We start from the raw sequence: 70,981 nt of genomic DNA, 5'->3' as shown, positions 1-70,981 counted from the left end.
TCTAGTTTGAAGCTTTATGAAGATGTTATGAGGCTATTCAAAGTTTTCTTGCTTACTGGGCGCCGTGAAAGACACAGAATTGTTACAGTCGAGAAGTTGATGAATGCTGGGTTTCAGGATTGGGACAAGCTCATACTGAGGTGAGTTATGGTAGTTTCGGATTTTATTTCAATGAAAGTGTATCAATTCATTACTGGAAATTGAAAATGGAAAATGAGCTAGAATCGATTATATGAATTATTTGTATCTATTCTGCACTATTCAGATCCAATTTATTCTTATACTAAATAGGAGTAATTTGTTTTGTAGGACAAATTAGAGATACCATTGACCTAACTTAGGAAGAATCAACTTGCTCCTCCTTAAGAATGAATTAGTTAGAGGGACGTCTGATGAGTACTTCACCATTAATTGTTTTTACATCATTGTCATGCTTAGTTGGTTGCTTAAGGTTATGGCTGCATATATTATACATTCTGATCTCAACCAGGGGATCGGAATTGAAGTTTATTCATCATTTTACAGATGGAAATTAAAATCTATCAAAGGATTCGACATGCTACCATTTTCCAGGAACTTGTTTAGCCCTGCTTGGTCTGTAGACAGTAGCTTTAAAGACATGTTCAGGATTCAGGAACCAAAACTTTCGAAAGTAACAACTGTAGGTCTAATAATTCCTAGTTAAGCAAAATATTCACATGGCAAAAGAAACCAACACATGAAGCAATACCTAATAGATAACTAGTTAATCACGTTCAAATTGCTTAAATAGTTCATTTCCATCTTAAATGTCGGTATTCTCCCTACTAGTGTAAATGACGTTGTTTAGACTCATCTAAGTTTAGACTTTTTATGACGTCGTTTCATTGAAAAAAGGCATCAAGCAGATGCATCATTACATGGGTTAATTGCAAATAGACAAAAGCAAAAGAGAATTATAAGCCCCTATACATTGGCTCCCCTCTAAAACTAGGGTGCTAATAAAATCCAAAAACTGATCAGTACTAGTCAATGGGGACAACATTGTCCAGCAATAAAGGTTTACTAGACAATTGGCTTTAAGTGCATGAATGGAAGTGAGAGTTGAGGAACCATCAAAACATCTTCTATTCCTCTCGATCCAAATAGACCAAAAAATTGCAGCAGGAATCATATTCCAGATCTTTCTGATGGTCTTATCAACTAACTGAAGACTCCAAGAAATTTGAGCTTCCCTTAATCTTTGCGGCATCACCCAACTTAAACTGAAAAAACACAAGAACATGTTCCAGAGGTCATATGCTACTGGGCATTGAAGAAAAAGGTGGTCGACTGTCTCTGGAGTTGTGTTGCAAAAAAAGCATCTGGTGTTGTCCAACTCTAATCCGCTCCTATTTCGATTGTCCAAAGTAAGACAAACATTGTTTAGTGTAATCCAACTAAACAGCTCCTCGTTAGACTTCCCAATACCCAACTCCTCTTCTGTATATAAAGTAAACCCATCTGCAGTTTTCTTCCTCGAATGATGTGGCGGCTCAAATAAAACATTATCTTTTGGGATTCTAACACTTTTTTCCTTGTTTTTCTTCACCTTTTACATCTACATTCGGGTGTATACAGTTTTTCGTCAATTTTTAGTGTATTCTGAGTAATTCCACAAATATACCCATGATGCAGTTGTTCGACATGCTAATTCAAAAATTTATACTTTTCAGCTTCAAATAACAAGACTATCGATAATGCATCAGCAGAACATGCACTTCACATCTATAAAACAAAATTCTCTTCATACATTCAAATAAAACTGTTACACCAGTCAGTATAAAGAACAAAACTCCATCCTCAAAATGGAGTTATACTACTACAAACTTCACTACAAACTGAAAGTTCCTTTTTATCAAATGATTCTATCAAAATACACTAAAAACAACAGTCACAATCAAAAGGACAAAGCTTGGTACCTCCCAAAACTCAAAGCAATATCCCCCTAATCTATGTTAGATAGGCCCTTTTACAGGTACATTCCGGCGTATACAGTTTTTTGTCAACTTTTAGTGTATTTTGAACAATTCCACAAACACACATACCGTGAACACACTTGTTCGACACAAAGTCTAAAGGGCATGTGTAACAAAGCCCCTAATTCAGAAGTTAATACTTTCAGCTTCAAATAACCAGACTATTGAAAATGCATTAGCAGAAACGTCTATAAACAAAATTCTTCATACATTCAAATAAAATTGTTACACCATCCTCAAAATGGACTTATACGACTACTAACTTCACAACAAAACTGATAGTTCATCAAATAATTCTGCCAAAATTCACTAAAAACAACAGTCACAATCAAAAGGACAAAGCTTGGTACCTCCAGCATTAGACCTCCCAATACCCAACTCCTCTTCCGTGTATAAAGTAAACCCATCTGCCGTTTTCTTCCTCGGTCAACGTGATTCCTCAGATAAAACGTTATCTATGTTATATGGGACCTTTTACAGGTACAGTCAGGCATGTACAATTTTTCATCAATTTTTATATTTTCAACAATTCCACAACTACACGTACCATGATGCACTCATTCAACACACTAATTCAGACGTTTATACGGTTCAGCTCCAAATAACCAGACTATCGATAATGCATCAGCATAATGAACACTTTTACGTCTATAAACAAAATTCTTCACACATTAAAATAAAACTGTTACACCAATCAGTAAAAAGAACAAAACCCCATCCTCAAAATGGTGACTACAACTTCATTACAAACTGATCTAGTTCATCTAATCAAAATGATCCTCTCAAAATATACTAAAAACAAGAGTCACAATCAATTTAAGTCTAAAAAACAAAATTATGTTCATACATTCAAATAAAATTGTTACACCAGTCAGTAAAAAGAACAAAACTTTATCCTCAAAATGGACATATACTACTACAAAACTGATAATTCAATCAAGATTCACTAAAAACAACAGTCACAATCAAAAGGACAAAGCTTGGTACCTCCAGCATTAGATTTCCCAATACCCAACTCCTCTTCAGTATATAAAGTAAACCCATCTGCTGTTTTCTTCCTCGAATGACGTGGCACCTCAGAAAAAACATTATCTTTACGTATTCTAACACTTTTTTCCTTGTTTTTCTTCACTTTTTTTGGCTCTATAACAACATCTCCACTTGATTTTTCTACTTTTTCAGGTTTCTTCCTCTTTCTTCCAGCAAATATTTCGTCAATTTCACTAATTGGTTTTTTAGGTTTCGTTGAAGAAGAATTTGGTTTCTCCTTTTCTATCTCTATTGGTTTAGGTTTCTTGGAATTGCTATTTTTAGGCATTGTTAATAGCAAAAATGATGAATTATTACTACTTGTTTAGCAAAATTGTGAAGAAAGTGTTGAAGATTGAAGGTAATTTGGAGTGTTAGTATACCAGTAGGCCATAATAGATGAACGGGTGAGTTAATTATATGAAAAGTGGCGAAAAATACCTCTGAACTTTTGAAATAGAACAAAAAGGCCCTTCCTTTGATTTTGTAATCCAGAAATGCACCTTAACTATTAGAAATAAGACAAAAATCCTCTTGCCGGTAGCGAATACGGTCCTATCTCGTTAACGGACCTCCGGATCTCATGTATTCCCTTTTAATATGTATTGCATTATTGTGATGGACACCGAGAAAAAGTTACCCCACTTATTTTTTATATATTGTATTTTCTACTTTGTTCTTGTGATTTTGTACTTCATGAAAAGTCAGAACATATATGTATGACCTAATTGTTACTCCTAATAAAGTTGGATAAAAATTTATAAAAAAGTCAGAATTCAATCTCAACAAAGACAAAAAAAATAAAGATTTCTCTTTATCTATTTGTCTAGTTTTTAGATTCGAGGTTTGAATTATTCAACAACCCAAAAAATATAAAGGATCACGTTCAACTATCTAAATCTTTATTATGTTTCATCCTACTTTACCCAAATTTTAAGATTTTCAAAAGTTTCTGCAGAGGAGTACTAATCAAATTGCCATAACTACATTAAATCCCATCAAAATGCCATAACATTTACGAAGCATTTCACATTTTTACAGTTCATATCCTTTTATTTGGCAACACCTTCCATGTTTTCAAAATCTTGGATAGCTTTTTCCCATTTTAAATCTCGAGAGCGCGCGGGGGGGTGGGGGTTTGGATAACACTTCGATGAACACTATATTTTCCAGGACAATTTATTATCTGAAGGCAAACTATTATACATAACAGTTCATGCGATCATCCTACATTATCAAATGGCAAAAATCTGCCTGTTATACAATTCATAGAACCAGTTTGCTATTACAAGCAATTGAATCTCCACCAATGTTTCATCACAAGCCGGGCAATGGATATTGGGTTGTCAAAGCTTCAACTCTGCTTTGCAAATTTAACACCTTATCGATCAAAGGGAACTCCGGAGAAGTGACAAACTTCAAGAAATCTTGGAGTTTAGAACTAGAGACTAAGTTCTTGGCCTCGAGAGTTATCTGCACACCCTCGTTAATGAGGTCTGCAACGGTTACAAATTCTTTCTCTGAGAAACCTCCAGTGGTCATTGCAGGTGAGCCTATGCGTATACCACCTGGCACTAGTGCACTTTTATCACCTACAGTTTCATTGACGGTATAAGGACAAGATAATAAATGTCAACAATAAATCATAATGGTTAAGCTTCTATACTTACCGGCTACTGAATTCTTATTGAGCGTGATTGATGCCATGTCAAGTATTTTCTCCACTCTAGCACCATCAAGACCCTAATTGAAAAATGCATACTGGTTAATCTAAGTTTAGAAGACCAGCTTGGTTGCATCTTGGTGCTTATAGCTGGCAATATACAAATACAAACAAGGCAACGGCAGAAGGATGTCCTTCACAGAATTTGCCTACATGTTTTCGACTAATTTTAAATGGATCCACCAGAATCATTATTCATACTTATTCAATGTTTACCAAATTCGCATTCTTGCATTTCTTTTCTTTTTTTGACAATGAATTCTTGCATTTCAATTCCCCAGTAACTGCCAAAATTTTTAAAAAATTCTTCAACAGAATTCAACAAAACTATAGGTGATGCAATAGTTTAGGAGTCCATTATCTACTACTATTGAGATATCAGTACATTTGCATGTCCTAGTTGATTTTTCCTGTTGAAAAGAGAACTGGACAAGAAGTAGTGCAAATGCAAAACTCACTAAGGGCCTGAGATCCAGTAGAACCAAATGATTGTCAGTTCCTCCAGAGACCAGCTTGTACCCCAACTCCATTAACCGGCTTGCAAGAGCTCTACAGTTAGAGACCACCTGCAAAAATAAACACAAATGACATTTACATTTCCCGCTCAAATGGCCACAGTCTAGTGAAAAGACGGGAAAATGTTTACCTTGTTCTGATAAGCCTTGAAATCAGGTGATTTGGCATGCTTCAAGCAAACAGCTAGTCCTCCAATTGTGTGATTATGCGGACCACCCTGTAAAGACAAGCGAAGCTATTGCTAGTCAAACTCATCCACATTATACAACATATAGCCAAAACTCAAAAGGCCAGTATTGTTGAGGCATTGATAGGTTTTAACAATTAAGGGAGAAAAAGAGAATAACGCAAAGTAAAAATAATGTTGAAAGAAAACGGAACTGACCTGCAAGCCAGGAAAAACTGCATTGTTGATGGCAGTTTCCAGATCAACACCTAGGACGGGATCTTTCTTGAAGAAGATCATTCCTCCACTAGGACCTCTTAGAGACTGGACATAAGCATTGTCATTAATGTTAATCAGGCCAATGGAAAGAAAATTAGCAAAATTATTTCTGCATTTCTTTCTCCCTTTGTCTTTTCTGTGATTTTCTTTTTAATTATTTTTGGGTGGGTGGAAGGGGCTGAAATGGCTATGCACAGAGAATTCCAAGAATTTAAATCATACCTTGTGAGTTGTGGTGGTGACAATATCACAGTATTCAAATGGATTAGCAACTACGGAGGCTGCAACAAGGCCACTAATGTGAGCCATATCCATCATGAGAAAGGCTCCAACAGCATCTGCTATCTTCAGGACGTATCGCAAAAGAATTATTTAGATGGCAGAAATGAAGATATCAACAGGGAGATATTATCAGTATAGAGCAGTAACTCGGACTAGCAAACTCCAGATATTTGTACCTTTCTCATACGAGGATAATCAAAATCTCGTGGATATGCACTAGCACCAGCAATAATAAGTTTTGGCCGAAAAAGGGTTGCAGTTTTCTCAAGCATGTCATAATCAACAAGGCCTGTTAAGTCAAAACAAATCGGATGACAATTCCGGTTAAAGGTTAAATGTATCTACAAATATAGGTGTGCGGTACCTGAAGATTCATCAAGTCGGTAAGGCATGGACTCAAAGTAAATAGATGTGCCTGAAACTCGCCTTTTAGGAGTCATAAATCCATGGGACAAATGACCCCCATGAGGTAAGTCCAATCCCTGAGTGAATTACCATGAAAAAAGATAAATATCAATCCACAAAAATCTAGAAAACCAATAGGAAGAGGCTGCTCATTACTAACCATAATCCGGTCATGTGGACTGAGAACTGCTGTGTAAACTTCAAAATTTGCTGGAGAACCAGATAGGGGTTGAACATTGACGCCCCACTGTTTTCCATCTAAGTTAAAGGCTGCCAAAGCCCTCTCTTGACAGAGAAGTTCTAACTCATCAATGTACTCATTTCCACCATAATATCTGATATAAGGAATTTATTTACAAAAACAAAGGAAGGATGTTGTTAAATAAGCTACACAAAAGGAAAAAAGAAAAAGAGCAAGTTCGCGACCAGGAAGAGTTTCACGTTTCGTTTCAAATAAGGTATCAAAATAATACTAATAAAGAAAAATTAATATGAAAATGTTTCTTTTTATTTATTTTTTATTTTTTCTCATCAGGGTAAAATTTACCTTTTGCCTGGTAGTCCTTCGGAGTATTTGTTTGTAAGGCAAGAACCCACTGCCTCCATCACTGCTCGATATGTGAAATTCTCAGAGGCAATAAGCTCTAAGCTTCGAAATTGACGTTCCTTCTCTTTGTCAATAATACCACAAACTTCAGGATCGGCTTCACCCAATCCATAGTCTACAAAGTTGATCCCAACACCTGGAAAGTGCAATGGGCAGTTTTAAGTAACAGAGTAAACGAAAAAGCTAGGACCCATGATTCCAATTCATCATCTTCCACAATCACATACCACTAGAATGTAAGCGCCAAGAATTGGCTTGACTCTCACAAGCCTTACACAGGAAAGAGAAGGAAAACTATGCAAGTACGAGAACCATGATTTCAATTCATCAACTTCAACTATCACGTACCACTAGAATGAGGAAATGAAAAGCGCCAAGAAGTGGTTTGACTACCACAAACCTTACATAGGAAACAGAAGGAAGGGAAAACTATAGCAAGTAAGAGAACCATGGAGGGTTTCCAAATTAAAAAAAAATAAAAAATTGCATTCATTTTCGTCACAAAAAAATGCATGACAAACATGCAATAAAATGTTCCAGAACTTCTGAGTTCTGACAATAATGTCATTGCCTGGTTGATCTCAAAGATATTATAAGATCACAAGCTGATGGCTTCGCATGTAGCAACAGTAGACAGGAAATAAAAAGACAGTCACAGACCATGCAGTAAATTGGCAAGCTATCTAGGAATTGATTCAGAACCCCACTGAATCTGTGAATGTTCACGTGTTCCACATTTCTTGAGTTATGTGATTTAAGAAGTTACACCGGAAGGCTGTAGGTGCACTAAGTTGTCAAGACTCCACTATCATGAAAGCATTAAAACAGGGGATGGGGAAGAAGAGAAAGGCACAAAGTATCTGCATCGGATCAACACCCCCCCCCCCCCCCCCCCCCTCCCAAAAAAAAAAAAAACACCCCGCAAATATAAAATAAAGAAAAACAACAACATACCCAGTATAATCCCAAAAAGTGGGATAAAATAAATAAAAAGAGTATTCACATTCCCTACAACAAGAAGGTAAGACAACACATGAACAGAAGTCAGAACAACTCCTTGATACAAGTGATGTTCAGACCCCCATTTGATTACACATCGGTCAAAATGATTAAGAGTTTTTAGCATAAACTTCATCTGATGTTTTAACGTGTCCGTTAACTAATATGGTTTATAATTTAAGTCAACTGTGTAGACAGAATATATCCCAGAAAAAAGATAACTTTCACATCCCCCAAAAATATAGGAGCATAAAATATAGGCAACTAGACAAAAAATAAATCAAGGATAGTATCAAATCTGAACTAACTATCTGAAATATACATAACTAAATATATGATCAAAAGAAAAAAAAAAAGATAGAGCCTCGGTTTATTCATATAATAGTGAGATGTAACCCTTACAAATGAACAAACACATCAAAGACTAGCAGTAGTACCCAAACTAGAGCACATAGAAGCTGTTTAAGAAGCTGAAAAAAGTAGTTTTTCTCCAGAAGCACTTTTGGAACCTTGGACAAACACAAATGACAGATATTGGCAAAAGTAATTCTCAAATTGATTAGCCAAACATAAACTGCTACTCTCCAAAAGTACTTTTTGGACTAGCACTTCTTATCAAAAGCACTTCTCAAAATAAGACAGATTTTGAAAGCTTGGCCAAACAGGTAATAAAACGGAAAAAAATTGTCAACTAGAACGTGCAGCATAGTCTTCACATGTATGTAAATGTAGAATAAAATGAAAGTTTGAAAAACTCACCTGCCATTTCTGGGATAGGAACAGAAACTGAAGAAGGAGGCCTTCCTGTGACCAAACTCCCATCAATTTGAGAGGCTTTGCAAGGCCTAAGAGACTGTAATTTGACCTCATTTAGTTTCATTTGACCCTTTAAAGGGAAAGCTGATCCCCTAACCCAAATAGGTTGCTGAAGAGAAGAACCCATCACTGCAGCTCCGCCGCAAACCTCATATTAACTTATACAACTGTATAGTCTCTATGTAACCACTCACTCCTTCAAATAGCAAAGATGAAAAATTCATTATGCACTATGCAACTTAATTAAGAAAAAATATTATTAAAGTGCTTAAAAAAAGTTGAATGATAAATTGAAAAACTGCACTTCTAATACTAACATTCTTCATCTGATTTGTTTTAAAAAAGAAGGAATAATCCACAAATAACACAACATTTCCTCTGTTAATTCCCTATTTTTTTCAATAACTAATAAACTGAAAATGATCATCAAAGATGACTAGAAAGCATCCAAAATAAATGCAGAATTCACTCTAATTTCTCATATTAGAACCCAAATTCAAATATCGCAAAAACAATTTGAAGGGAGCAATTCCGTAATGTTTGGGTAACATGAGTGACTACCTCGAGATTTTGGATATGCAACACAAAAGTCTTTCTGGGAATCTCCAAACTACTTTCAGATTTGGAAGTGGACTGAAAAGCTTTGGCAATAAGGTAGAGGGAAAAATTCCAAGATCCTTGGCAAATTGCAAAGAGTTGGAAGTTCATGATTTAGGAAATAATCACCTCAATGACACATTCCCTTTGTGGTTGGGAACTCTTCCAAAGCTACAAGTTTTAAGCTTGAGATCCAATAAATTGCATGGTGCCATTAGAACTTCAAGGATTAAAAACTTGTTTCCTCAGTTGCGGATAATGGATCTCTCTTGTAATGCTTTTACAGCAGAGTTACCAACAAGTCTTTTTCAAAATTTGAAAGCCATGAGGAGAATTGATCCAACAATAAAGGCACCAAGTGCCGAAATAAATAATTATTACCAAGACTCAGTAAGTGTTGTAACGAAGGGGCTGGAGCTTGAACTGTGAGAATCTTGTCTTTGCACACCACTATCGATCTCTCAAACAACAAATTTGAAGGACACATCCTAGTGTTCTGGGAGATCTCATTTCGCTTCGGGTGTTGAATCTGTCTCATAATGGATTGCAAGGTCATATACCACCATCACTTGGAAACTATCTGTAGTCAAATCATTGGATCTTTCATTTAACAATATTTCGGGAGAGATACCACAACAACTTGCTTCTCTTACATCTTTTGCAGTTTTAAATCTCTCCCGCAGTCATCTTGAAGGATGCATCCCGAGAGGACCTCAATTTGATACATTTGAGAACAATTCATGTGCAGGCAATAATGGATTATGTGCAGTGTTTTGGACGGCGCGCGGCGACAAAAGGCGACAAGGGCCTGCCTCGCCTTAAGGCGCGGCGAGGCGGTCGCCTTTTTGAAGTGCGGCTCCAATAAATACCAAAAAATTAAAATATTTAATTGCATATGTAAATAATCAAAATCTCACTAGCAATAACATATTAGCAAATATTTCAATTCAAAAATTAAAAGTAGATAGTAGATACTAAAAGTCTAGAACTTGAATGAGTCAATGACTCAATAATTCATAAGTGACAAGACAAGTAACACTAAAATACATGTGACTGAATCTTTTGTTGGGCCTTTGGTACCATAATTCCAACCTATGTCTTTTTTGCTGGCGTCCGATGATTCCATTGAATTTGAACCTACTGTTTATAACTGTATAACAAAATTTAAATAATTATTGAACAGAAAAAATAGGAGCAAAACAACCACTGCCTCACTGGTCCAAACAGAGAAAAAAAAAAACAGAGGAGAAAAAAACAGAGCAAAAAACAAGCTCTTTAGCCTAAGTTACTCTCTTTTGTTCCCTTTTCTAAAGCATGGGTTTTGCAATGGTGGGGAAAACAAATCTATGTTCACCTCTCAACACAGTTTAAGGTAAGCGTGTAAACAACCACGGGAATGCATCAGCAGAACATACACTTCACATCTATAAAACAAAATTCTCTTCATACATTCAAATAAAACTGTTACACCAGTCAGTATAAAGAACAAAACTCCATCCTCAAAATGGACATATACTACTACAAGCTGTCAAGCTTGGGTAATATATGAATTCATCACATATAAGTGTTTCAAGGAATAGTGTTTTGTGTTATATCTACTGGTGATGGCGGAATTCAACCAGAGGACAACTTTATTGTGCCTTTGGAGTTTCTAGTGCTTTATTTGGTTATCTTTTGAAGAAATTTCATCACTGCCGCTAGTATCTGAATTTTTTACTTTATCCATAGGCCTTTTAGTGTTATGGCTATAAAGATCAAAGTTCCCATGAGAAAATCAGTTGTGTGTTCACCTCTTGATTGCTAGCGGTACTGTTATTAAAATGCAATGGGTATATTAATTTATATACATATAAAAATTTGATTACTCTGCTTATGACAAAATGAACCAACTGCTATGTCATCTTTACTATTGGCAAGTCGCCTGGGCTAGTAGTGCTTCCTTGGTCCATCTGATTGTGCCATCTTAAGAGTTATTTTGCCTACATATAGAATGTGTATATTTTTGCTCTTTGCTTTGGCATCCTTCACTTCACATAGGGTGAGCACGGGCATCTGCCAGGAGTTTGTACCTACCAACCAGTAAGTCTTACATCTATCTTGACGCGTACCTGATATCAGTTGTTATATGTTGCTGGTTTTTGCTACTGTTTTATCTGCTATGTTTATGCTACCCGGTGTGGCTCACTCTGCCTTTGTAATGTGAATTATTTTATTGTACTTGGATTAATCATATTCTTGGTTAATTTAGATATCAATTCTTGTGCAGAATCGCAGAAATCAAGGGATGACCGGAGGATACCAGCAACAAGGTTATCAGGCCCGACCTCCTACAAGCTGGGCTCCTCCTGGTGCCCCAATGCAACAACCAGGTTATGGATATGTTCAGCCTGGCGCATACCCAGGTTCAGCCCCCCAATATAATGCGTCGCAACCACCTTACTCTGGATATCCTCCTCAAGCTGCGTCTGCTGGATATGCCTCTGGCTGGGATCAGGGTACTGCCAGGGGCGGACCCACGTGGTTTCAAGTGGATTCAATTGAACCCACTTCGTCCGGAAATTTACTGTTCATAGAAGGAAAAATATTACTAAATTTTGTATATAAAAGCAATTGAATCCACTTAGTACAAGCTTTGGGTCTGGAGCAATGGTCAAGTGGGTTCATTCCACAGTGACAATGGGGGATCGATTCTCTTTTATAACATTGCACAGGCTGTTTTTTGTTGTTTTTGGGTCAGTACTCCTAGGCATGCCAATTGGCCAACCATTTTACGGAAAGAAAACAAAACAATTGACCATTAGACCAACTATATTCAATTAATGCTAGTCAATTGCTAGCTAGTGAAATTTATTACTTTTATGTTGTCTTTCTTTATTCTATTTCATCTTTTATATTTTGATTTCTTACTCAAATTCAATAATAATATTCTAAAATCTATTTTAGTTCAAACAAAAATTAAACTTTTTATAAATGGAATTTTGGTACTCTGTTTCATAGTTTTTTGCTACAACATGCAACTATATTTGTTGAAACTATATATAGTTTGTAGTTTATTTTAATTTAGTTAATTTTTATATTATTTTTGTTTTGTTTAAAACATTTTAATATTGTTTTTCGTTCATAAATAACACTGATAATTATAAATGATTTTGTTAATTACATAGAGCTATTAATGTTTAAATTCTTGGTGAAGTAAATTTTTTAAATTAGATAGATCTGTTTAATAATAAATGTAAATATTTTTTGTGATTATTTTCAAAAAATATTTCTCAACTTTGTTAAATAAAAAAGAGTGGAGTTTAAAATAACTTTATTTTTATGTTACATTACTAACAAAAAAGAACAAATAAAAGACCAGCTGGCAAATCTAGCGTGTTATGCTTGATGTTGCTTACTTTATTAGTTATCACCATCGATCCTTATTCAGTAATTGAACCCGCTTGTATAAAATTCTGGGTCCGCCACTGGGTACTGCTCAAAATCAACAATCTCAGGCAGGTGGCTATGATTACTACAGCCAACAGGCCACACAACAGCAGCAGCAAACTGCTGGAGGTCCAGCCGCTTCGACTGATACTAGTGCCTATGGTTACAACCAGCAATCTGCCACGGGTTACAGCCAAGGACAAGCTTATTCCCAGGAAGGCTATGGGGGATATCATGCACCTGCCGCTCAATCTGGTGGTTACCAGGGTTCTGGTTATGAGCAGCAACAAGGTTATAGCTCAGCCGCTGGCTATGGGAGTGCTGCAAACCCAACATCAGAGGGCCAGAATTCGTCCTATGGTACACAAAGTGATGGCAGTCAAGCACCTCCACCAGTTCAGTCATCAGTCACGGGCCAACAAGGATATCATTCTGGCCAGCAGCCCAGTCCTAATCCTAGTTACCCATCTCAAGGCTCTGCTGCAGGATATGGGGTGCTCCCTACTCAAGGTGGGTATGGTACGCCGCCAGCTGGCGGTTATGCTGCTGGTTATGGGGCCCCTCAGGCTCAAAAGCCTCCTAGTAAGCCAGGTTATGGTCAACCACAGCAGTCTCCTAGGGCACAAGCTGGTTACGCCCAGCCTCCCCCAGATCAGCCTGGGTATCCACAGCCAGCTGCTCAATCAGGTTATGCTCAGGCTGATCCTAGCACTCAGCGACCTCCCGCTTCTGCATATGGTGCTCCACCAGCTCAGCCAGGTTATGGTGCCCAAGGTTATTGTTTTCTTTGTTATATTTGCAATTGGTTGAACATATAAAGGCAGTGTATTAAACTTAGTTTGTTTTGGACCGTAATGTTTTCCTCCTTGTATTTTCAATTGGTTGGACATATTATCAAAGTTAACATGTGCGCATGTTATTCGAGTTTCTTTTAAAGTACTTAAAAAAACCTTTTGACGAGTACCAGGACACTCCAAAAGCATTGGATGCAATACAATGCAATGTTTCACGTTTTAAATATTGTTTATACAGGTTCGATTTTCCCAGCCTATGTGTTCAACAGAGCGACTAATTATAGATGAAATGTTTCTTCTTCTTTTAGCCATTTTCTAAATTATCGAGAATTGGAGGTGTCTGCTTCAATGGGTTTTAGTTTTTTAACGAAAGATAGGCTGAATATTCTAATTTTGAGCATTTTAGATATAATGCAAGATTACGAGAAAAAGCAAGTGATGCTGAAATCGCATAGGTATTTTCAAGTGGAAATAGAGATAATCCGAACCATGGAGTTGTGATATGAAGCAGATTTTACAAATCAACATGAATTTCACTTGGCAAAATGATAAAATTTCGTGAGTAAAAGTGTTGCTCCCAAACGCACACGCAAGTGTATGCGGTCATACAAGTAATATAGACTGTTAAGTCCAGATATTGATCCCACAGAGACTTAGATTCTACTGTTAAACTAATTCAAATTCGAATGAAACTATTCAAGAAAGTGAAAATCAAGGTGTTTGTTGTACTAAACTAAAACTGAAAAGTAAACAATTTGTGATGGGTATTTTTGTGACTGAGAATATTTCGACAAAGATTGTAAGGTTTATTAGATGAGAGAGAGTTCTAGGGTTATGGCTTTCGACAATCCAGTTGATCTTCAGACAATTCCACCTATCTTATTTCTTGGGTTACTAGTTGACGGGTTAATTATAACTTTATGAGTATCTTTCGAGTTGCTCACAAGCCTGTAGATGCTACTATAATGCCTATATCCCTATGGTCGTTAAAGGTAACAAGAACGCATTTACTCCTTCGTATTCAACTAAGCAAGGCTACAGGGTATATTTCTATCCTCATTAGCGAAACGATTATATTGAACAAGCCCTATTTATTCTTATTACGCATGCAAATTCCCTATCCCTAGTTCAATTCACACGCCACAGATAGTGTCTAACTATTGGTCAGATAATCAAACAATTCAGATCAAGAATAAATAAGCAACCCAAAATATGAAAAATCAATAGAGAATAATTGTCATCCAACCAACTTTCAAGTCTTATGCCACAACCCTAGAATTAAGAGATTAGCTACTCATGATTCAATCACAGCCAAAAGAATTCATGATTAGCTTAGGGTTTATGAAGATAAAAGTAAAAACGGGGAAGGAAGGGTTAATGACGGCTTACAATTGTCTCAAAGTATCTCCGCATACCGTTCTCAACCCTTAAAATACGTATTTATAGTCTAGGAATTTAAGGAGGCACCTTGACTTTGAAAACTCAAAGGGCAAGCAAGGGAAGTGCAAGCAACTAATGGCAAGGGCCGGAGATAGAGAACTCAAGAATAGACAAAATCCTAATTAAATTCGGACAGGTTGAGTCCATCCGCGCTGGCCCCGCGTCGCGGGCTCAGCACGGACCCTTCAGTGATTTTCAGATTGTAAATGTGCCCAGTCCGCGACGCGCGTGCAGCACAGGCCTTCACTTTCCCGCAGCTTGAACTTCACGTGCTGGACCCGTGCTACGGGTCTGGCACATATGCATCCTTCAATTCAGTTTTTCACGTGCTGGACCCATGCTACTGGTCTGGCACGTATGCCTCCTTCAGTCCAGTTTTTCTTCTCTTTTAGTTTGTCACTTGTGGTCTTCGCCTAGTCACCTCGTATAATCATCATATGCTCCAAAATCAACCACTTTTATCCCGGTTTTCCATCGCTTGTCTTCATCGTGCCTATACACATGAAATATAACAGCATTAGCCCAAATGCGACGATTTCATCATAGATTAAGCGATAAAAGTCATAAGAATAGGATGTAAAAATGACACGAAATATGATATTTGTGCCAAATATCAAAAAGCTGTAATTTATTGAGAAAAAAAAGTTTCATGAGTAACAACTATAATTTGTTAAGAGAAAAATAAAAGTTTCGTGAGTAATAACTAGTAGTATCATTTATTTCCGTACTTCGCTAGTAGTAAACCAAGCGTCCTTTAATAAAAGGTTCATGCAAAGCTGTATGAAAGGATAATAAAAAACTTTTGAATCCATCTGTTTTTTACCTCTCTTAAAAAAAAAATTATGTCTTTCTCGCTTGGCATATTCCAAAATTGTCACATTTTAAAACATAGATCGTTTCATTCCATCTGGAGTTTGGGTAAATGAGTATACATATTCAATTATCTTCTTATGATGTAAGAATAATTGTTGAATAAATATACTTAAAATAGTGTGAAAAGTAAAGGTGAGGCTATTATTAAGTGGCCGAAATATTTCATTTATTTCTTTTCAGTTTCAAACCATACATGGAAGAAAATCCCTTTCCTCAAACATTTCCTGAGGTCCTAACTTTGTAAGTGCATTTCTTATGATTTTTAATATTGCGTGAACCTCATTTCTTTCATGTTTCATGTCACAAAGCTGTTAGTTAACCTTCAAGTGACAAACCTAACCCCTATGTTTTAACTTTTCATCCTTTTGTGTAGCAACCGGCATTTGTGTATTACAATAAATAGTACAATTAATTTTCCACAGATCAAACAAGTATATCAACCTCTCATTAGGCAAATTTTGTTCACAAGAACTGGAGTGCAAGCTAAAATTCTCTGTAACCTCTGTTGTTTTCTATATTTCGGGCATTTGTAAGACCAAGTAAATTAGTCGGATTGAACTAATGTTGAGTTCAACTCGAAAAATAATGTAACTAGTTTCACACAATTGGGCAATTTGATTGCACAGAGCTGATAGCCAAATATAAGGTACAACAAGCAAGTCAAAAAATAGAAAATAACAGTGCGCTATTTAAGCTATTCATTCTTATAACTATTGAGAGATCGATTTGGTTTGGACAAAAAATTAGTTGAGCTAAAAATATAAGTTTGAGGTGTTGTGTCAAGAAACACTTTACAAAGGCCTCCAGGATGAGCTAGGTGGTAAAACAAACACTTAGTAGAATAGTCTGACTAACTTTTCAGCTATAAAAACAACCGAAGGGATAAAATTATGTATTTTCCCATCATGTTTGGACCTTTTCTTCACATCAAGGACAGTGTTCCAATTTCCAAAAATGCTACTCTCTCCGGCCCATAATAAGTGTCACCTTAGTCAAAAACACGCTTATTAAGAAATCAATAATGCAATGTGAAGTTTATCAAATTACCCCTATATAATAAAAATAAATTACTTTTACCTTTTGATTAGAGCATGCACAAGAAGTAAACTTTTTGACATTAGGAATCCTTCTTAACAATACCAAGTTACTATGTGGCTTTTCCAATCGTCATTTAGATGTTACTTTATTGTCTAAGGGTAGAATTGGAAAAACTAGCCAATTTATTTCTTGATTTCCTAAGATGACAATTATTACGAGACAAAATTTTTTGCTAATGTGACACTTATTATGGGACGGAAAGAATAGTACATTAAAAGGAACTACTCAAAGTGGTTTCATCTTTTCTAACTGGTCCTGGAAATGTAGGCCATATCTCATTGGTTTAGAATTGTCAGTTTCTTCTCTTTCTCCTGTAAAGATGCTAATAATTAGATGTAGAATATAGGAAGGAACAAGTAGCCCTGGTCCAGACTTGTGCATTGACTTTGAGCCTTTCCCTGTTAAGCAATTAATGACTAAAATCAAAGTGAAACAACAACTTGAATGATTCAGTTAAAGGAATCAGGTATCGTATTTGGTTCTAAACATGTGCTTTTAGTATAGATTAACTTACTGCATTCATTTCAATAAAAAGGATATATAACACTGCAAACAAAATTACATAATGACTACCACCTCGATAACAAGGTGATTAAGACTTTCTTTTGATTAACATTTGTATAATATTTAAGATGCTTACTCATAAAAATTATTAAACTTATTGTGTCAAATATTCATAGCATCTTTGAAGGCCGACAAGACTTGAATCGTTTTAACATCCACGTGTGCTATATATATGTATCTCATGAATTTTGAGTTGGGAATCACACAAAGCACAATTTTCTCGGTTTATACTCTACAACTTTCTATATTATCTTCCTGGCAAAAAATGCGTTACAGGCACCTCTCGTAGTAAGAAAGGAAGAATTTTGAAAATTGTGGTCTAAAGCAAATCTTAGACATTATTTGTGTCGCTATAAATAATTTCATATAGAAGGAAAATTTCAAAGTTAAGTTGTTTCTAATTATAGAAAGGTGACATTCTTTTTTAGACGGATTAAAAAGAAAAGCGTGCCACATAAATTAAGATGGAGGGAGTAATATCTTTCTCCACTAAAAATAATAAATAAGACATCGAAATAGGAAGTAATGAATCGCTTCAGACCCACCGATCAAAGTAGAGAACACTTACTCGCAATAGAAAAGAAAAACACTGACATAAACAAACTTACTCATCTTTAATCAAATCACATGAATTTACAATAGTCGAAGTGACAAATTAGTTTGAAACACATATTAATTAATTAAATTTGCCTAAGTGGTAATAGTGTAAAACAAGACATGCTACATGAATTCATTAATTTGCTGTAAATATCGAGTGCTGACACGTTTTCCCTATCAAAGTAAAAGTATTACCTTGTTGTCGCTTTCATAAGTTCATTTGACATTTCCACGAAAAGACTTGTATAACAACTACAACATATCAGTATATTCCCAAAAAGTGGTGCTTGGGGAGGGCAGAGTGTACGCAGAACTTAACCAAGGTAGGTAGGGAGACTGTTTCCGATAGACCTTTGGCTCAAGACTTGTGCATTGACTTGAAATATCTCATTCATTTGCGAACTGTCCCTTTATTTCTTCTCTTTCTCCAGTAACTATTGTTGAAAATTGCTTTCAGTCACAGTAGTAATTTTCTTTTCGGAATAATAAGTTGGTTAGTTGTAGGATGAGTATACTTTATTTGAATTTTAATTTAAGCAAAGATTAGATTATTGAGCTTTTTGAAATTATTCTGCATATTTTATATTTTATGCACATTTTGTGTTGTTAATTGGCTATTTAAACCCCGTCTATGCTTCATAAAATTATTTAGAGACATTTTCAATCAACACTTTCAATCTTTTTGCTGGCCCATCTTTTAAAAAATCAACAGTGGTATCAGAGCCCCATTGATCTTACTGCATATGTAAGTTTTTCTTATTAGAGCCTCCATTGATCTTAATAGATCGGTGAGTTCGTTGAAGAAGAACAACTTTCAACCATTTTTAACCCACACCTATTGTCACCCATTTTTACCCTTGCTTATTTATAATGCTTGGGCCCCAATATATTTTAACAACTAATATTCATTTTTAACTTGTGCTTATTTTCAACTCACATCCTATTTTCGACCAATGCCGATTTTTAACCAATATCAAATTTTTAACCTATTTTCAAACATGGCAAGTAGCAGTTTTTCTTTCAATGCCCAATATAAAAAACTATCAAATTTGGTCAGTGAAGCTCAAGTGTTACTTTGAACCTATGATTTATGTGATGCTGTGACGGAAGAAAAATCCTCACAACTTTTTGAAAATCCTACAATTGTCCAAATTAAAACACTTTCAAATGAGCTTTTGAACAAAACAAGGTTATTGAGGGCTCTTTTTCATGCCCAAACACAAAAGAAAAAGAAAAACAAGAAGAAATATTCATGTCACAAAAGTGTGCACATCTAGAGATGCTCAAAACAATCCTAAAGCACAAACAACAGAAGCGAAAATTGAGGAGGAAGAACTTTTTTAAAATTGCAGCAACGAAAGCAAATGAGAGTGTTGAAAAATTGCTTTCAGTTACTGCAGTAATTTTCGTTTTAGAATAATAAGTAGATTAGTTGTAGGATGAGTCTATTTTAATTTAAATTTTAAAGAGGCTTTTGAAATCATTGTGTTAAATTGGCTATTTAAAGCCCCTATATGTTTAATAAAATTATATAGATACATTTTCAATCAAACACTTACCCAAGGTAGGCAGGGAGGTTGTTTCCGATAGACCTTTGGCTGAAGACTTGTGCATTGACTTGAAATATCTCATTCATTTGGGAACTGTCCCTTTATTCCTTCTCTTTCTCCAGTAACTATTGTTGAAAATTGCTTTCAGTCACAGCAGTAATTTTCTTTTCGGAATAATAAGTTGGTTAGTTGTAGGATGAGTATATTTTATTTGAATTTTAATTTAAGCAAAGATTAGATTATTGGGCTTTTTGAAATTATTCTGCATATTTTATATTTTATGCACATTTTGCGTTGTTAATTGGCTATTTAAACCCCGTCTATGCTTCATAAAATTATTTAGAGACATTTTCAATTAACAGTTTCAATCTTTTTGCAGGCCCATCTTTTAAAAAATCAACAATGGTATCAGAGCCCCATTGATCTTACTGGATATGTGAGTTTTTCTTATTAGAGCCTCCATTGATCTTAATAGATCGGTGAGTTCATTGAAGAAGAACAACTTTCAACCATTTTTAACCCACACTTATTGTCACCCATTTTTACACTTGCTTATTTATAATGCTTGGGCCCCAATATATTTTAACAACCAATATTCATTTTTAACTTGTGCTTATTTTCAACTCACATGCTATTTTCGACCAATGCCGATTTTTAACCAATATCAATTTTTTAACCTATTTTCAAACATGGCAAGTAGCAGTTTTTCTTTCAATGCCCAATATAAAAAACTATCAAATTTGGTCAGTGAAGCTCAAGTGTTACTTTGAAACCTATGATTTATGGGATGCTGTGACGGAAGAAAAATCCTCACAACTTTTTGAAAATCCTACAATTGTCCAAATTAAAACACTTTCAAATGAGCTTTTAAACAAAACAAGGTTATTGAGGGCTCTTTTTCATGCACAAACCCAAAAGAAAAAAGAAAAACAAGAAGAAATATTCATGTCACAAAAGTGTACACATCTAGAGATGCTCAAAACAATTCTCAAGCACAAACAACATAAGCAAAAATTGAGGAGGAAGAACTTTTTTAAAATTGCAGCAACTAAAGCAAATGAGAGTGTTGAAAAACTGCTTTCAGTTACTGCAGTAATTTTCGTTTTAGAATAATAAGTGGATTATTTGTAGGATGAGTCTATTTTAATTTAAATTTTAAAGAGGCTTTTGAAATCATTGTGTTAAATTGGCTATTTAAAGCCCCTATATGTTTAATAAAATTATATAGAGACATTTTCAATCAAACACTTACCCAAGGTAGACAGGGAGGCTGTTACCGATAGACCTTTGGCTGAAGACTTGTGCATTGACTTAAAATACCTCATTCATTTGGGAACTGTCCCTTTATTTCTTCTCTTTCTCCAGTAACTATTGTTGAAAATTGCTTTCAGTCACAGCAGTAATTTTCTTTTCGGAATAATAAGTTGGTTAGTTGTAGGATGAGTATACTTTATTTGAATTTTAATTTAAGCAAAGATTAGATTATTGGGCTTTTTGAAATTATTCTGCATATTTTATATTTTATGCACATTTTGTGTTGTTAATTGGCTATTTAAACCCCGTCTATGCTTCATAAAATTATTTAGAGACATTTTCAATTTTTTTGCAGACCCATCTTTTAAAAAATCAACAGTGGTATCAGAGCCCCATTGATCTTACTGGATATGTGAGTTTTTCTTATTAGAGTCTCCATTTATCTTAATAGATCGGTGAGTTCATTGAAGAAGAACAACTTTCAACCATTTTTAACCCACACCTATTGTCATCCATTTTTACACTTGCTTATTTATAATGCTTGGGCCCCAATATATTTTAACAACCAATATTCATTTTTAACTTGTGCTTATTTTCAACTCACATGTTATTTTCGACCAATGCCGATTTTTAACCAATATCAAATTTTTAACCTATTTTCAAACATGGCAAGTAGCAGTTTTTCTTTCAATGCCCAATATAAAAAACTATCAAATTTGGTCAGTAAAGTTCAAGTGTTACTTTGAAACCTATGATTTATGGGATGCTGTGACGGAAGAAAAATCCTCACAACTTTTTGAAAATCCTACAATTGTCCAAATTAAAACACTTTCAAATGAGTTTTTGAACAAAACAAGGTTATTGAGGGCTCTTTTTCATGCACAAACCCAAAAGAAAAAAGAAAAACAAGAAGAAATATTCATGTCACAAAAGTGTGCACATCTAGAGATGCTCAAAACAATCCTTAAGCACAAACAACATAAACAAAAATTGAGGAGGAAGAACTTTTTTAAAATTGCAGCAACTAAAGCAAATGAGAGTGTTGAAAAATTGCTTTCAGTTACTGCAGTAATTTTCGTTTTAGAATAATAAGTAGATTATTTTTAGGATGAGTCTATTTTAATTTAAATTTTAAAGAGGCTTTTGAAATCATTGTGTTAAATTGGCTATTTAAAGCCCCTATATGTTTAATAAAATTATATAGAGACATTTTCAATCAAACACTTACCCAAGGTAGGCAGGGAGGTTGTTTCTGATAGACCTTTGGCTGAAGACTTGTGCATTGACTTGAAATATCTCATTCGTTTGGGAACTGTCCTTTTATTTCTTCTCTTTCTCCAGTAACTATTGTTGAAAATTGCTTTCAGTCACACCAGTAATTTTCTTTTCGGAATAATAAGTTGGTTAGTTGTAGAATGAGTATACTTTATTTAAATTTTAATTTAAGCAAAGATTAGATTATTGGGTATTTTGAAATTATTCTGCATATTTTATATTTTATGCACATTTTGTGTTGTTAATTGGCTATTTAAACCCCGTCTATGCTTCATAAAATTATTTAGAGACATTTTCAATTAACAGTTTCAATCTTTTTGCAGGCCCATCTTTTAAAAAATCAACAGTGGTATCAGAGCCCCATTGATCTTACTGGATATGTGAGTTTTTCTTATTAGAGCCTCCATTGATCTTAATAGATCGGTGAGTTCATTGAAGAAGAACAACTTTCAACCATTTTTAACCCACACTTATTGTCACCCATTTTTACACTTGCTTATTTATAATGCTTGGGCCCCAATATATTTTAACAACCAATATTCATTTTTAACTTGTGCTTATTTTCAACTCACATGTTATTTTCGACCAATGCCGATTTTTAACCAATATCAATTTTTTAACCTATTTTCAAACATGGCAAGTAGCAGTTTTTCTTTCAATGCCCAATATAAAAAACTATCAAATTTGGTCAGTGAAGTTCAAGTGTTACTTTGAAACCTATGATTTATGGGATGCTGTGACGGAAGAAAAATCCTCACAACTTTTTGAAAATCCTACAATTGTCCAAATTAAAACACTTTCAAATGAGCTTTTGAACAAAACAAGGTTATTGCGGGCTCTTTTCATGCACAAACCCAAAAGAAAAAGAAAAACAAGAAGAAATTTTCATGTCACAAAAGTGTGCACATCTAGAGATGCTCAAAACAATCCTGAAGCACAAACAACAGAAGAGAAAATTGAGGAGGAAGAACTTTTTTAAAATTGCAGCAACTAAAGCAAATGAGAGTGTTGAAAATTGCTTTCTGTTACTGCAGTAATTTTCGTTTTAGAATAATAAGTAGATTATTTGTAGGATGAGTCTATTTTAATTTAAATTTTAAAGAGGCTTTTGAAATCATTGTGTTAAATTGGCTATTTAAAGCCCCTATATGTTTAATAAAATTATATAGAGACATTTTCAATCAAACACTTACCAAAGGTAGGCAGGGAGGCTGTTTCCGATAGACCTTTGGCTGAAGACTTGTGCATTGACTTGAAATACCTCATTCATTTGGGAACTGTCCCTTTATTTCTTCTCTTTCTCCAGTAACTATTGTTGAAAATTGCTTTCAGTCACAGCAGTAATTTTCTTTTCGGAATAATAAGTTGGTTAGTTGTAGGATGAGTATACTTTATTTGAATTTTAATTTAAGCAAAGATTAGATTATTGGGCTTTTTGAAATTATTCTGCATATTTTATATTTTATGCACATTTTGTGTTGTTAATTGGCTATTTAAACCCCGTCTATGCTTCATAAAATTATTTAGAGACATTTTCAATCTTTTTGCAGACCCATCTTTTAAAAAATCAACAGTGGTATCAGAGCCCCATTGATCTTACTGGATATGTGAGTTTTTCTTATTAGAGCCTCCATTTATCTTAATAGATCGGTGAGTTCATTGAAGAAGAACAACTTTCAACCATTTTTAACCCACACCTATTGTCATCCATTTTTACACTTGCTTATTTATAATGCTTGGGCCCCAATATATTTTAACAACCAATATTCATTTTTAACTTGTGCTTATTTTCAACTCACATGTTATTTTCGACCAATGCCGATTTTTAACCAATATCAAATTTTTAACCTATTTTCAAACATGGCAAGTAGCAGTTTTTCTTTCAATGCCCAATATAAAAAACTATCAAATTTGGTCAGTAAAGTTCAAGTGTTACTTTGAAACCTATGATTTATGGGATGCTGTGACGGAAGAAAAATCCTCACAACTTTTTGAAAATCCTACAATTGTCCAAATTAAAACACTTTCAAATGAGTTTTTGAACAAAACAAGGTTATTGAGGGCTCTTTTTCATGCACAAACCCAAAAGAAAAAAGAAAAACAAGAAGAAATATTCATGTCACAAAAGTGTGCACATCTAGAGATGCTCAAAACAATCCTTAAGCACAAACAACATAAACAAAAATTGAGGAGGAAGAACTTTTTTAAAATTGCAGCAACTAAAGCAAATGAGAGTGTTGAAAAATTGCTTTCAGTTACTGCAGTAATTTTCGTTTTAGAATAATAAGTAGATTATTTTTAGGATGAGTCTATTTTAATTTAAATTTTAAAGAGGCTTTTGAAATCATTGTGTTAAATTGGCTATTTAAAGCCCCTATATGTTTAATAAAATTATATAGAGACATTTTCAATCAAACACTTACCCAAGGTAGGCAGGGAGGTTGTTTCTGATAGACCTTTGGCTGAAGACTTGTGCATTGACTTGAAATATCTCATTCGTTTGGGAACTGTCCTTTTATTTCTTCTCTTTCTCCAGTAACTATTGTTGAAAATTGCTTTCAGTCACACCAGTAATTTTCTTTTCGGAATAATAAGTTGGTTAGTTGTAGAATGAGTATACTTTATTTAAATTTTAATTTAAGCAAAGATTAGATTATTGGGTATTTTGAAATTATTCTGCATATTTTATATTTTATGCACATTTTGTGTTGTTAATTGGCTATTTAAACCCCGTCTATGCTTCATAAAATTATTTAGAGACATTTTCAATTAACAGTTTCAATCTTTTTGCAGGCCCATCTTTTAAAAAATCAACAGTGGTATCAGAGCCCCATTGATCTTACTGGATATGTGAGTTTTTCTTATTAGAGCCTCCATTGATCTTAATAGATCGGTGAGTTCATTGAAGAAGAACAACTTTCAACCATTTTTAACCCACACTTATTGTCACCCATTTTTACACTTGCTTATTTATAATGCTTGGGCCCCAATATATTTTAACAACCAATATTCATTTTTAACTTGTGCTTATTTTCAACTCACATGTTATTTTCGACCAATGCCGATTTTTAACCAATATCAATTTTTTAACCTATTTTCAAACATGGCAAGTAGCAGTTTTTCTTTCAATGCCCAATATAAAAAACTATCAAATTTGGTCAGTGAAGTTCAAGTGTTACTTTGAAACCTATGATTTATGGGATGCTGTGACGGAAGAAAAATCCTCACAACTTTTTGAAAATCCTACAATTGTCCAAATTAAAACACTTTCAAATGAGCTTTTGAACAAAACAAGGTTATTGCGGGCTCTTTTCATGCACAAACCCAAAAGAAAAAGAAAAACAAGAAGAAATTTTCATGTCACAAAAGTGTGCACATCTAGAGATGCTCAAAACAATCCTGAAGCACAAACAACAGAAGAGAAAATTGAGGAGGAAGAACTTTTTTAAAATTGCAGCAACTAAAGCAAATGAGAGTGTTGAAAATTGCTTTCTGTTACTGCAGTAATTTTCGTTTTAGAATAATAAGTAGATTATTTGTAGGATGAGTCTATTTTAATTTAAATTTTAAAGAGGCTTTTGAAATCATTGTGTTAAATTGGCTATTTAAAGCCCCTATATGTTTAATAAAATTATATAGAGACATTTTCAATCAAACACTTACCAAAGGTAGGCAGGGAGGCTGTTTCCGATAGACCTTTGGCTGAAGACTTGTGCATTGACTTGAAATACCTCATTCATTTGGGAACTGTCCCTTTATTTCTTCTCTTTCTCCAGTAACTATTGTTGAAAATTGCTTTCAATCACAGCAGTAATTTTCTTTTCGGAATAATAAGTTGGTTAGTTGTAGGATGAGTATACTTTATTTGAATTTTAATTTAAGCAAAGATTAGATTATTGGGCTTTTTGAAATTATTCTGCATATTTTATATTTTATGCACATTTTGTGTTGTTAATTGGCTATTTAAACCCCGTCTATGCTTCATAAAATTATTTAGAGACATTTTCAATCTTTTTGCAGACCCATCTTTTAAAAAATCAACAGTGGTATCAGAGCCCCATTGATCTTACTGCATATGTGATTTTTTCTTATTAGAACCTCCATTGATTTTAATAGATCGGTGAGTTCATTGAAGAAGAACAACTTTCAACCATTTTTAACCCACACCTATTGTCACCCATTTTTACCCTTGCTTATTTATAATGCTTGGGCCCCAATATATTTTAACAACCAATATTCATTTTTAACTTGTGCTTATTTTCAACTCACATGTTATTTTCGACCAATGCCGATTTTTAACCAATATCAATTTTTAACCTATTTTCAAACATGGCAAGTAGCAGTTTTTCTTTCAATGCCCAATATGTCTTCACTAATAAAAACTATCAAATTTGGTCAGTGAAGTTCAAGTGTTACTTTGAAACCTATGATTTATGGGATGCTGTGACGGAAGAAAAATCCTCACAACTTTTTGAAAATCTACAATTGTCCAAATTAAAACACTTTAAAATGAGCTTTTAAACAAAATAAGGTTATTGAGGGCTCTTTTTCATGCACAAACCCAAAAGAAAAAGAAAAACAAGAAGAAATATTCATGTCTCAAAAGTGTGCACATCTAGAGCTGCTCAAAACAATCCTCAAGCACAAACAACAGAAGCAAAAATTGAGGAGGAAGAACTTTTTAAAAATTGCAGCAGCTAAAGCAAATGAGAGTGTTGAAAATTGCTTTCAGTTACTGCAGTAATTTTCGTTTTAGAATAATAAGTAGATTAGTTGTAGGATGAGTCTATTTTAATTGAAATTTTAAAGAGGCTTTTGAAATCATTGTGTTAAATTGGCTATTTAAAGCCCCTATATGTTTAATAAAATTATATAGAGGCATTTCCAATCAAACACTTTCAAGTTTTAACTTTTTTGTTGTCCCATCTTATAAGAACACAACAAAAATGCTAAATTAGATGTGGAAATAGGATGTTCCAAGCTACCCCAAATCTAGGGCTATCAAAGTATTATGTTCACAATGATGACTTGAAAGGATTTGTCCCTGTGTAGCTTTCATTTCAAATATCCATGGAAAGACTTGTGCATTGACTTGAGCCAACCATTGGATTAACTAATTCTTATTGGATTAATATTTGTTCTTAACATGTTCTTATATAGATAACTTATTGCATTCAATGAAATAGATATAACACTGTACTGACTGGAACTTTGACAATAAGATGATTCAGGTTTCATTGTTATAAAATTTGTATAATTATCTCAAAGCGAAATGACTCTTATTGTTTCTTATATTTGAAAACAAAATTTTCTTAAGACTATATATATCTGTCATGAATTTTGATTTGGGAATAACACAAAGCACAACTTTCTTTGTTCTTTCTCTATTGCCAACTTTTAATACTAATCTATGGGTTTTGGGCACCTCCTGTTTCTACTAGCATCTTGTTTCTCTGTCAACTTGCTTTTTCTTCATTCATACCCCATTTGTGCTCCAAATATGAAAGCATTTCCCTTCTAAAATTAAAGAATACGCTTATTGTTAATCCTTCATATATTTGCGATTTCTCTTATTCAAAGACGAGTTCATGGAATATGAGTAGAGATTGCTGCTTGTGGGATGGAGTCATATGTGATGGGTCTACTGGCAACGTGATTGAACGTGACCTCAGTTGCGATAGTCTTGTAGGGAAGATCAATTCCAATATCAACCTCTTCCAGTTCTCTCATCTCGAAAGGCTCAACCTTTCTAGGAATATATTCTCAAATTCACATATTTCACCTAAATTTGACAGATTTTCGAGTTTGACACATCTTGATCTTTCCTACACATCTTTCTCGGGTCAAATTCCTTCTGAAATCTCTCATCTTTCCAAGTTACAGCCTCTTCATTTACTAAACTATGATATGAAACTTGGACCTCACAATTTTAAATTGCTCCTTCAGAATTTGACCCAATTAAGACAGCTTGATTTTTCCTCTGTAAACATCTCTTCCACCATTCCTCCAATTGTTTCTTCTCATTTAACAACTCTAAGGCTGGGAGATACAAGATTGTATAGGATAATACCTGAGAGTATCTTTCACCTGCCCAACTTGAAAGAACTAGACTTATCCTACAATGATCAGCTTAGTGTTTATTTTTCAACAACTAAATGGAACAGCAATGCATCTCTCAAGGAGTTATATCTCTTTCAAGTAAATTTTTTCAGGTAATTTCCTGCCAAAATGTCTTGGCTATCTAACTTCAGTGTGGTACTTGATGCTTAATTCTTGCAATATCTCGGGGCCAATTCCGAAATCTCTTTGGAATCTCACCCGTCTAGAGTATATGGACCTTAAAGATAACTATCTTGTAGGATTAATTCCTCTGTTTACAAGTGGACTGCTGAATCTATCTTACCTTCGGCTATCAAGTAACTCCCTGAATGGAGCATTACCATCCTGGATATTCTCCCTTCCATTACTCACTAAATTAGACTTGAGTTTTAACCACTTTTCTGGTCAGCTTAAGTTTTTCAAGTCAATCCAGTACTAGTCAGTATTGATTTAAGAGATAACCAGTTGCAAGGTTATCTTCCCAAATCAATTCAGAAACTTGTGAACCTATACGCGATTCATTTAGGACACATCCAGTTCCAAGGTCCTCTTCCCAAGTCACTTCAGAACCTTGAAGGTCCTCTTCCCAAGTCACTTCAAAACCTTGAAGGTCCTCTTCCCAAGTTACTTCAGAACCTTGTGAATTTAAAGTGGTTGATCTTTCATCTAATAATTTTAGTGGCAACGTAGATGTCAAACAACTTTCCGAGCTGGATCTTTCATATAATAGTATTTCTATGACCAATGAGAATAAAGTCAAGTCTACCTTGCCTGAATTCCTCACAGACTTGGGGTTGTCCGCTTGTGAAGTAAACGAATTGGATTTTTTGAGATCAGCAAAGCAACTTAGGTACTTGGATCTTTTAAATAACAAGATTCAAGGAAGTATTCCTAATCGGGAATGGTCTAATTGGATGAATTATCTATCCCACAATATGTTGACAAGCACTAACCAAATTCCTCTTCTTCCTCTTAAATTCTATTGATTTACAGTCAAATTTTCTTCAAGGGACGCTACCAATTCCACCGCCCTCGGTAGAATTGTTCTTCATATCAAATAATAGTCTCACCCGGGAAATCCCTTTCTTCTGTTTGCAATTTGACATCATTAATAGTGCTAGATTTGGCAAGAAACAATTTGAAGGGAGCAATTCCGTAATGTTTGGGTAACATGAGTGACTACCTCGAGATTTTGGATATGCAACACAAAAGTCTTTCTGGGAATCTCCAAACTACTTTCAGATTTAGAAGTGGACTGAAAAGCTTTGGCAATAAGGTAGAGGGAAAATTCCAAGATCCTTGGCAAATTGCAAAGAGTTGGAAGTTCTTGATTTAGGAAATAATCACCTCAATGACACATTCCCTTTGTGGTTGGGAACTCTTCCAAAGCTACAAGTTTTAAGCTAGAGATCTAATAAATTGCATGGTGCCATTAGAACTTCAAGGATTAAAAACTTGTTTCCTCAGTTGCGGATAATGAGTCTCTCTTGTAATGCTTTTACAACAGAGTTACCAACAAGTCTTTTTCAAAATTTGAAAGCCATGAGGAGAATTGATCCAACAATAAAGGCACCAAGTGCCGAAATAAATAATTATTACCAAAACTGAGTAAGTGTTGTAACGAAGGGGCTGGAGCTTGAACTATGAGAATCTTGTCTTTGTACGCCACTATCGATCTCTCAAACAACAAATTTGAATGACACATCCTACTGTTCTGGGAGATCTTATTTCGCTTCGGGTGTTGAATCTGTCTCATAATTGATTGCAAGGTCATATACCACCATCACTTGGAAACTATTTGTAGTCAAATCATTGGATCTTTCATTTAACAATATTTCGGGAGAGATACCACAACAACTTGCTTCTCTTACATCTTTTGCAGTTTTAAAACTCTCCTGCAGTCATCTTGAAGGATGCATCCCGAGAGGACCTCAATTTGATACATTTGAGAACAATTCAGGTGCAGGCAATAATGGATTATGTGGATCCCCAGTTTCGAAAGATTGTGGAAGTAAGTAGGGACTAGAGACAAACAATACGACATTTGTGTTGGATGAAGAAAGGGATTCAACATTTCTAAGTGAACTCAGCTGGAAAGTGGTTCTTATGGGATATGGTTGTGGACTGATTATTGGATTCTCCATAGCATATTTCATGCGTTCTTCTCGAAATCCAAATTGGCTTTCTGGGATCGCTGAAGAATTACAATATAGAATGATTATGAGAAGGCGAAAGAAGCCGCGAGGCTGTCAAAGGCACTACGGAAGATAAAATTTTGGTGTCTAGACAAGTTCCCCGAGGCACAAGAAGTAAGTTCAAAACTTTTGGTCATATTTTCATATTAATCTCAGTACCGGTTCTTTTAGTTTATTGTAATTGATATTATATATCTTCATTTGAATATTTCTTGTATTATTAGCTTGCATAAAAAAAGAAGAAAGGACTGCAAATCTGTCCAGCTTGGAGATTTGTGTTTCCATTACTTCATTTCTATAAAAATGTGAGACTATTGATATAATTGTTCTGTATATAACTCTTTTGTTTTATTTTTATGAAATAAATGCAGGCAATATAACTTGGGAGAAGCAAATGGACAAAGAGTGTGTCCAGTTGAAATACCAAGAAACATGAAGCATATATTCTTGGAGAAGACCAAAGTGAAAATGAAGCATATCTTCTTGGCTGAGATTGGTTGAGCAAGGAATGCTTTTGATTTTTTTTAAAAAATTTGTATTATGGAGGTTGACTCATTTTCTTTCAAAAAAGAAAAAGAAAAAGAGAGAATAAATTCTAGTCCTAATAACTAGGATTTAAGTAAATGTTTTAATGTGCATTCTGGTATTAAGTTATTCTATATAATGAACAACTTCTATTTTCATCAAGTATATATGTTGTATTTCCCAAGTGCTATCAGCACCAACCCACAATGTTTTATAGGATGAATACAAGAGAAAGAATTTGTTATTTATTTACTATTTGCAGATTTTATATTGGAAAGAGGAAAGAAAGAAATACTGAACCATGGATCACCAAACCTCATTCTACATTTTATTCTGAAGAAGACTAGCTTATATCAGAGCAGTGAAGTGCTCTACACTGAGCATCAGACACTTTGATTTATCATTTATTTCCATGGAAAGACTAGTGTATTAACTTAAAAATATCTCATTCATTTGGAATTGTTCCTTTCTTCTCATTCTCCACTAAAAATGCTAAATTGGATGTTGAAATAGTAAGGAACGAGAAGTAGCCCCCACCCAGACTCGTGCATTGACTTTAGCTATCTCCTGTTCAACAATGACTAAAATCAAATTGAAACATCAACTTGAAAAGGTGATTTGTCCATTTACTTTGTCCAGTGACATGAGTGAAGCACCGGATTATCTAATTCTTATTTAGCAAATTGGATTAACATCGAAACAATTATACTCGATATTTACATCAAATCATATGAATTTACCATAAGTGAAATATTAATGTGAGAATACATATTAGTGAATCATGTTTCTGTGATAAAAGTGTATAGAAAAGACATGCGTCATATGTTCATTGATATGGTTTAAAAATCGGGCCCGACATACCTTCTTGTCATTCATTTGACATTTCCACTGAAACAAATACAGACTCAGAATATTTCATTCACAAATATGTTTGATTTGTTCAACAATGACGACTAAAACATGTTTGACATCGCTATTTTTATAATTTAGTTTCATGTTCCAACCGCTCCATCCTCGTTTTTAACCTTTTTGGGACATTTCTTTTCATTAGATCTAACATGTGAAAACTAGTACTACTAATTAGTCCCCTAATTTGTGTTGGTGCAGGAGAGAATTTTAAATAGCATAAAAAAAAAAACTCTAAATTCAAGTGTACTGCCCACACAATCCACTTAAAATGGTTTTGTTAAGTGCAAACAACACCATTCTGTGAATGTCCCTAGAAAAATGATATTGCACGCCCTCAAATGATATAGAGTTCATGCAATAATCAAATGGCTCCCTTTACTGGTTGTGACGGGCTTCACTTAGTCTTCTAGCATGGATTATGGAGAAACAGTTTAGCTTAGGGGCTTGTCCAATGATTATCTGATTAGATCCATTGCTCTCTCTTAAAGATGCTCTTCTCCAGTGGCGGATCTAGAATTTATAAGTCGTGGGTGCTTCACTAATTTTGGTACAAGTATTACAATGACCATAAAAATTAAACATGGGTGCTCATGATCACTTTATATACATTTTTAAATATATTTATGCATACATAACACAATTTGATCAAACTGTGTAGTTGCTTCAGCACCTAGACCTCCCAACGTAGATCCGCCACTGTTGGTGAAGTGTGCTCATCAGTGAATTTGGTGACACCCATGATCAGCTTCTAGTCTTAGGGACAAAAATTTAGTAGGAACCTCTGCAGTTAGGCTATACAATGAAGAGGTTTACTTGGATGGAAAAGCTAAAGGAATAACAAGGTATTTATAGGCTGAGATGAGATGTTACTTATTCTTGAAATTGTTCCCATTGCAGATGACAAACCATATTCTTTGGTTGGCCCTGTCCTCTGTTTTTTTATAAGAATAAAAGTTAATAAGTGTTCCAAGAGTTTATAAAGTTGCTCTTTCCCATTATGTTATTTCTATTGACACACTCAAGTTTTGTCTGGTAACTTTAGTATATCTGGACACTTAACTCTTATGCACAGGGGATTCCATTTCTCATTTTTATAGAAACTGTTGAGAAACATGGACTTTGGGCTAATTCAACCCAAAATAGCTCATGAGGTGCATAGTATAGTATAGGCTAAATGTCATAGATTATTTACCATTCCTTCATGGTATCATTGGATTGTGTCCGTTGAAGACAGATGAAAAATCAACTCATTTGTAGATCACCAAAAGTAGTTCTTTGCATTAAAAAATGGAAGAACAGAAACTAAGTGAACATTACAGTCTAAAAAGTAGAACATGTGAAAGGTATTAGAAGAAAAACGTGAACCTGTCCCTCAGCTTCAACCAGCTCAACTCTTTTCACACCTCTCTCCTTTCAAGAATTCAGCGTACGTTACTCCCCTTTCTTTCAAGAAGTCCAAGCCAGCCACAAAAACAATCACTGCTGGAAACTGAGACCATTCATCCACAGATAGTTCAGCATTCTCAAAGTTACATCCAAAATAATAACGATTTGTTCCTTGAGGCAAGCTCAGTCTCCAAAACATGTCGTTCATCTCCACATCCCCTGCTGATCCATTAGCCATCTCTAATTCAGTCCTTTTTTCACTCCCGAAATACGGATGAATTGGCAGCAATCCCTTTAGTCTACCACGAAAACCTTCACTTGTCATCGCGCTAATAGCAACCTGATGAACTATGTTGCCTCCAGCACTGTCTCCAGAAAGAAAAACCCGAGAAAGATCAGCCCTTTTCAGCCATGGTTCATTTTCTAAGTTCTTGATCAGCCATCCCAGTGCAGAATAACAATCTTCATAAGCTATAGGAAGCTTATTTTCAGGTGCAAGACGATAGTCTACTGAAAGGATGATAGATTTGGAAGCAACACTTAAATCTCCAAGAAAAATATAGTAACCGAGCCATGTAGTCGAGCCAATGCAAAACCCACCACCATGGAAGTAGACTAAAACAGGAAACTGCTGGTGAACTCCTGATTCAGGAACATCAGGAAGGTACATTCTACCAAATATTGGTTTCAAGGGGTCAATGACAACATCCTTAGACTTGTAGCCATTGCAAGGTTCAACTGATGCAGTGACTATTTCAGGCTCGAATCGTTTAACTGAACCATTAGAAAAAACTTGGATGTAACCTGGTGCTTCTGCAACTATGGACATTTTCTTGGGAATGTGTAAGATACCACTTGCTATATGGTATGAAAGGACATGCTTTTTATGGGGATTTATATAGAATGGAGATTATGATACTAGAGCATAGGTACATGATCGAACATGGATGGTAGGTTGATCACACAAAGGGCAATGAATCTTGAAAATGAGTATAGCAAGAATCATGAAAAGAAAGTGCAAGTGAAATGCGAGAGGGATAAAAAAAAGTTAATTTAATAACGCGCCAGGTTCTTCTCAAGAGTTAGCTCTCTGACACAGTTTATGTGGAGCAACCCCAAGACCTTGTTGATCTTTCTAGCCTACCTATGTGTTTGGCCTTAACCAAGCTCTTTAGCCTAAGTTACTCTCTTTTGTTCCCTTTTCTAAAGCATGGGTTTTGCAATGGTGGGGCAAACAAATCTATGTTTACCTCTCAACACAGTTTAAGGAAAGCGTGTAAACAACCACGAGAATGCATCAGCAGAACATACACTTCACATCTATAAAACAAAATTCTCTTCATACATTCAAATAAAACTGTTACACCAGTCAGTATAAAGAACAAAACTCCATCCTCAAAATGGACATATACTACTACAAACTGATAGTTCCTTTTTATCAAATGATTCTATCGAAATACACTAAAAACAACAGTCACAATTAAAAGGGCAAAGCTTGGTACCTCCAGCATTAGACCTCCAAAAACTCAAAGCAATAAACCCCTAATCTATGTTAGATGGGCCCATATTAAAAGGGCAAAGCTTGGTACCTCCAGCATTAGACCTCCAAAAACTCAAAGCAATAAACCCCTAATCTATGTTAGATGAGCCCATTTAAATGTACATTCCGGTGTATACAGTTTTTCGTCAATTTCTATATTTAGAACAATTCCACGAATACACATACCCACGACACACTCATTCGACACAGTCTAAAGGGCACGTGTAACATGGCCCCTAAATCAAAAGTTCATACTTTTCAGCTTCAAATAACCAAACTATCGATAAGGCCAACAGAACAAACACTTTACGTCTATAAACAAAATTCCTCATACATTCAAATAAAATTGTTATACCAGTCAGTAAAAAGAACAAAGCCCCATCTTCAAAATGGACATATAGGACTACAACTTCACTACAAACTGATAATTCATCAATTAATTCTATCAAGAGTCACTAGAAACAACAGTCACAATCAAAAGGACAAAGCTTGGTACCTCCAGCATTAGACTTTTTTTTTTTTTTTTTTTGATGACGTTGTTTCATTGAAAAAAGGCATCAAGCAGATGATCATTACATGGGTTAATTACAAATAGACAAAAGCAAAAGAGAATTATAAGCCCCTATACATTGGCTCCCCTCTAAAACTAGGGTGCTAATAAAATCCAAAAACTGATCAGTACTAGTCAATGGGGACAACATTGTCCAGCAATAAAGGTTTACTAGACATTTGGCTTTAAGTGCATGAATGCAAGTGGGAGTTGAGGAACCATCAAAACATCTTCTATTCCTCTCGATCCAAATAGACCAAAAAATTGCAGCAGGAATCATATTCCAGATCTTTCTGATGGTCTTATCAATTAACTGAAGACTCCAAGAAATTTGAGCTTCCCTTAATCTTTGCGGCATCACCCAACTTAAACTGAAAAAACACAAGAACATGTTCCAGAGGTCATATGCTACTGGGCATTGACGAAAAAGGTGGTCGACTGTCTCTGGAGTTGTGTTGCAAAAAAAGCATCTGGTGTTGTCCAACTCTAATCCGCTCCTATTTAGATTGTCTAAAGTAAGACAAGCATTGTTTAGTATAATCCAACTAAACAACTCCTCATTAGACTTCCCAATACCCAACTCCTCTTCTGTATATAAGTAAACCCATCTGCAGTTTTCTTCCTCGAATGATGTGGCGGCTCAAATAAAACATTATCTTTTGGGATTCTAACACTTTTTTCCTTGTTTTTCTTCACCTTTTACATCTACATTCGGGTGTATACAGTTTTTCGTCAATTTTTAGTGTATTCTGAGTAATTCCACAAATATACCCATGATGCAGTTGTTCGACATGCTAATTCAAAAATTTATACTTTTCAGCTTCAAATAACAAGACTATCGATAATGCATCAGCAGAACATGCACTTCACATCTATAAAACAAAATTCTCTTCATACATTCAAATAAAACTGTTACACCAGTCAGTATAAAGAACAAAACTCCATCCTCAAAATGGAGTTATACTACTACAAACTTCACTACAAACTGAAAGTTCCTTTTTATCAAATGATTCTATCAAAATACACTAAAAACAACAGTCACAATCAAAAGGACAAAGCTTGGTACCTCCCAAAACTCAAAGCAATATCCCCCTAATCTATGTTAGATAGGCCCTTTTACAGGTACATTCCGGCGTATACAGTTTTTTGTCAACTTTTAGTGTATTTTGAACAATTCCACAAACACACATACCGTGAACACACTTGTTCGACACAAAGTCTAAAGGGCACGTGTAACAAAGCCCCTAATTCAGAAGTTAATACTTTCAGCTTCAAATAACCAGACTATTGAAAATGCATTAACAGAAACGTCTATAAACAAAATTCTTCATACATTCAAATAAAATTGTTACACCATCCTCAAAATGGACTTATACGACTACTAACTTCACAACAAAACTGATAGTTCATCAAATAATTCTGCCAAAATTCACTAAAAACAACAGTCACAATCAAAAGGACAAAGCTTGGTACCTCCAGCATTAGACCTCCCAATACCCAACTCCTCTTCCGTGTATAAAGTAAACCCATCTGCCGTTTTCTTCCTCGGTCAACGTGATGCCTCAGATAAAACGTTATCTATGTTATATGGGCCCTTTTACAGGTACAGTCAGGCATGTACAATTTTTCATCAATTTTTATATTTTCAACAATTCCACAACTACACGTACCATGATGCACTCATTCAACACACTAATTCAGACGTTTATACGGTTCAGCTCCAAATAACCAGACTATCGATAATGCATCAGCATAATGAACACTTTTACGTCTATAAACAAAATTCTTCACACATTAAAATAAAACTGTTACACCAATCAGTAAAAAGAACAAAACCCCATCCTCAAAATGGTGACTACAACTTCATTACAAACTGATCTAGTTCATCTAATCAAAATGATCCTCTCAAAATATACTAAAAACAAGAGTCACAATCAATTTAAGTCTAAAAAACAAAATTATGTTCATACATTCAAATAAAATTGTTACACCAGTCAGTAAAAAGAACAAAACTTTATCCTCGAAATGGACATATACTACTACAAAACTGATAATTCAATCAAGATTCACTAAAAACAACAGTCACAATCAAAAGGACAAAGCTTGGTACCTCCAGCATTAGATTTCCCAATACCCAACTCCTCTTCAGTATATAAAGTAAACCCATCTGCTGTTTTCTTCCTCGAATGACGTGGCACCTCAGAAAAAACATTATCTTTACGTATTCTAACACTTTTTTCCTTGTTTTTCTTCACTTTTTTTGGCTCTATAACAACATCTCCACTTGATTTTTCTACTTTTTCAGGTTTCTTCCTCTTTCTTCCAGCAAATATTTCGTCAATTTCACTAATTGGTTTTTTAGGTTTCGTTGAAGAAGAATTTGGTTTCTCCTTTTCTATCTCTATTGGTTTAGGTTTCTTGGAATTGCTATTTTTAGGCATTGTTAATAGCAAAAATGATGAATTATTACTACTTGTTTAGCAAAATTGTGAAGAAAGTGTTGAAGATTGAAGAGTAATTTTAAACCCCAGGTAATTTGGAGTGTTAGTGTACCAGTAGGCTCATAATAGATGAACGGGTGGGTTAATTATATGAAAAGTGGCGAAAAATACCTCTGAACTTTTGAAATAGAACAAAAAGGCCCTTCCTTTGATTTTGTAATCCAGAAATGCACCTTAACTATTAGAAATAAGACAAAAATCCTCTTGCCGGTAGCGAATACGGTCGTATCTCGTTAACGACCTCCAGATCTCATGTATTCCCTTTTAATACGTATTGCATTATTGTGATGGACATCGAGAAAAGGTTACCCCATTTATTTTTTATATATTGTATTTTCTCTCTTAGTGGAAAAATATATGCTTTTTGTTCTTGAAATTTTGTTCTTCATGAAAAGTCTGAACATATATGTATGACCTAATTGTTACTCCTAATAAAATTGGATAAAAATTTATAAAAAAGTCCGAATTCAATCTCAACAAAGAAAAAAAAATGATTTCTCTTTATCTATTTGTCTAGTTTTTAGATTCGAGGTTTGAGTTATTCTATAACCCCAAAAATATAAATTGATCACGTTCAACTATCTAAATCTTTACAGTATTATGTTTCATCCTACTTTACCCAAATTTTAGATTGGGGAAATAACACTATATGACATTTAGAGTAAAATAATTACCCGTTTTAGCTCATATTTTTTTTATTACCCGAGCTAGCCCCCTATCAAACTGCTGGATGCTCCTATTTTCTTGTTCTCCTTCCAACTTTGCATCTTTATATGATATGAATTTTCTACCTATTTGTTCCTTGTATGCGGTTAATTGTAATTAACACAGTAATGTATTTTTTTATTTTTTTTTGGCGTTCCTTTCTTATTTTTTCAGTTTCTTCTTCTTTTTTTTCCCGCTTTTATACGGTATGGTATAGAAGTGTATATCAACACCTCTTATACATTATGTATAAATCCCTCTTATGTATAAACACCCCTTGTATAAATTCGTATAATATTGTATATTAGTGTAAAAGTGTGTATAAACACCTCTTATACATTATTATACACTTTACACAAGGTTTATACATTATCTACAATAGGTTTATAAAGTTGTATATTATTGTATAATGTTGTATACTGTCAAAAAGTGGCTACGCGGGTTGTAATTTAAAAATATGGCTAGAAAAATGTAATTTTGTATGCTGCATTGTATATTACTGAAATTTCCCCTAGTAGATTTTCAAAAGGTTCTGCAGAGGAGTACTAATCAAAAAGCCATAACTACATTAAATCCCAGCAAAATGCCATAACATTTACGAAGCAATTCATATTTTTACAGTTCACAATATCCTTTTTTTTGGCAACACCCTCCATATTTTTGAAATCTTGGATAGCTTTCTTCCATTTTAAATCCCGAGAGAGAGAGGAGGGGGATAACACTTCGATGAACTCTACATTTTCCAGGACAACAGAAATTTATTATCTGAAGGCAAACTATTATACATAACAGTTCATGCGATCATCCTACATTATCAAATGGCAAAAATCTGCCTGTTATACAATTCATACAACCAGTTTGCTATTACAAGCAATTGAATCTCCACCAATGTTTCATCACAAGCCGGGCAATGGATATTGGGTTGTCAAAGCTTCAACCCTGCTTTGCAAATTTAACACCTTATCGATCAAAGGGAACTCCGGAGAAGTGACAAACTTCAAGAAATCTTGGAGTTTAGAACTAGAGACTAAGTTCTTGGCCTCGAGAGTTATCTGCACACCCTCGTTAATGAGGTCTGCAACGGTTACAAATTCTTTCTCTGAGAAACCTCGAGTGGTCATTGCAGGTGAGCCTATGCGTATACCACCTGGCACTAGTGCACTTTTATCACCTACAGTTTCATTGACGGTATAAGGACAAGATAATAAATGTCAACAATAAATCATAATGGTTAAGCTTCTATACTTACCGGCTACTGAATTCTTATTGAGCGTGATTGATGCCATGTCAAGTATTTTCTCCACTCTAGCACCATCAAGACCCTAATTGAAAAATGCATACTGGTTAATCTAAGTTTAGAAGACCAGCTTGGTTGCATCTTGGTGCTTATAGCTGGCAATATACAAATACAAACAAGGCAACGGCAGAAGGATGTCCTTCACAGAATTTGCCTACATGTTTTCGACTAATTTTAAATGGATCCACCAGAATCATTATTCATACTTATTCAATGTTTACCAAATTCGCATTCTTGCATTTCTTTTCTTTTTTTGACAATGAATTCTTGCATTTCAATTCCCCAGTAACTGCCAAAATTTTAAAAAAAATTCTTCAACAGAATTCAACAAAACTATAGGTGATGCTGCTTAATAGTTTAGGAGTTTTATCTACTACTTTTTTTTTTTTGATTAAGCACCGGGTGTCCGGGTCTCTTTGAGCCCCGACTAATCCCGGGGGTGCACAGGCCCTCGGCAAGGAGTTTCCCGCAAGTGCACCACGGGTAATTTAGGCAGTCCGATGGCCCTCAGAAATTGTTTGCACCTAGTGGGTTTCGAACTTGAGACCTTGAAAGGGAGCACCCCAAGGCTCAAGCCAATTACCACCAGGCCAACTACTATTGAGATATCAGTATATTTGCATGTCCTAGTTGATTTTTCCTGTTGAAAAGAGAACTGGACAAGAAATAGTGCAAATGCAAAACTCACTAAGGGCCTGAGATCAAGTAGAACCAAATGATTGTCAGTTCCTCCAGAGACCAGCTTGTACCCCAACTCCATTAACCGGCTTGCAAGAGCTCTACAGTTAGAGACCACCTGCAAAAATAAACACAAATGACATTTACATTTCCCGCTCAAATGGCCACAATCTAGTGAAAAGATGGGAAAATGTTTACCTTGTTCTGATAAGCCTTGAAATCAGGTGATTTGGCATGCTTCAAACAAACAGCTAGTCCTCCAATTGTGTGATTATGCGGACCACCCTGTAAAGACAAGCGAAGCTATTGCTAGTCAAACTCATCCACATTATACAACATATAGCCAAAACTCAAAAGGCCAGTATTGTTGAGGCATTGATAGGTTTTAACAATTAAGGGAGAAAAAGAGAATAACGTAAAGTAAAAATAGTGTTGAAAGAAAACGGAACTGACCTGCAAGCCAGGAAAAACAGCATTGTTGATGGCAGTTTCCAGATCAACACCTAGGACGGGATCTTTCTTAAAGAAGATCATTCCTCCTCTAGGACCTCTTAGAGACTGGACATAAGCATTGCCATTAATGTTAATCAGGCCAATGGAAATAAAATAAGCAAAATTATTTTTGCATTTCTTTCTCCCTTTGTCTTTTCTGTGATTTTGTTTTTAATTATTTTTGGGTGGGTGGAAGGGGCTGAAATGGCTATGCACAGAGAATTCCAAGAATTTAAATCATACCTTGTGAGTTGTGGTGGTAACAATATCACAGTATTCAAATGGATTAGCAACTACGGAGGCTGCAACAAGGCCACTAATGTGAGCCATATCCATCATGAGAAAGGCTCCAACAGCATCTGCTATCTTCAGGACGTATCGCAAAAGAATTATTTAGATGGCAGAAATGAAGATATCAACAGGGAGATATTATCAGTATAGAGCAATAACTCGGACTAGCAAACTCCAGATATTTGTACCTTTCTCATACGAGGATAATCAAAATCTCGTGGATATGCACTAGCACCAGCAATAATAAGTTTTGGCCGAAAAAGGGTTGCAGTTTTCTCAAGCATGTCATAATCAACAAGGCCTGTTAAGTCAAAACAAATCGGATGACAATTCTAGTTAAAGGTTAAATGTATCTACAAATATAGGTGCGCGGTACCTGAAGATTCATCAAGTCGGTAAGGCATGGACTCAAAGTAAATAGATGTGCCTGAAACTCGCCTTTTAGGAGTCATAAATCCATGGGACAAATGACCCCCATGAGGTAAGTCCAATCCCTGAGTGAATTACCATGAAAAAAGATAAATATCAATCCACAAAAATCTAGAAGACCAATAGGAAGAGGCTGCTTATTACTAACCATAATCCGGTCATGTGGATTGAGAACTGCTGTGTAAACTTCAAAATTTGCTGGAGAACCAGATAGGGGTTGAACATTGACGCCCCACTGTTTTCCATCTAAGTTAAAGGCTGCCAAAGCCCTCTCTTGACAGAGAAGTTCTAACTCATCAATGTACTCATTTCCACCATAATATCTGATATAAGGAATTTATTTACAAAAACAAAGGAAGGATGTTGTTAAATAAGCTACACAAAAGGAAAAAGAAAAAGAGCAAGTTCGCGACCAGGAAGAGTTTCACGTTTCGTTTCAAATAAGGTATCAAAATAATACTAATAAAGAAAAATTAATATGAAAATGTTTCTTTTTATTTATTTTTTTATTTTTTCTCGTCAGGGTAAAATTTACCTTTTGCCTGGTAGTCCTTCGGAGTATTTGTTTGTAAGGCAAGAACCCACTGCCTCCATCACTGCTCGAGATGTGAAATTCTCAGAGGCAATAAGCTCTAAGCTTCGAAATTGACGTTCCTTCTCTTTGTCAATAATACCACGAACTTCAGGATCGGCTTCACCCAATCCATAGTCTACAAAGTTGTTCCCAACACCTGGAAAGTGCAATGGGCAGTTTTAAGTAACAGAGTAAACGAAAAAGCTAGGATCCATGATTCCAATTCATCATCTTCAACAATCACATACCACTAGAATGTAAGCGCCAAGAATTGGCTTGACTCTCACAAGCCTTACACAGGAAAGAGAAGGAAAACTATGCAAGTACGAGAACCATGATTTCAATTCATCAACTTCAACTATCACGTACCACTAGAATGAGGAAATGAAAAGCGCCAAGAAGTGGTTTGACTACCACAAACCTTACATAGGAAACAGAAGGAAGGGAAAACTATAGCAAGTAAGAGAACCATGGAGGGTTTCCAAATTAAAAATAAAAATAAAAAAATTGCATTCATTTTCGTCACAAAAAAATGCATGACAAACATGCAATAAAATGTTCCAGAACTTCTGAGTTCTGACAATAATGTCATTGCCTGGTTGATCTCAAAGATATTATAAGATCACAAGCTGATGGCTTCGCATGTAGCAACAGTAGACAGGAAATAAAAAGACAGTCACAGACCATGCAGCAAATTGGCAAGCTATCTAGGAATTGATTCAGAACCCCACTGAATCTGCGAATGTTCACGTGTTCCACATTTCTTGAGAAATAAAAAGAGTATTCACATTCCCTACAACAAGAAGGTAAGACAACACATGAACAGAAGTCAGAACAACTCCTTGATACAAGTGATGTTCAGACCCCCATTTGATTACACATCAGTCAAAATGATTAAGAGTTTTTAGCATAAACTTCATCTGATGTTTTAACGTGTCCATTAACTAATATGGTTTATAATTTAAGTCAGCTGTGTAGACAGAATATATCCCAGAAAAAAGATAACTTTCACATCCCCCAAAAATATAGGAGCATAAAATATAGGCAACTAGACAAAAAATAAATCAAGGATAGTATCAAATCTGAACTAACTATCTGAAATATACATAACTAAATATATGATCAAACACAAAAAAAAAATTATGTAACCCTTACAAATGAACAAACACATCAAAGACTAGCAGTAGGTACCCAAACTAGAGCACATAGAAAAGCCAAGAAGAGCCTAACAACCTGTTTGGCCAAGTTCTTGGAGAGCCAGAAGTGCTTTTTTTTAAAACAAAAAGTGTTTATTTCATAGATTTGAGGTGTTTGGCCAAGCTTTTAGGGGAAAAAAAGTGTTTTTGCATCGTAGTCGGAGTTGTTTAAGAAGCTAAAAAAAGTAGTTTTTCCCCAGAAGCACTTTTGGAACCTTGGACAAGCACAAATGACAGATATTGGCAAAAGTGATTCTCAAATTGATTAGCCAAACATAAACTGCTACTCTCCAAAAGTACTTTTTGGACTAGCACTTCTTATCGAAAGCACTTCTCAAAATAAGACAGATTTTGAAAGCTTGGCCAAACAGGCAATAAAGCGGAAAAAATTTGTCAACTAGAACGTGCAGCATAGTCTTCACATGTATGTAAATGTAGAATAAAATGAAAGTTTGAAAAACTCACCTGCCATTTCTGGGATAGGAACAGAAACTGAAGAAGGAGGCCTTCCTGTGACCAAACTCCCATCAATTTGAGAGGCTTTGCAAGGCCTAAGAGACTGTAATTTGACCTCATTTAGTTTCATTTCACCCTTTAAAGGGAAAGCTGATCCCCTAACCCAAATAGTTTGCTGAAAAGAAGAACCCATCACTGCAGCTCCGCCGCAAACCTCCATATTAACTTATACAACTGTATAGTCTCTATGTAACCACTCACTCCTTCAAATAGCAAAGATGAAAACTTTATTATACACTATGCAACTTAATTAAGAAAAAATATTATTCAAGTACTTAAAAGAAGTTGAATGATAAATTGAAAAACTGCACTTCTAATGCTAACATTCTTCATCTGATTTGTTTTAAAAATGGAAGGAATAATCCACAAATAACACAACATTTCCTCTGTTAATTCCCTATGTTTTTCAATAACTAATAAACTGAAAATGATCATCAAAGATGACTAGAAAGCATCCAAAATAAATGCAGAATTCACTCTAATTTTAAGTTATCCATGTGACCTCAGTGTCACGGATTCGAGCCGTGGAAGCAGCTACTGATGCTGCGTTAGGCTGTCTACGTCACACCTGTGGCCTTTCCTCAGACCCTTCTAGCGGGGATATTCCTCAGACCCTTCTAGCGGCCCTTCTAGCGGGGATAGGATGCTTTGTGCAATTGGCTGCCTTGGCCCCGTACAACTTAACTGAGGAAAAATATTAAAATGCTGAACATAAATTGACAAACTTCACTTCTGATGCTAACATTCTTCGTCTGATTTTATGAACAACAACAAAAATTAATGCAAGAACACAACATTTCCTCTTTTATAATTCTCTCAGTTTGGATAACTTAAAATAAACAGAAAATAATCATCAAAAATGACTGAGAAAACATTCAAATTAGATGCAGAATTCACTCTAATTCTCATATTAGAACCCAAATTCACATTCCAATTTTTTTTTTTTTTTTTTTTTTTTTTTTTTTTTACCTATCAGTTATAGATATCCTGGTTCTGTGTTTTTTGTCGCTCTGTATTTTCAGCCTGAAAAGAAGAGAAAGAAAAACCCTAAATAACATGGAAAAGCGCGCGCCGAATATTGGAATTTGGGCTCGTTTGGTACGAGAGATAGAGCCCGTTTGGATTGGCTTATAAGTTGGCTTATAAGCTATTTTCAGTTTTTTTGAGTGTTTGGCTGGCCAGCTTAAAGTCATTTTATGCTTAAAATAAGCTCAAAAAAATAATTGGACCCATTTGACTTAGTTTATCTAAAGCAGCTTATAAGCTGAAAACAGCTTATAAGCCAAAAAAAATAAGTTGGACTACCCCAACTTATTTTTTTCAGCTTATAAGCTGCAAACAGCTTTAAGCTGTAAGCCAATCCAAACGGGCTCATAGAGTATAATTAATTATTTCATATTTAGATAGGATAAAATTGAGGTATAATTAATTTTAAAAATTAGTTACTCCTATTGAAGAACTATAGTGTTATTTTTATCCATTAGAGTTATCTAGGTGTGATTGATGTGAGAATTAGTTATACGAGGTTAATTATTGAGAAAATTATGATTTATGTCGATTTTTTAAAATATTTACACCACATAGCTTATACTTTGTGTATACACACTCGATTTTTAACATATTTGTGTATAAATACTTTTTATACACTTTCTATAAGGATTGATAAATTATGTATAATGATTTCCCACAAGATACAATGTTGTATAATATTATATATTACGCTACATGGCATAAATATTTTCAAAAGTTATATATTTTTGAAAATATCCCTTAATTATTTATGTATTAATTATTTCATCTATTTTTCTATATAAATTATTTTATAATTTATACATATTTTGTTATGCATGTAAACTAGTAACTAAATGTTGTATTTTGTGTGCTAGATTTGTTACGTAGGTACTAATCATACTGATTTATAAATATTTCACTTTAATCAAAAACCAAATGACCCCTTGGGGTTGGTTGCATATCGTAATTTATGCATTAATCAGTTTTGCGGAAAGAAAAACATGAACACAATATTGCATTATTAATGCCATGTTTTATGTGGAAAAGAGAGAAAAAACAAACATCCAACATAATAATGGGAAAACTACGTATATATACATGTTAAGGAGAAATATTTACGAAATGTGACGATAGTTTTCCTTATTTACATAACATAACGATATTTTACGAAACATGACGGATTTTCATATATTTTTCATTTTTTATCTTATTTTCAGAAAATAATTTATTTTATATATATATATATATATATTGGCTCAAAGGCTTAAAAAATTACCTCAAGTTTTTGTGTATGAAAGCTGTATGAAAAATGTATGTGTAAGCGAAATTTTTAATATAATTTTTCATACACAAAATGTGAATGAAATTCTAAGTCTTGAGCGAGATATACACATTTCATACCATTCTCATACATAAGAGCATAATGTTTAAACCTTGATCGAGATATACACATTTCATAGGTTTTTTATATATAAAATTTGAGCGAATTTTTTAAGCCTTTAGCAAGATATACACATTTCATACATAAAAATTTAAGCTATTGTTTTAAGTCTTGAATGTTGTATCAAAGTTGTATACGATATTGTCATAGTTGTATTAATTTTACAGAAATTCAACATGAGTTTTATACACCAAAATGTGAGCGAAATTCTAAGCCTTAAGCGAGATACAAATTTCATACCATTTTCATACATACAATTTCGAGGTGATTTTTTAAGTCTTGAACGAGATATATACATTTCATACACTAAATTTTGAGCGAATATTTTAAGCCTTGAGCGAGATATACACATTTCATACATAAATTTTTTAGAGAAAAAAATAAAAAATATTTTTTTAAAAAAATATGTTTGTTATAAGATTTATAATATTATATTTTGTAAATAAAAAATTACCATTAAATTTCATAAATATTTCTCCTTATATGTATATACATGTATATTACGCTATAATTTATGCTATTTTTACTTCAAAAATCAGAAAAGATAAAAGCCCAGGGGACAAAGTTGCCATTGAAGAAAGCAAACACAAAATCCTCCAAGGAACATAGAAACCCGAAAAGGAAAGACCTAACTCTCTCAAAATAGCAAGCGAACTATATATAGAGAGAGAGATCAGTAAACAGTTCTTGAAAATGGAGGTAATAGAAGGACAAGGTTCAACACCACCACCAACTTACAATCTTTCACCAAATCGATTAGCAAGTGAAGACATACTGTTCTGTATAGATGTTGACAACAACGAATCACTTGTTGAAATGAAAGTTTCGGGTGCAGGTGGCAGACCATATACAAGGTTGGATTCAATTAAACAAGCCATCCTTCTCTTTGTCAACGCTAAGCTTACTATTAATCTAGATCACCGTTTCGCTTTTGCTGGTCTTGGTAAATCAGCTTTTTGGGTAAGAAAAAAATTTACTGCATTTTCTTCTAATCCCATTTTCTCTTTTGTTTTCTTTTATACTCTCCGCGTTTCAATTTGTTTGTCTTGTTTGACTTGACACGGAGTTTAAGAAAGTAAAGATTGACTTTTGAATCTGTTAGTCTTGAATTAAAGATATATGTAGAATGTACTAAAATGCCCTTTAATCTTGTGGTCTTAAATATGTCACGTCGAAAGTTGATGGGTTGATAGTGAGCTTGGCGTTGACAAGGCTCAGTTTAAGAAAGTAAAGGTTGACTTTGGATTCTCTTAGTCTTGAATCAAAGATAGGTATAATGTACCAAAATGCCCTTTAAACGTCCCATGTGGAAAGTTGGAATTAAAGATTTGTCAAAAAAGAGAGGAAAGAGTCATTCTTTTTGATACAGACGAAAAAGGAAAATAAGACAAACAAATTGAAACAAAGGGAGTAGTTATTTTGTGTTGCTGATTGAAAGTTGGTTGAAGTTTGAATTGGGTAATGTTCATATTATATAGAATGTCAGATACCCAGATGCAATTGTTGAATACTTGGGATGTGTTCGGTATGAAGGAAAATATTTTCTTGGAAAATGGAAAATAAGTGGGTTTCTTACATATTTTCTTGGCAAATTCGCTTTTTGGGTAATTTTACTGCTATTTCTTCAAACATTTATGAAAGCTTTATTTAAGTGGAGAGGGGTAGAGGGACAGGCCCATTATCCCCGAGTTTTGAAGGTGTATCCCCTTCTCTGTTATACCTCCTGACTTAGACACGCTTCATGAGCTGTTATCCATCCAAAACCTGCAACTTTAGGTGGTGCATTAGTCTTCTAAAGCATGTTCTGTGGCCACACTCTAACCTTGCAATTGAGTAGTCTTTCTAGAGTTCTTAAAAGAAATTCAATACAGTTAATGGTGGAGGATGCTTCAGATTTTATTTCAACACATTACTTTCATTCTTCATCACTATCATATTGTTATCGTACAACTTGTCAAACTTAATCATTGCAATCATGAAACATTTTGTTGTCACTGGTAGGAATGCTTGCTTTTTAGGACCTTGAATCTTGCTTCTTAGTATGAAATTGCTTTGACAGAGTTTGTAAAAGTGTGTGAGTAGTTTAGAATATCTCCTTAACTTTGACGCACTTTCTTCTCACTTTTCCCGTTGCACTATTATGATGTATTCAATTTTGATGAATGATTTCGAACAGTATTATAAAATTATTCTAGCTTATAGTGATGGCTACCAAGACCTGCTCTGCAATATGTTTATGTTCTTATTGCAGTATAAGTTCATTAAAACTTTTGTGGCTTGCTTGAGTTTTCTTATCAGTTCCATATCTTCCAGTTCCATTTTACTTGTGGGAGGATTAGGTGGCCGTAGAGTATTGAAATTGACTCATCTTCTCAAATTTCTATTGATGAAGGTTCGGAAAGAGTTTACTAGTGAGCTTGACTCGATAATTTCTGCATGTCGGGGTATCTCTGCTGTAGATGCACCTTCTGGCCATGCAGACCTTACTCAACTATTTCGGGTGGCAGCTCATGAAGCGAAAAAGTCACGTGCACAAAATCGGATACTCCGGGTGGTAAGGATGTGATTAGCAATCACCAATGTCTGTCTTTTCATTTTATTTACTTTAGGACATCTTGTGCTGATGTTGGTGCTGATTTTTTGATATTGAGAAAGTTAATATTTGGTATGCCAAGAAAATGATAGAGGCTATTTTGCATATGAATGACGCGCTTGGTAAATCAGCTATTCATTTTTTGGTCCAATGTAATGAGCAGTTGTGTTCTATTCTCTAGAATTATTTCTTAGCTATTAAGATGAACACATCAACTCAAGAAAATTGGCCTTGCTTCATCATGTGGTTGGTAGTGTTGTAGGAATATGTAATGGTATAGGAGTTGCTTTGTTAGTTGTCAACAGGTTGTTCGAGTGATTGTGGGTTTTCAAAGGTCCTTTGTATTGCTAATTACTTTCAAATTGGGTCATTTTAATTTACAAACAACACATTGGTCAAAGTAGGTGAGAATGCTACTAAACAGCTGGTTATATCTTTTGGCAACCAGGATTGTTATACTGTTATGAACTAAGACTTTTTGAAGACAAAAACAACTCCATCCATAAATTTAGGATGAATTATCTTAGAGCCCGTTTGGATTGGCTTATAAGTTGCTTATAAGCTGTTTTCAGCTTTTTTGAGTGTTTGACTGGCCAGCTTAAAGTCATTTTGTGCTTAAAATAAGCTCAAAAAAATAATTGGGCCCATTTGACTTAGCTTATCTAAAGCAGCTTATAAGCTTGCAGCTCATAGGCATAAGCCCATCCAAACAGGCTCTTAGTGTCTTATATTTTTGGTGTAAACAGAACTTATTGGGGGATGTAGGGGATTTGATAGATTTTATAGGCAAATTGTAATGATATAGCAGACTAGTTTTAGACTAGCTTTTGACAGCTTCACCATGGCTTTTTTTATGAGTTTGTAATTACCCCTCAGCACTTCCAAGTGCTGCTTTTGGATATGAATACAAGATGTTACCTTTATCAAAAAAAAAAAAGAAAAAAAAGAACTAAGAGCTCGTATGAGCTTGAAGTAGAGTAACCTTTTTGGATTCTTAGACTTATTCATTCTTTTCTCTTTTTCTCCTTCTATGAATATATTTTCCCTAGATATTATGTTCACTGCTAAATTTCAGAGCTTTTGCCACCTGAAGTCCAACCATTTCCAGTGACATGCTGCAAAGCTAAACCTTTTTCTTGTGGTAACGTTTTCCTAGTTAATAAGGCACGTGTTGCAAGAAGCTGTTAAGTGAAATGGAAGAGAAGTTCAGAAACAACTTTGGTTTTGTGCCTGTCAAACCAATATTGAGACTTTGGTTTCTGAGGTTGAATGTTTGCAGAAAACAAGCACCATCTGAATGACTTCTCTTAGATGATGCAGTTCCATCTTGGCAAACAAGATATTAGGAGTACAACTAGACAAATATCCTAGCACCACCGTGAGAGCGGGGCAAAGAATTCTAACTTTGGAAACGTACTTTGGGTTCTTTTTGTGAATAAAATGCAAAGATCAGCATACTCCTTAGCTTGTTCTCAGAAAAGATAATAGATCCAACTGAAGGGGAGAAAGAGATTAACATTTACAATTAATAATGTTTTCTTATTTCCTTGTGTTTGCTTTATTTCATGCCACTTATAATTGAGCTAAATTGGTGTTTCTTGAAACGAAGAGGTCATAAGGTTTCCTACATGCTATTGTTGAAAAGAAACACTTCCGTTATAGTTGATCTAATTGGCCTAGATTACAAAATTAATGGATTCGTCTTCTTCTTTGTTTAGCCATTCATCTTATTCATTATCAGTCCTTGAATCAGTAGTGGTGAATTAACTATCACGATGTCAGTGGTGTTTCTTATGTATATGCAAAAATAAAAGATGTTCTCTATTTGCACATCTCATAGCCATCTCAAACGAGAATTTTATTTTGGGAAACTTGATGAGTTTTAAGTCTACAAAGATGTTTCTCTTTCCATCTGTAAATTCTCATGCCAAAACACTTTAAAGCCCAAGAGATTAGTCTCTCTACTGCAGGGAAAAGACCTAACTTAAGGCAACCAAAAACAGTAAACTAGTCTCTGGGATTAAGGTTGACAAGGAACGCTTTAAATAGCTTCCAGACGTCATTAGATATATTTCGACTGGGTCATGGAATGCTAAAGTTGTGTAGAGAAATAATCCCTTAATGGAAAGACGTAAAGATGAAAAAGAATCACATCTGATAGTGAGTTTCAAGTAGTTGCTTATTACAAAGAACAGCATGCAGAAAAGCTAGAGAAGAAGGGAAAGTTATTTTCTTGAAATCACATGAATCTGACAAAGATCACACCAGTCCAGATTGATCGTTTGAGAAAGATCACGCCAGTTCAGGTTGATATTGATTTGGATGTGAGATATATCTGACAAGGATTACATATGGCGTTTGTCAAGGCAAATAAAGGATGCGGCTGAGAGTATGTTCAGGTGTCTTCAACTTCCTTTAGAAAAGGTCTTTACTTGTATCAAAGGTCATATTGCAAGCATAATCACCAGCTGTCACCTCCTTCAACTATCAATTAGTTTTACTGACCGAGAAGTTCTAGTTTATACAAGAAACCTCCAGCTACTACAGTGTTAAGTCAGAAGTGATTTAGATTTGATTATTTTGACAATGCTTAAGCTTGTGTACTAAAATGACATTTGAGTTGTGTGTGCAAGTTATTCTATTCTTTCATGTCTATGGTATCGTGCTACTTGTAGGTAATAATTAGTCTGTTACAGTAGCAAAATTTAGAAGTACTGCATAGTTCAGTGGCAGAAGGTCGAAAATTACCTAAGCAGATTGTGATATAGTAGTGAATCTTTTGAATGCGTGGTTCTGAGAGTGCCTACAAGATCTTTCTCTCTCTTATCAGTCCAGTATCTATGTGTTCCTGTGTTTTGTGGCATCTAAAATGGGTTTTTACCTTCGTGAAATCCAGTTATTCTAATCCTTTGATCTACTGCTAACTTTTATGAGTTTGAACCATTTTCACCAGATGCTTTATTCTGAATGATTACAACAACAATAACTACGCCTATGACTCCTCACTGACCATGTTGCTTCATTTAAATTTGTTTCAGGCCAATATTATTCCGAATGATTTTTTAATGCAATCTCGTAAAGCATCTAATGCTTGCAAATTTTATTTTCTGCTGTATAATTGGTTGCTAGGAAGTGTTAATTAACACGTTGTGTTCTCTTTATTATGCAGATACTTCTATATTGTAGGTCATCTATGCCACCTCAGCATCAATGGCCTGCGACCCAAAAGCTCTTCACCTTGGATGTAGTTTACCTTCATGACAAGCCTGGACCTGACAATTGCCCTCAAAAGGTGTATGATGGCCTCGTTGAGGCCCTGGAACATGTCAGTGAATACGAGGGTTACATATTTGAGAGTGGTCAGGGGCTTACTCGTGTCCTATTCCGTCATATGTGTACGCTTCTTTCCCATCCTCAGCAACGTTGTGTGCAAGATGACCTTGACATTCCCAAGTCTCTTACAAAGAAGACAGCTGTCTCTGACTCGGCACCAGCTGATGAAAATGCTGTCGTTGTCTCTAGCCAATGATATCATAAACATTTGACAAATCAAACCAACTCTCCCTAGTTGTACTGTTTCTCATCCTTCTTGTTTTGGTGTTCTATGGAGAACTAATGTGGGTGGGTAATCTAGCAAGTATGTAACCCCCCCTTTCTTTCACCTCAACTTCTTCCTGTACAGTGATCTTTTTGTTGCTTAGTCTAAGCCAATCTAAGAATATAAACATATCAGTGTTGATGAGCTCTATCTTCTTTTGGTCATGCAAGATTATCTGATTTAGTGCTGTCTTCACAGGTGCATGACCCTTTGTATTTCTTTTATTAGAAGTAATCTTGCTTTTACTTGCTAGAGTGATTTCCAAAATTGTGTCTTAAGGAAAACGTATGTTCGTGTTTCCTTAGAAGTTAGGTACATGTGTGCACACAGGCGGATCTAGCTTGTAACCTATATGTATTGAGAAATTTTAAATATGTATAAATTGTTGACTGTGAACCTAGATATTATCGTATATTAACTTGAGGCCGTTATAGAAATTCATAAGCTTCAAATCCTAAATCTAGTGCATTTTCTTGCTAGAACTAAATGCGAAAATCACATTAGATGATTTGATACATTGAGTATGTTTTGTTTTGTGGCATATCTATCTTATTGTTGTGACAAAAGAGAAGCATATATTTTTGGGCATATCTTGTCATTGTAATAAAGAGAAGCAACATTAAATCCACCAGATATGAGTTTGATTAACGAAATTGCAAAGAAGAGCACAAGCAAAGCTAAACCATTTTAATTTGAGAGCAAGTGTTGATACATCATGCACCCTTAATTTAAATGATTAAACCTGCAATGTTGAAACAAATAATTGTTATTGAGAAGGGAAAGAATAAAGAAAAATGAATTTCTAACTCAAGAGGGAATGTTAAACCGGTTGGTTCAGAAAAAATCACAAAAACGTCACAGAAATCCAATGATCAACTATATTACCTGTTATTTACACCCTATGGCACTTTTAGGCTACTCTTCAAAGTATGTCGCCGTTAGCCCATTGAAGTACATTTCGCCTTTAAAAGGGAGTTAAGATAAAATTATATTTTGTACACAGATCTATTTAAATAGTGGCCTCCAAAAAAGAACATTTGTGCAATGGGTTTGACTTTAGTTTGTTCCTGAAGAGAAATAACATGTTATTGAGGACTTTACCCTTTACTTACAATGAGAAATGTGCTCCCAAATATATTAAAGAGGATACAAGTGTGCTTTTCAGCTATATTTACAGAGTAGCCATTATGCCAATAGAGCACCAATTTACAAACATGACCATGAGTCTTGATACCAATAATGGTAAACTTCACTAGTACCAAGAATCAAATCACAATTTACAAACAAGACATGAATCTTGATACCGATAATGGTAGTTTTACTATTACCAGCATCAAAGTGTGAGACTGCACATTCCGTGGCATTTATGCACTAAAACCCCCACGGAGGGAACTCCAAGTATTGGAGGGGACGCTCGGGCAAGCTTGTGCTGATGCTTCCACCATCTGCTCCATCTTAATTCCAGCATTGCAGATATTGGCAATGGAGCGCATGTGTTTCATTCCATATTGGGATAACGATCCACAGTGTGTCTCAAACATTCGTACCTGCACATAAGATAAATTAGTTTGATTTCTGAGACATAAAAGCCACAAAAATCTAAGTATGTTCTATTTAGTCAAGCTACGAAATCAACTCTATGAGATTGCAGCTTTTTTGTACTTACGAAGGATTTAAGGCACGCCCAGTCATCAACAAGAGGCTGACCAGCAGACCGAACACGCTTCAGCACCTCAGGACCTTTTTGAATTCCAAACAGAAGCTTACCAACAAGGGCAATGCTAGCGTCTAGGTGCATTCTGTGTGACATAGCTTCAGTGAATTGTTTCTGAGCTTCAACTTTCCGAGCAGAGCCTTCAGGAGCCTTGCGGAACTGCCCAGCATTGGGGAAGAACAGGAAAGTCAGCAATAAAGCATTTCACATCAGAGGCACATAGGCTACACAGCTCATTATGAACATCATAAGCAGACAAATTGGGCACGAATTTTCGGTAATGCAGCCAATTAATATATAAACACATAAGACCTGAGAATTACAATATGTTCCTTGTTAAAAATATCTCATTGCAGCTTAGCACAACCTTGGAACACCATTAAAGTTCCCCGATTAGACTATGTCGAGAGCAAAAGAATTGGTCAGACTACCCATGGGAAGTCCAAGACTATCTTTTCCTTCTGAAACATTGGATATCAATCAAATTCCTGAGTTAATATCTGAAATATTACTTAGCCAATTTGTATGAACTATTGAATCTTTTAGATTATTTAAAACAGCCGTCCTACCTTGGTAGGAGTCAGGTCTGCGTACACTCTACCCTCCCCAGACCCTACGATGTGGGATTTCACTGGGATGTTGTTATTGAATCTTTTAGATTATTTAAAAAGATTATACTCCTTGGGTCCCTTTTCATACAACATATGTTTGAGTAGACACGAGTTTAAGATAAAGTGGCAGTGGAAGAAAATAGTAAATTAATAATTGGAAAAGTTGGTCTGATAGAAAAACATTTTAACAAATTTTAATATTAAAATAATGATGAAAATTAGTTTGGTGGAGAAAAAAATAGCACCAAAGTTCAAAAGTAGAACGTTAAATGCATTTGACTTTTGAAAGCTGGATAATATTGTTAATGGAATAGCGACAAACAACTTGGGACATCATAAATAGAGTGTCATATAAATTAGCAAGGAGAGAAAAATCGAAAGTGACAACATAGCGACAGGAACTAAAAACCAGTACTGCCTGTTTAGCATGACTATCGTTCATAAATGTAATGCTATTGTCTTTTTGGAAACAGCTATACCACATTAATATGGTTATCTAACAAGGCAGCCTTAGTGGCAACATGGTGCAAACATATTTTTTAAAGAGGACATACCGTTAACTAATTTGTCTCAAGACGTTATAGCTAATATTTGATATTATTGCTTCTTATGTGTAGTGTAAACTCCCTTTCCTCAAACTCAGGAATCTCTGAGTTCTGCCAATAAAAACACGAAAACTATTGGAGCATACCTTGTCCCAGAAATGCAACAGATCTGCATCACGCTGGTTGACAGCCTTTGATGATGCCCCCAACGAATTGTCATCCACGTAAGTGTAGTTATCATTTGAAGGATTTGTACCCATATACATGAACAGAGAATCCATACTCAGCTGTAGATCACCAAATTGCATGACATGGGAACCATAAGCAGAATTTCCATGAGCAGTTCTCTTTTTGACCTGCAAAAAACCAGCAGTAGAGACGTAACTACACATAATGATTTAAATGGAACCCTTATAAAGCATAGAGAGAAACTACATCATCAGATAGTTACTCATGAAACCCCTTTCTTCTCGCTTTCAACAATAGTGAAACATTTGCTTCAGCATTCTAAATTCCTTATTTTGTTATTATTTTTACGTTCTAAACTACCACATCAGCGAGATGACTTGATTTTCAATGTCCACAAGCACTTACCAGGTGATACTGCTGCCTCAAATTTTCAGTCCGCAAATTGTGCATTTCACTGCTCAGAAATTGAGACACAAAATGGGTCAGCAGCAAAGTATAGGGCTAATGAGACCATTTATAAGCACAATTGTAGTTCTTAAACTTAAAACCCAGAGCGTAATTTAAAGTCTAAATTTAAAAAGGACAAGTAATGAAAACATAATCCTCATATAACAAGTCGCTCCCTCGTTGCATTGGCAAGTCACAGCTCACATGCATGTAATTTAGTAAGCACTGGCACATCCTCCCGCAAGGAATATAAGACTAGTTCAACCTCTAAGACTTGACGAAACAATAAATCAACAGATCTCAAGAATTTCAAGTAAAGTCAGGAGAAAAAGGACAAGCACAAGTTTCATAGTCATTTAAGCATAGAACAATTAAAACTCAATATCATCCAACTCTTGACATTAGTAATTATACAAAATGGCTGGCAAAATTCAGAAAGCTGCACGTACCTGTCCTCCATCCAGGAAACAGCATACAAGTCACCCAGGCAGGTCTCATATTCCGGAGGAGCACTAGGATGATCTCCAGGACAATAGGTTCCCCAGCTGCTCTCTACGGCATTTGAAGCTGTTGTCGCATAAATATTTAAACCTTCAGGAAGAAGGCCCTCAAAGATACTGCCGGACTCACAAGCTTCAATGTACAGTACCTGGAAATAGTAAACAAAAGAATAAATAATTAAAAATAAAGGGAAAATGAGAAAATGACTTCAGAAATATTAAAAATTGCATTGAATATAACAGCTCACCAAGCTTTTATATGTTCGAGCGGCATGCTTCTTTTTCAACGCATCAATCAGATCACGGGCATATAGATAAGGATTGGTAGGCATCCCTAGTATACATGACAGCATATAGATATGTAAAAATGGTAGTGATATAATGTATGCAACCTACAATGCCACAAACCAAGTTTATGAAACTATAGTCGACTGACAGCAAACACGCAACACTTAAAGGATGTTATTCTATCTAAACATCTTTTATTTCACTTCCAAGAAAATACCACTTTCTCATTGATCCACAAAATAATAGAACTACAGAGTACAGACAGAGGTGCTCACTCAAAGCATGACGACTGAAAGTGAAGGTGGTTCATGAACAGACACTGTAAAGAGACAAGATAGATAGAGATTACATTTAAGCTTTGTACTGGTGATTTCATTCCCCATAGCTGTCTATAGTATACAAACCATGTCATTGCCAATTAGGATGGTAGAGGAAAGGTCAATTTGTGATATTGGAATCATGAGTATAAAGTTCTTGTTTCTTAGAGATATTTTGCCTCATATAATTTGGTTTGGATTTGGGGGAGAGGTTGGATTAGGGGACCAATGCCACAATTTATATTGGTAAACCAATCGGCATACTGAACTCAAATGACAAACAGAATATTCAAAGGTATAAGCGGATTCAGCAGATAATTACCAAAGACAACAATAAATAAAGATTATTTGCTTGCCTGACTAGAACCAGAACGAATAGACATCATTCATATTCAATAGACAAAAAGGTCTTGTCGTCTCGAGTTGAAGCTTAGATGCAAAGCCGTAATATAAGGTGATCACACATTTCATGACAAATTAGTATTAAATGCGCAAGATATAGAAAGCAAAGCAACAACCCAGAGGGACATGAAAGCAAAGCAACAACCCAAAGGGACATGAATAAGCTACTTACCAAGCACACCAGGGCCACCATGATCACTATAGAATATGAAAATATGATCATTTGGACCACTATCCACCACCTTCCCGCTACCTCCAGTAAGAGCAGTTTTGTTACCAAGGAGAACAGCTAAAAAGTTGTCCACAGTAACATGATTTCCAGTGTAATCCTGCCTCGAGAGATAGCACATGAGACAGGAGTATAGTTTAGGTACATACTAAACTATGATGAAAAACACCTACCTTAGGGACTCCTTTGTAAACATCCTCGCCAGCAGGACTATTAATGATAACTCCTGGTCTTGGGTTCTCTTTATTGTAAGCAATGTCATCATACATGAACACAATAATATTTTCATCTTTGAGACCACCTTTTCTCAACAGCTGATACGAGTGGCATACATCAGCCTGATAAGAAAGTCAAGGTTGACGAGGCTTATTAATTAGTAAACATATGAAAAAAGAAAAATTATATAGACACTTCACAACATTACAGTTAGAAGCCGGTTTATTCCATTCTCTATTGCCAAATCTGATTTATCAAAAAGAAGGAAAATGCTGTCTTAGCTAAACTTTTTATAAACGGATTTGTTTTTTAACTGGCTGGTTATTGTAACGGGATGCATTTCACAAGATCTGAAAGCTACAACAAGCTTAGTTTTGGTAAAATGTAGTGCAAGAAAAAGGCTCCATTTGTCAAATGTACCACCACTAGATGAGGACTCAAATAACAAAAGGATCACATGTTCCAAACTATCAAATTATCTAGTATGCTAAGATCTGACCGACACCAACGCCCTTGATTTCTTTAGTGGGCATGAAAATATTCACATGAAAACCATTGCTTCATACAAGCTGCTCGAGATCAAGACAAATAGAAGAAAAGAATCCAAATAAGAATCAGAAAATCTCAGCGGGAAAGTGCCCACAAGTCTCAAATGATATTATAAGAGAATCAACTGAGAAAATTTATCTCTTGTGGTGGTCACCAGCAGAGACCTATCGCGTGCTCAAAGAAATTTTAGACTAATAATGATGAAAGTTTAGCTTTTTAAAGTATGACACCGTGTCCATATAATTGTCAGTCCATAACATTTGGTTTTAACAAGTACTAAAATATAACTAAAGTCCAAATTCTAATAAGTGCAGTATCAGCTTTTCTAGGTTCCCAAGGTTCAAATTTACATCAAACGAAAACCTAGAACTTGTGAACGCATACTGATATACATGAAAATCTGCATCCAAGTACACGTTTCTAGCTCGCTAGCTCATTCAACCAACCAAACAAAAAACATCAAAAATGATATAATGAAAATGTTTCTCCGCAGCAACCATCTATGTACATAGTATTTAAAAAGAGATAATGATAAAAACACACACCTAAACTATCACCTTTTCGCGAGTTTCTCACTACAACTATCAGTTGTCCTCAACAGTGGCGGAGCCAGAATTTTCATTAAGAAGGTTCAAAATATAAAAAAGTAAACATACGAAGAGCCAAAGGGGTTCAACATCTACTATATAAACATAAAAAATAATTCTAGCCATGTATAAACAATGTTTTTTTTTTTTGGGCTGAAGGGGGTTCGGATGAACCCCTTGGCCCAATGTGGCTCCGCCCCTGGTCCTGAACTATATCATCTATATATTAAAACACATCTAGTTGAGTAGATGGTAATAGTTAGCGTAGGAAGAGGGAGCTCCTAATAGTTGGTCTAATCAGCTCGGAGGTGTGTTTTAATACATATTCATATAGGAAAAAAACAGTTAGTTTATTTACGAAAAGAAAACAATTGATAGTTCAAGTGTATTTTTGACGTTTAACTCATTTAAAAAGCATGTACCTATATCCAGATATTACAAAAATAAAATAAAAATGAAATAGATCAGAAGGAAAACAACTTGTAGTAATTTTAAAAAATAGCCAAAATAGTCGAAATAACCACCTGATGTCTATAATTCCAATAACCATTTGATCCGGCAAGAAGTACGGCCCATCTTGTTCCGACAGAATCATCATCGGCTTTATCGAAGAATCTAGAACCTTCCGATGGAAGTTTTAAGACATTACGTCCTTCCACGGTGGCAAGGACGGAAAGTCCGATGATTAAGAAAATTCCGGCAACGTTAATCATCATCATTAAAAATAAAAGTAAAGTAAAGTTTATGCCTTGGTTTTATAACAGGGAGAAAATATGATAGTTTACTTCAACTAGAATATTTAGAGTGGATTTGACACGTGGACGACTGGGATTGAAAGAAGGTTACATGCCTTTTTGTCCTGCCAAAGTTTTTATTCTTAAAGTCAAGGAGTGGATGTTGGTACAAGTAATGAAAAACGTTATGTTCATTGCGTCGTATAAGTTTGATTTGACATAAAATTTAAATAATAAAAAAAAAAATTGTGATATTAAATTAAATATGTGTAATGTATTAAAATATTTTTTAAATCTTATTACTTTAAATATATTATGTAAAATATTTAAATTGTCAACTTATTAAATATAGAAAGAAACACGTTTTTTTAAGGTGAAAAAAAAAAGTAAAACAATTAAAGTGAGACGTATTCGAGTCATGCAATAACAAAAGATTTTAATAGAGAGTGATTTTTTCCATAAAAATTATTATGAGCCCGTTTGGATTGGCTTATAAGTTGCTTATAAGCTGTTTTCAACTTTTTTTAGTGTTTGGCTGGCCAGCTTAAAGTCATTTTGTGCTTAAAATAAGCTCAAAAAAATAATTGGGCTCATTTGACTTAGCTTATCTAAAGCAGCTTATAAGCTGTTAAAAAAAAAGTTAGACTATCCCAATTTATTTTTTTTAACTTATAAGCTGTTTGCAGCTTACAGGCATAAGCTCATCCAAACAGGCTCTATAACGGGGAATCTTAGTTTACGGATATTTAGTGGTATGACGTGGACGACTAGGATTGAAAGAAGTTTTTGTGCTTTCTCATGCCTCCAATTTTTTATTCTTAAGCCAGGAGTGGGTAAGACTCGTAGGTAGGGCTAGTAAATGAACAATTTTTTGTGGAAAATAACAAGCATGTCTCATGTTTGGTAAGTCCTCTTTTATTTTTAACTGTTTGTCTTGGGTTTGAGTCATGAGTGTGAAGTTGGTCACCACTAAAAATAGAGATTTTTTTTATCGATATTTAGTGAGAAATTTATGCTATAAAACATTATTTCTCATTTCATTCCCATCAAACTAACTCACTTGGAAAAGGAAAATGCACGGTGGTAAATAAATTCTTCCTAAATTTTTCATTTGAAAACACTAATACTATTTAGGTTTTTCCCTGAGAATAGCAACTAAACATTTTTCAATGAGAAATCCAGTGGAGGAAGTGTTTTACCTCCAATTTTGGACTTCACAAAACGAATCCAAATTTAATCGGTCTCCAATATGAATAGCGGATACCAAACTGAAACAAACCCCAAAAAAAAAAAAAAAAAAAAAGAGCAGCAAAAAGATAGCACATTGATGTATTATGATCATTGTAAGAACATACTATATGTTTTTCCAGCATTCTCTTCATTCACCTTGACCAGTCGACCCACGTTACACTTCTATTCGCCAAGAGATTAGCCCCTTGCACTGTCAACAAACATGGTCGCAAAGTAATGCTCATCAGCATAACACGTTGGCTAGCAGAACTCCACGAATTTGGGGTAGATATGTGTCTTCAACTATGTAAAGAACAACCTTTGTAATAACTTCAAACTATTGTGTCCCTTTTTTGGTAATGACTACTTGGACATCTTGTATTCAAAAGTTTGAACTAATATAATATATAGTACTATTATGTATTATAGTATGTAAATATATAAAAAATGATGTCCTGTTAATTAATTAATTAATTTATGGAAAACTGTAGGAAATGGTCCAAATATGCCATCCGTTAATAGTTGCGGTCAAATATATCCATCCCTACAATTATAAGATGGAATAGTTACACTATATGTTAATTAGGGTAATAATGCTACTAAAATTGACCAACCTTTTTAAATCTTACAAAAAATGACCCACTCCTTCCTCCTCTCTCGCTCTCTCTGTGTTTATTCACCAACAACGGAAGCTTTCCAACAAGTGGTTTTTTTTACAAGTAAAAAATTGTATAATTTGCCTTAAAACTTTACGAAATAGTCCAGATTTGCCCCTGGAATTTGAAGAAGGGGCTCATTGTTGTTGCGACAACAACATTGACTTCTTCTGTACTCAAAATCTCTAATAATGATGTATCTTTCTTCCAAGTTTAAATTAACCACCCTCAAGCCTTAGATTGTCCCAAATAAAATTCAAACGCCACCTAAGTTAAATTTCCACCTTCATAGGAGACTCAATCAACACAAGCTTATAACCAGTCCTTCTGATATCTTTAATAGCGGGGCCGAAGCTCCAAAACAATTTCCTAACGCTAAAACAAACCTAGGTACACATCATTTAGCTTATAAATCATTTGCAATAAAGTTGTGGCAGTTAGGGCTGTTCATGGTTCGATTTGGGTCTTATTGATTAAAATCATAACCAAACCAATTTAGTCGGTTTTCAAATGTCTAAAATCAAACCAAATCAAATCAAATAAAAACCACCAGTTTGGTTATTGTCGGTTTGATTTGGTTTGGTTCGGTTTTTTGGTTTAGGCTAGCTGTGACAATTCAACTATTCTTTCTTTACATTCTTCAAATTTCTTGAGCCTTCACTGTGACTGTGAGAAAGAAACGTGAGCTTCTCTTGTTCAGTTAGGTTAGGCAGAAATGTAAAATGAAAAGTGAGATAGTACGGTTAAACACTTACACTTTAAGACTTATAGAGTTGGGCTTGAACATATTCTTTAAGACATGAGCCTTAAACAATCATGTGAAATAAGTAGACCCAAATCAAAGTAATAATTAAAAGGTCTAAAATATTTATAATTATTTATAAAAACTAATATTAAACATATAAATAATTATAAATTTTGTGTATATAATTATCGGTTTGGTTCTGTTATTTATTCGGTTATTTTTTAATATAACCAAAACCAAACAAAATATTATCGGTTTTTCAAATTTAAAACCAAACCAAATTTCGGTTTTTTTATTCGGTTTTGTTTTGGTTTTTCACCGCAGTTAAGGTGAGGGTGCCGTAAATATAACTGTAAAGGTGAGGGTGTGCCGTAAATATAAATGGTAAAGGTGAGGGCAAAACAATTTCCTAACGCTAAATCAAAACTAGGTACAAACAAGAAAGCTATGGGCAGGGTTGGGCATTGACTCATCTATTGATTCAGCCTATCTTGACCCACCCAACTTTAGTCCAAACAGCCCATTTGTCACCCCTAATATTAATATAAACTAAATATACTCAAAAATATAGGTATTTATGTGGTATATATAGATTATAAATAATTTACATATATGGTATAATAAAAGAATCTTAGGAATAATTGTGGTGATTATTCTGTGAAACATGAACATGGAGGTGACAAAAGCTTCAAAAGCCCAAGCCAGAGAACATGGAGAGGAAGACTGAATTTGTAAGGGGCTATTACTGTAGGAGGCTAGGCAAGAGTTTTTGTTTTGTTTTTGTCCTTAAGAATTTAAGGTACATGGACTTAATGAATTATACCATCACCAGTGTTTAACTTTTATAGCAAGCACTTACAATTTATTGTAAATAGAGTTACTTGTAGTTAAGTTAAAATGAGTGTGTTAACTTTTTACACTGTCGGTGCATATCAAAAGGTGAAGGATAGTTATATTGCCTAAAAAGAAACAGAAAAATTGTGTCTAAGATTAAAATACAGACAAAAGAAGTGGTTATGCCATTTAAATAATCCGATTAAAGGATCCCATCTCCTTTGAAGTAACTCGAATTAACTGCAGAAACTTAAATAATTTATTTCAAAACACTACCAACTCAACTAAACAATACCATTTCATAAAAGTACCAAAATTAGAAAGGTAAAACAACAAGATTACACTTGCTGAAAAAAGCTAGGCTATGGTCAAGAGGCTCTTTTTATAAGGCTTACAAGTATATGCCTTTGACGCTTGTGGACATTTGATATTCCTCAAAGTATTATGATCCAGATTATACATAAATAACCCTCTGTCATGCCAATAAAGTAACAGTTCACCGTCCTGGAAGTGCAAAGGCTGTATTTGCAAAGATATGTACATAACCACTTGCCAATAACTAAGGTTAAGAAAAGGCATACTGAGACTGATACCTTTGTTATTAAATACAAGATTAACCTTGCACCTTTTGGTCCATACCCATGCTTCATAGTCCTCCAAGATCCATATATCCATTGCACTCTCAACGATAAACAATTGGCAGAGACACAAAGACTCATCCTTCACTAAGAGAGACATTGTTTGATGTGTTCTCCATGAGCTACATACACTTCCGGGATGAGGCATAGCGGAGAGCTCTTCCTTGTCCATTTTAAGCACCATGATTCCTTTGGCACAGCTAGGAGTATCTGGTTTCTCTAAATCTTTGCCCACGAGCAAATGCACTGCTCCATTGACAATTGCAGGAGAGATATTCGGCATAGAGTTCGAAGTGGGAGAATGAATTTTCCTCCATGTCTGTGTCCTGACAGTGTATATCAAATACTGACACCGAGATCCTTCTTTTCGTGCATAAAGAAATTTGAATTCTCTTGTTAATGAACAATAATAAAAAGCACACAAGTAGCCCGGGTCAAATTTATGTCGTATAGTTACTTCCTCTTGTGTTATTGGGTTAATAATAAAATGAGTAGGGCGCGAACGTAAATCCATGAACAGAAGAACTCCTTCACAAGAGTATCGAAGACGAGGGGGGTGTTTATTGACCTTGTTGATCATAAGCTCAAGTTTGAGAAATACTTTCCTGAACATCTTCTCCTTACTAAGGCTTTCATCAAAGACAAGAAGGTTCTGCTCATGACCGGTATAAAATCGACCACTCTGTATAATTAGTTCAGGTCTAGCTCTTCTGAGATGTAAGGTGGAGAAATACTGCGATGAGATCAATGCCTTCCACACCCTGCAATCCCTTTGACATCTAAGAAGGTAATCTGCTGGCAGCCTACTAAGGATATCAATGATGAGACAATCAGGCAAACGTTTAAGAATTTCCTCAGGACCTTCATCTGTATGTCTTAAATTATGAACTAGTGGACCCAAAAGTTGTGAAATCCAAGTGAAGCATTGAAGTGACATGACCTATAAAGCAGAAGATTAGAAAACAGCTTTTAGACAAAAACAGGGGTTCAATATGATAGCATCACAAGTACAGATCGATCTGCAGTTATTCATAGTGAAAAAATATTCTTCAATTTCAGAGAAAGGTAAAATGGATAAAGGAACTCATCATAAAATATAAACAAGTTCGAAAGACAGTACTAAGCATAACATGAAAAGACAGTTCTACGGATCAAGAAAACTCAGTAGATGGTGGGCCCGCCCCTCTATCCTAATCCCCTTAAACACAAGGTTTTGTCTGTAACAGGATTCAAACCCGTGTGTCTAAACCATACATCACGCGTTCCGCTCTTACCATCACCGAAGCCCTGTGGGAGCTAAGTTATGTTGTCTTTATGTGTCTGCCCCTTCCCTCAATCAACAAGCACAATTGAATAAAAAAATATTATAAACATAGGAGTAAAAACTGAAAAAACACACATGTAGGCCAATTGGGAAAGCAGGCCACGGTGGTTAATGAAGTGGAAGGAAAATCGTAAGTCCAGTTTAAATTACAGCGGAGGCAAGAAAACACCAGGCCATTTATTTTCATGTCCAATTAAGCCTTGGTGGGCATAGTTATTTTAGGTCCGCCTAAGTTAGCCTCAAACACCACCGTCATTAAGGAAAAAAACAAAAACCAATTGCAACAACAAATGTGACCTCAACTCCATTATAAGGAAACAAGATAGAACAAGATCAAGGAAACCTAAGATATATCATCAGAAAAAAACAAAACTTGGGTTCGAACAAACCAATAACTAATGTCAATCAAAAGAAGAAAAAAAGTGGCAGAAGAACAAAAAAGTAACTTGAGAGTTAAGAGTATTACCGGCAGTGAGAGGCCAAAGCTAAATAAGATTGTTGGAATTAGAGGAGTAAAAAAGTGAATAAATAGGAGAATAAGTTAAAGTTGTGTAGGAATAGGATTTGACATTTTTTAGTTTATCAGTTCATGTGTAAATAGGATTAGGATTTATAGTCAAACTACATAGAAATAAACTTTTCAGTTTCTAATCAAAATTAGGTTTTGTATTATCATATTAAGAATGCTACTTATCACGTATTTTTTGTTAAAAAAGAAAATTACGATCATTGAGATGTATTGAAATTCCGAGTGAATTACTTTTCTTAACATCAAAATTAAAAAAGAAAATAAGAAATTGCAGTTTTATTCTAAATTAGTGTATTGAGTTGGCTGAAATAATTCTGATAGGTAAAGTTCTAAAAATGATTTGCCATAATTTTTAATTTTGAATGGAAGTTTTTAACCCGCCCCGTCTAGAAGTAAAATCCCTGACCCGGCCTCCACTCACTCTGGGCCTCAGGAATATTCGGTGGACTTTGAACATAAGCACAAGTGTCAGTGTTTCAAAGATGACATCAATTTAAGACAGATGAATTAGTTGCAAAACCATAGCTTCAGTTTTTCATTTTCTGTTTTCTGCTGCAGTTGCTATCCCTTTTTCATTTTATTTCTGCTTTCTTTTGTTTGTACAGAACTATTTCTCTTTTTTAATAAAATTTCTACTAGCTGCTGATGGTTTTGGTCCAAAAAAATAAAATAAAGCATAAGTGTCACAAGTAAGAAACTTTAAAGAAGAAATCTCCAACATATCCCTAATCACTGTTAAAGAAAAGGCAAAAACATGGATTGAATTGGTGTCAAGCTGATGGCTTTATACTGCCAATTATTCCTTTGTGTGTAGTTCAGGAAATGGGTGGTGAGTTTTCTAAGCAAAATAGAAGTTGGTGATTGTCATTGCTCTTTTTCATGATTGGTTTGGTGCCCCCAATTGCCTCTTCTTCTACTTTTTGTGAAAGGGATGCAGCTGGTGATTGATAAATATCCTCAAACAGACTCTTGCATACTACTTCCTCCATCCTAACATACTTTGTCACGTTTCGCCTATCGAAAGTCAAACTATACCAACTTTGATCAATATTTTAAGACGCATTATTTTAGCAATGCAACTTATACTCCTCCTATTCAAAACAAGTGACCACTTAGTTTTTTACCAAATTTTGATTCAAAATAAGTGTCTATTTATTAAATCAAGAAAGAATTAACTTTATTTTTTTAAATTTGCCTCTATTTACTCAAGGCAATAAATAAACAAGAGTCTTATCAATTAAGGTTAGTTTAGTCAAAATACTTATTTTTTTTCTAAGAGTTAGTGTAGGGATTTGAAAAGAGCTAGGTGGACACTTATTTTGAACCGGAGGGAGTAGTACTTCACATATAGTTTTTGAATAGCTTAATTTTATTCTTTAAATATTAAACTAATCTAATTCACCGAATATTAGCCAAATTGACTCTTGAAAGCGAAACGCGACAACTATTTTGGGACAGAGGGAGTATTTCTTAATCTGATTTGTCTTTGGATCAGAAGGTGAATCAAGATTTGGGAATTGTGTGGGACTTCATATGGAGTACTTGTTTTGAGGCTGAGGTTAGCACTAGTAGCATTATCTGCAGGCTAGAACTAGTAGCATTATCTATTCAGTTGGTTCTTACTGGGTCTACGTGCCCTTCATATCATCCTCTTGATGTAAAGGCCATAGTCATGATGTGGCTTCATCGCTTCAGTCTTGGAGTATGTCAGCTATGGGTTCTAGCTCCATATTCCACGGTCATGTATCAAATAAGAAAATTTCCTCGTATAGCTGGATTTGCTCAGTTGACCTTAAAATATGATACTGCTGGTGGATTGATCGAGGAGGTTGATGTAGTGGTGTTAGTGTTCCTTGTATGGTGATTAATGAATTCTAAGAGTGAGGGGGAAGTGTTTAACATAAGCACTTATTGAAGAGAGGAAGAATAAGGCTGTGACACAAAAAGGCCAGCTTTTGAAATCTTGTCAGAATTGCTAGCTCTCTCCAACATTCGAGTGGTGAAAACTAGCTGGAAATCTTAAAATAGTTCCTTATCAAAATGGCTTGGTAGCCTCTAACTAAACAACAAAGACAAAAAGAATAGAAAATTTACAACTGAGACCAAGTCTTGGGATGTTTTTCTAATTGTAGCTACTTCTAATACAATGTACAAGTCTTGGGATGTTTTTCTAATTGTAGCTACTTCTAATACAATGTACAAGTTCAACTGTGGGATGCTTTACCAACATATACCATATCTCTATTTCCAAAGTACCAAAAAAGTGAAGTGGACTTGGATCGAAAATCTGCAGTTACAAACTAAGAGTATGCCATGGACAGTGAAGGAAACAAGATAACTGCCCTTCATCCAATCTTCAAATGTTACAGCTTTGTTTCAATCAAAAAGGAAGACCTGCAAAAGAAGATAAATTCAATTCAATTAAAAACATGGCCACAAATAGCTAAAGTTTAATGATGTAGTCCACTCACCGCAATTGTTGAAGAGGAAGAATATCGTGACGATGGCAAGGTACACGATCCCACAACATAAGATGTATCCAATCATTTTCCTATTGATTCCAGTAAATGAGGACATGTCCCTCGAATTCTCCAATATTGCGGCCCGAGAAACAACCGACTCGGCTCTCACCATACCAAGAACAACATTTGCTTCTCCTTGCCCTCCCGCATCGATTCTCCTGACTCTCCAAATCTCCAATCCTATGTGCTACTTCTTTCAAAAGTTTCTTTCTATCGTTCAATTCATTGACACGTGCCTCCAATCTCCCCAATTTCAATTTTGTAAAATTTACCCCGAGTACCATACCTACTATAAAGGTCATGGTAACAGCAACCATTATAGCTATCCCACTCCAACAACTAGTCTTACTTTGGAGCACTAAGCCACCCATAGCATATAGTAACAGGAAACCTATGTGATTCCCGAGGCCATTAAGTATCTCATCCGCACGCCTTTCCATCTCCAACATTTCCAATTGGAGGCTAGATCCTAACCTCTCTGCCTCCACCAAAGCAGTAACATTGGAAGCGTCGGCGAGCAACCCGCAAGAGGGGGAAAATGAAGAGGACTCCATGTCACTTCAAAAATTAAGAAGTACTTATTTAGAAACTAAATGTCATTCCACTGAAAAATAAACAAGAAATAAAAAGAAACACACATTGTTCATCTAATCATATTTCTCTTCAAATTTTTTCCCTTGTCTGCCTCTATGATATCAATTTGAATTCCTTTTTTAATTGTGGATACTAACCCATTGAACTGACATCTCAATGTATTCTCTTAATAATCAAACTTTAGCTACTTCATTTTAGGAAGAAAAAGAAAGAATGGTATGAATTAAAAAATTACTTTCTAACCACATATTGATAGAGACAAAATACAATTACATCTTACACAGAGAGGGAAGGAAATCGGAACAAGAGATATAGGCCAAATCAAGTGATAATTCCTCAAATGGTCATGAAATTACATTTTTTTCCCCTACAAAAGTCACTAAACTATTCTTGTCCCTAGAATTTAAGTACATTCAAGCATAAACATTATTCGAAATATTGTTTGCAAGAAGTATAACCAAATATAACTCCATCTTCAACTTCAACTCTAACTCCAACTCCATAAATTCCAAATAAAATAAAAAAATATATGGAATCTAACGCCTACTAAGTCTGATGGCCATTTGAAGAATCAACTACCAAATCAAAAGGCACATATTGAATCTTACAATGGGCAATATAACGGCAATTAAGAAGAATCAGATTGACAAGAGATGTTTGTCATTTTTAATTAAGTTTAAACCAAATTACCAAGAAGTTGAAATAGCGATAGATTTAGTATTAGCAATATAATGGCATTTTGAAATAGCCAAAGATTCAATATTTTCTTCAACACATATATAATACTACCAGTCTAAGAAAACACACAAAGCATCATGCATGCATGTTTCATATTCAAGAATTGGAATAGAGATATATAGGCATACCTAGAATCAGAAAGAAGGGTGTGCGACCAAAACATATTGAGATCAAATGCTTTTTCTTGAGTAATGGATAATGGTAGGGTGGAATTACTGATCAAGAAGAAAAAAGAAAAAACGGCTATTAGGAAGAAAAAAATCGATACATAATATGTCACTAAGAATGAACCTTACCACTTGAGGGAAAAAATGGAGATTGAAGCTTGATTCTTTTTCTTGAGTAATGGTATCAAGAAGATCCTCGGTCCCAGTATGGTAATTTTCTGGAGAAGTGTTAGAATGTTAAAACAAATTAAACAGCTATAATTAGGAAGAAAAAAATTGACACGTAATATGTCGCTAAGAATGAACCTTACCACTTGAGCGGGAAAAAAATGGAGACTGAAGAAGAAAAATCTCAGTCTTTAAGTCCAGTAGAGTAATTACTGATCAAGAAGAAGATGAAAGAAAAATCTCAGTCTTTAAGTCCAGTAGAGTAATTAGTTAAGCGGTTAGTTTCCCGCCGGATTCTTTTTCTTTTTTTCTGTATCTGCACGTGGGTTTAATTAAAATTCGTATAAAGCACTAAATTTTTTTCTAGGTTATTAATTTACAATTACTGTTGTATTAAAAATTACTCTATCTATTTTAATTATGTGACACCATTTAATCTTTTTTTTTTTTGAATGCAGACACTAAATCTTTAAGATTTTTTATATAAAATTTACATATTTGAAAACTACCGGAAAATACTATAAGTCACAATAATTTAAAATTTAACATATTCAAAAGGCATATTAAAATATCACGGTGAAAATAGAAAAAACTAGTTTGATTCTCGATGTTCGAACAGTACAGCATAAAATTGGACGGAAAAGTACTACACTAACAATGTACTAAACCCATGCCCAACTTTCATAAAAAGCATG

The 70,981-nt window shown here is 34.8% G+C and overlaps 7 protein-coding genes and 1 pseudogene across 9 annotated transcripts; 2 read left to right on the top strand and 6 right to left on the bottom strand.

The window, feature by feature from the left end:
* Window positions 1–2,695: 2,695 nt before the first annotated feature.
* On the bottom strand, window positions 2,696–3,425 carry LOC132604226 (uncharacterized protein C6G9.01c). The gene has a single exon (XM_060317638.1). The coding sequence runs from the start codon at window positions 3,313–3,315 to the stop codon at window positions 2,944–2,946; it is 372 nt and encodes a 123-aa protein (XP_060173621.1). The 5' UTR covers window positions 3,316–3,425; the 3' UTR covers window positions 2,696–2,943.
* A 779-nt stretch (window positions 3,426–4,204) lies between these two features.
* LOC132604224 (serine hydroxymethyltransferase 3, chloroplastic-like) lies at window positions 4,205–10,538 on the bottom strand. 2 transcript variants are annotated; one of them, XM_060317636.1, is made up of 12 exons: window positions 9,381–10,538; window positions 8,763–9,015; window positions 6,945–7,140; window positions 6,558–6,732; window positions 6,357–6,474; window positions 6,169–6,281; window positions 5,933–6,055; window positions 5,651–5,755; window positions 5,396–5,482; window positions 5,208–5,315; window positions 4,697–4,769; window positions 4,205–4,618 (listed from the first exon to the last, which is right to left on the bottom strand). In XM_060317636.1, exons 2-12 carry the CDS (start codon window positions 8,944–8,946, stop codon window positions 4,344–4,346), a joined length of 1,557 nt encoding a protein of 518 aa, XP_060173619.1. In that variant the 5' UTR covers window positions 8,947–9,015; window positions 9,381–10,538; the 3' UTR covers window positions 4,205–4,343. The 2 variants fall into 2 exon arrangements, with proteins under 2 accessions (XP_060173619.1, XP_060173620.1); XM_060317637.1 differs by having other exon boundaries at window positions 9,798–10,538.
* An 8,949-nt stretch (window positions 10,539–19,487) lies between these two features.
* On the top strand, window positions 19,488–31,502 carry LOC132601905 (receptor-like protein 9DC1). The gene is made up of 10 exons (XM_060314954.1): window positions 19,488–19,607; window positions 20,138–20,194; window positions 21,368–21,424; window positions 22,611–22,667; window positions 23,838–23,894; window positions 25,081–25,137; window positions 27,868–28,499; window positions 29,066–29,236; window positions 30,288–30,397; window positions 31,369–31,502. Exons 1-10 carry the CDS (start codon window positions 19,488–19,490, stop codon window positions 31,500–31,502), a joined length of 1,452 nt encoding a protein of 483 aa, XP_060170937.1.
* A 1,818-nt stretch (window positions 31,503–33,320) lies between these two features.
* LOC132604225 (probable carboxylesterase 17) lies at window positions 33,321–38,148 on the bottom strand (annotated as a pseudogene).
* A 1,287-nt stretch (window positions 38,149–39,435) lies between these two features.
* Window positions 39,436–45,286, bottom strand: LOC132604223 (serine hydroxymethyltransferase 3, chloroplastic-like). Of its 2 annotated transcripts, none has more exons than XM_060317634.1 (12): window positions 45,140–45,286; window positions 44,120–44,373; window positions 42,420–42,615; window positions 42,033–42,207; window positions 41,832–41,949; window positions 41,644–41,756; window positions 41,408–41,530; window positions 41,126–41,230; window positions 40,871–40,957; window positions 40,683–40,790; window positions 39,947–40,019; window positions 39,436–39,868 (listed from the first exon to the last, which is right to left on the bottom strand). In XM_060317634.1, exons 2-12 carry the CDS (start codon window positions 44,328–44,330, stop codon window positions 39,594–39,596), a joined length of 1,584 nt encoding a protein of 527 aa, XP_060173617.1. In that variant the 5' UTR covers window positions 44,331–44,373; window positions 45,140–45,286; the 3' UTR covers window positions 39,436–39,593. The 2 variants fall into 2 exon arrangements, with proteins under 2 accessions (XP_060173617.1, XP_060173618.1); XM_060317635.1 differs by lacking the exon at window positions 45,140–45,286 and adding an exon at window positions 44,673–44,849.
* Window positions 45,287–47,173: 1,887 nt separating this feature from the next.
* Window positions 47,174–52,963, top strand: LOC132604222 (uncharacterized). The gene is made up of 3 exons (XM_060317633.1): window positions 47,174–47,582; window positions 49,015–49,176; window positions 52,385–52,963. Exons 1-3 carry the CDS (start codon window positions 47,316–47,318, stop codon window positions 52,742–52,744), a joined length of 789 nt encoding a protein of 262 aa, XP_060173616.1. The 5' UTR covers window positions 47,174–47,315; the 3' UTR covers window positions 52,745–52,963.
* Window positions 52,964–53,916: 953 nt separating this feature from the next.
* LOC132604221 (vacuolar-processing enzyme-like) lies at window positions 53,917–60,177 on the bottom strand. Its single transcript, XM_060317631.1, has 9 exons — window positions 59,932–60,177; window positions 58,229–58,393; window positions 57,999–58,155; window positions 57,068–57,153; window positions 56,769–56,968; window positions 56,278–56,326; window positions 55,830–56,039; window positions 54,480–54,686; window positions 53,917–54,360 (listed from the first exon to the last, which is right to left on the bottom strand). Exons 1-9 carry the CDS (start codon window positions 60,124–60,126, stop codon window positions 54,178–54,180), a joined length of 1,452 nt encoding a protein of 483 aa, XP_060173614.1. The 5' UTR covers window positions 60,127–60,177; the 3' UTR covers window positions 53,917–54,177.
* A 3,678-nt stretch (window positions 60,178–63,855) lies between these two features.
* LOC132602587 (F-box protein At3g07870-like) lies at window positions 63,856–66,435 on the bottom strand. Its single transcript, XM_060315402.1, has 2 exons — window positions 66,035–66,435; window positions 63,856–65,184 (listed from the first exon to the last, which is right to left on the bottom strand). Exon 2 carries the CDS (start codon window positions 65,179–65,181, stop codon window positions 63,964–63,966), a length of 1,218 nt encoding a protein of 405 aa, XP_060171385.1. The 5' UTR covers window positions 65,182–65,184; window positions 66,035–66,435; the 3' UTR covers window positions 63,856–63,963.
* Between the last annotated feature and the right edge of the window lie 4,546 nt (window positions 66,436–70,981).

Source organism: Lycium barbarum, chromosome 7 (assembly GCF_019175385.1).
Source record: "Lycium barbarum isolate Lr01 chromosome 7, ASM1917538v2, whole genome shotgun sequence".
NCBI classification, from domain to species: domain Eukaryota; kingdom Viridiplantae; phylum Streptophyta; class Magnoliopsida; order Solanales; family Solanaceae; genus Lycium; species Lycium barbarum.
Note: the sequence above shows the minus strand (reverse complement) of the source record. Positions and strands in the feature narration are given on the sequence as shown.

Coding starts and splice junctions, on each gene's coding strand:
- LOC132604222 (XM_060317633.1), top strand. CDS start 47,316: ATGGAGGTAATAGAAGGACAAGGTTCAACACCACCACCAACTTACAAT. Junction 47,583..49,014: donor TTGGTAAATCAGCTTTTTGG/GTAAGAAAAAAA, acceptor CTATTGATGAAG/GTTCGGAAAGAGTTTACTAG. Junction 49,177..52,384: donor AAAATCGGATACTCCGGGTG/GTAAGGATGTGA, acceptor TTTATTATGCAG/ATACTTCTATATTGTAGGTC.
- LOC132602587 (XM_060315402.1), bottom strand. CDS start 65,181: ATGTCACTTCAATGCTTCACTTGGATTTCACAACTTTTGGGTCCACTA.
- LOC132604223 (XM_060317634.1), bottom strand. CDS start 44,330: ATGGAGGTTTGCGGCGGAGCTGCAGTGATGGGTTCTTCTTTTCAGCAA. Junction 41,757..41,831: donor CCGACTTGATGAATCTTCAG/GTACCGCGCACC, acceptor TTGACTTAACAG/GCCTTGTTGATTATGACATG. Junction 40,791..40,870: donor TCAAGGCTTATCAGAACAAG/GTAAACATTTTC, acceptor TTATTTTTGCAG/GTGGTCTCTAACTGTAGAGC.
- LOC132601905 (XM_060314954.1), top strand. CDS start 19,488: ATGCTCAAAACAATCCTAAAGCACAAACAACAGAAGCGAAAATTGAGG. Junction 23,895..25,080: donor CCATTGATCTTACTGGATAT/GTGAGTTTTTCT, acceptor ATCTTTTTGCAG/GCCCATCTTTTAAAAAATCA. Junction 30,398..31,368: donor AGTTTCGAAAGATTGTGGAA/GTAAGTAGGGAC, acceptor TACTATTTGCAG/ATTTTATATTGGAAAGAGGA.
- LOC132604224 (XM_060317636.1), bottom strand. CDS start 8,946: ATGGGTTCTTCTCTTCAGCAACCTATTTGGGTTAGGGGATCAGCTTTC. Junction 6,475..6,557: donor GTCCACATGACCGGATTATG/GTTAGTAATGAG, acceptor TAATTCACTCAG/GGATTGGACTTACCTCATGG. Junction 4,770..5,207: donor TACTGGATCTCAGGCCCTTA/GTGAGTTTTGCA, acceptor TTTTTCAATTAG/GGTCTTGATGGTGCTAGAGT.
- LOC132604226 (XM_060317638.1), bottom strand. CDS start 3,315: ATGCCTAAAAATAGCAATTCCAAGAAACCTAAACCAATAGAGATAGAA.
- LOC132604221 (XM_060317631.1), bottom strand. CDS start 60,126: ATGATGATGATTAACGTTGCCGGAATTTTCTTAATCATCGGACTTTCC. Junction 54,687..55,829: donor TGTTGCATTTCTGGGACAAG/GTATGCTCCAAT, acceptor AATGCTGGGCAG/TTCCGCAAGGCTCCTGAAGG. Junction 54,361..54,479: donor GGGCGTGCCTTAAATCCTTC/GTAAGTACAAAA, acceptor TCTTATGTGCAG/GTACGAATGTTTGAGACACA.